The sequence below is a fragment of the Hippopotamus amphibius genome, chromosome 16, assembly GCF_030028045.1.
Source record: "Hippopotamus amphibius kiboko isolate mHipAmp2 chromosome 16, mHipAmp2.hap2, whole genome shotgun sequence".
NCBI lineage: Eukaryota > Metazoa > Chordata > Mammalia > Artiodactyla > Hippopotamidae > Hippopotamus > Hippopotamus amphibius.
Window position 1 is genome coordinate 50,519,732 of NC_080201.1, and position 68,980 is coordinate 50,588,711.

The following is a 68,980-nucleotide window of genomic DNA, read 5'->3' on the forward strand; positions in this document are numbered from 1 at the left end:
TGCTTTTCTTTCTGTTTTACTACCTAGGGGTACATTCCTGATACTGTAGTTTAATTTTGCTTGCTTTTTTGAATTTTACATACTCTTGTGTCTGCTTTCTTTTGCACATTATTTTTATGAGAGTCACCTATGGTTTTCATTGTGGTTATAAATAGTTCGTTTTCTTGATAGATCCATATTCATTACCATTATTTTCATGTGTCCCATAATATTACAACATTCATTTAAATAGTGACTGTCTAGTTACTTTTTACTTATTCTAATTAACGTGAGAAACATCATGTAAGGAAATTCCACCCTTGATTTTGCTGGTGATGACCCCCATCGTGATGCCATGATTCATGGGCATCAGCAAATAACTCCAGTGACTCATTGTTCTCTGCCCTGTCAGGAGGAGCTAGGCATTAGGTCATGTACGGATCATGAGGTTGCATTTTTGTTTTCCTGGTCCGAGTACCACATGTATAAAACACAACATCCAGCCTTCCTGCTGCTTCAAACACAGCTTCCCCCCAGCATCTTTGCAATCACTGTGTGGCTCCTTTAAGGCAGCGCCCAGGCTAGTTTGGAAACCAAAGGTCCATTGCTCCAACCCTGAGCCTGCCTGGGAAATCACAAATATTTAATAGAATTCCTAGGCTTCTGTAATAACTTACATGAAGCGAAGGGGAACTAGAAATTGTAGTAATTTGGTGTAATCCTCTGGAGGCAGATATCATCCTGCCTTTTGACCCTCCCATTATCCAGAGACAGGAATAGCTCTAAACAAAATTATGGTGTATTAAACAGAAGTGCTCATGTGGGGAGACGAAAGGAAAAATTTGAGACAGCTTCCAGGTTAGCTATTGCTCCCAAGACTGTTCCTGTGTAGCGGCTGCAGCATCTTTGTCTCTGACTCACTGCCAGCATTTCAGAATCATCGGAGGACAGTTTCAGTCATGCTGCAGACTCAACAATTAAGGGAGCTGATATCAGGGGCTCCACGCTGGTATATTTTTACGGGAAAACATAGAGAATTTAAACCCATGGTCATACACTTAACATTTTAAAAGAGGAGATGAATATGGAATCTAGACAAATGGTATTGATGAATCTAGTGGCAGGGCAGGAACAGAGAGACAGGTGTAGAGAACGGACTTGAGGACATGGAGGGTGGGGAATGGGAGGCTGGGACGTAGTGAGAGCGTAGCACTGACATGTATGCACTACCAAATGTAATACAGATAGCTACTGGGAAGCTGCCGCATAGCACAGGGAGATGAGCTCCATGCTTTGTGACAACCGAGAAGGGTGGGATGGAGATGGTGGGAGGGAAGCTCAAGAGGGAGGGAATGTGGGGATATATGTATACATATAGCTGATTCACTTTGTTGTACAGCAAAAACTAACCCAACACTGTAAAGCAATTAAACTCCAATAAAGATGAAAGAAAAGAGGAGGTGAAGAGTTTTGTAAGGAAAGGGACGGGATCTGCTTCTCCCAAAGGCTGCCAAAGCCTGTAATAAATAGCACTGGTGGGAAATTTGTCCTTACTGTGAACGAAGATGTCCTTTAAAGGATGCATACCCATGTTGACCTAAATCAGTAATTCTATGGCTATGGGATGAAACCACAACTCAGAATCTGCACCTGGCTTAAGAGAATTGGGGGAATCATGATGTCATTCTTGCCTCTTTATTACCCCTGAGTATCCTAGGCCTTACATCTGCTCTCTCGATGGGCTTGAGCTGGCTTAATGGTAGATACAGGTAGATACAGATTTGCCTCTCTCTCCCGAGATATTTAATGCTGCCGTGAGGGCTAAACATGATGTTACAAGCCTTGTCTCTTTTCCCAAGACTGTTACTGTGCTAGATTCATTCCAATTCTCCATCCTCTCTGTTTCTACACCCTTTGTAATATGAGTTTGCAGCTCTTCCCATCAAGAGGTAGCTTCTTTTCCTCCATCCCTTGAATCTGAGCTGGCCTTGTGTCTTGCTTTGACCAATAGGATGTGGCAGAAATGATAGTGTATCTGTTTTGAGACTGGGCCTCGAGAGGCATTTCGTGCTTCCGTTCTCTCTTAGACTCTTGTCTCAACCATGGGAACAACTGTGGAGCAGTTTGCTGGACGGTGGAAGGCAATTTGGGACTGAAGAGAGTGGTCTGAGACAAGGCATTCAAGATCAGTCAGTCCTGGGAATTCCCTGGCGGTCTTGTGGGTAGGACCCGGTGCTTTCATTGCTGGGGTGCGGGTTCAACCTCTGGTTGGCTCGGCGGGGGGAAAGATCAGTCAGTCCCCAGCTGCGCTAGCAGTTGACTTTTAGGCTCATAGACTAAATAAGTGCTTGATGTGATTTGCCATGCAACGTTATTGTAGCAATAGATAACTGCTCCAGAAATTGGTATCAGGAGTTGGGTAGTGCCCTAAGGAAAACTAAAAGATGTAGGGAAAACAGTGAGGAAATGTTATCAGAACAGAAAATATGATAACTCATGTTATGATGTAGTGAAACAATAGGCAGGCTGTCCCCTGTGATTACCCAGAAATAGAACTAGAAACAGACATAGAAAGTATTTGCCTAAGGAGATACCCAGGCATAATGCGGATTACTCACCAATGAGTACAATAAGGTGTAGCAAGAAAGCTTGACCTATAGGAGGAATTGGCTGATTTTCCAGAAGAACATGGAGGAAACATAGAGGGAGTATTACTTGCTAGGTTGGGAAAGAAAGGGTCTTCTCACATCCAGTCTCTCCAACCACAAAAGAATGTCAATGTCAAATACAGCCTGTGAGTATAGATCAGATTAAACGTGTGGTTTATGACCTTTTGTTAAAAGTTCAAACATGTGAGGCAATGTGTAAATGAGCTCCCCAGCTAGACAAAAGGGTTTCTAGGAAGCTTGTGGGCATGGTCCTGCAGCAGCCTGATCTGAAAATAGCAAGAAGTCTAGAGGAAAGTTATGTCCCCCCACACCAGCTTTATTGAGATGAAATTGACATGTAACATTGTGTAAGTTTAAGTTGTACAATGTGATGGTTTGATACCTGTGTAGATTTTGAAAAAATTGCAATAGGGTTAGTTAACACTTTCATCACCTAATTCACTTTTATTTTTTAGTGGTGAAAACACTGAAGTTGTATTCTCTTAGCAAGTTTCCCGTACGCAATATGCATTTGTTTTTGTTTTGTTTTATTTATTCTTCTTATTATTACCTCTTTAATAAAGCTTTGAAGCTCCTCCGTGCAGGACTAGCGGCTCAGGCAGCCCAACCCACAACTGATGCTTTGGAAAGGTCACTACACAAACCCTTTTCTTTACAAACATTACTTAAGACTGCCAATGATGAGACACAATATTCTCTACAGTACCTGTATCATATGTAACTCAGGCAGAGCCCCTGGAACCTCTAGCCCCTAGCCCTGGTAATAAGAAACCAAAGAAGCAGCATTTTCCTTCTTCTTCTTCTTTCTTTCTTGTTTTTTTTTTAGGGCGCCTGCAATTTGCAGGATCTTAGTTCGCTGACCAGGGATTGAACCTGTGCCCCCTGCAATGGAAAGGCAGAGTCCTAACCACTAGACCACCAGGGCATTCCCAGCATTTTCCTTCTTAATGAAGCCCTGTGTCTAGCTTCTGTGCTGGAGCTTCCTGCATATAGCAAACCTTTGAACACTCCCTTCACAGAAAGTACAGATTTTTCCTGGGAGTCTCCGTGCAAAGCCTTGGAGACAGCTCCCATAGCAGAGACTGAGACCCCCTTCTGAATGCCTTTGCTGCCATCCCACCTCCCTGTGGGTGGCTACTGTTGCTACATGGAATGACAAAGTGTCTGTGTGCGTGTGTGTGTTACTGACTCCCTTCTCTGTCCTAAGGATGTACTATGTACTCATAGAAACACTCAGAAACCACAGCTGAAATGGTCAGAAACTTGACCTTTGGGGTCATTCAGATTTGGGTCCAAGCAAATGGACCTATTTTTCTCTCCTTTTCTAAGCCCCACGTCATCAAGAGCTTCATCCAGTTTGGCTGGGGCGGGGTGGGGCTGGGGGTGCTGCTTTCCCCCGGTGCAGGCTGCACACTTGCTGAGATGCGGCCTCCACACTCCTCAACCCAGTGGTTAACTATCTGGTTCATGGACCACCCACAACGGCTCGGCCGATGAGGAGGTCCAGTAACCCCATTACTATGGTTCCTGGTGCTGATTCCCTTCATGAGCATCTCATCAGCTATCATTGCCATTGCTCCCAGATTTTGAACACTTACTAAGTGCCAGGTCCTGTACTACCCATGTGTAGCTCATGTCATGGACGGAAGTGTTTTGCCCACAAGTTGATATGTTGAAGTCCTAATCCTCAAATGCTACCATATTTGGAGATAGGGCCTTTAAGGAGGTAATTAAGGTTAAATGAGGTCATGAAGGTGGGGCCCTAATCCAAAAAGACCATTGTCCTTCTTAGAGGAACAGATACCAGGGATGCGGGCACAGAAAGACCACGGGAGGAGACAGAGAGAAGGTGGCCATCTGCAAGCCAAAGAGAGAGGTCTCACCAGAAACCAACCCTGCTGCCACCTTCTCTTAATTTTCTTTTTATTTAAAATTTTTTAAATTTATTGGCTGCATTGGGTCTTCGTTGCTGTGCACAGGCTTTCTGTAGTTGTGGAGAGCAGTGCCTACTCTTCATTGCAGTGCGTGGGCTTCTTATTGCGGTGGAGTTTCCTGTTGTGGAGCACAGGCTGTAGGGGCGTGGGCTTCGGTAGTTGTGGCTCGAGGGCTCTAGAGCGCAGGCTCAGTAGTTGTTGGGCACGGGCTTATTTACTCCACAGCACATGGTATCTTCCTGGATCAGGCCTCGAACCCACGTCCCCTGCATTGGCAGGCCCCCCTGCTGGTGCCTTGACTTGGACTTCAGCCTCCAAATCTGTGAGAATATAAACTTCTGTTGTGTAAGCCACCCATTCTGTGGTAGCTATGGCAGCCCTGTGCACTGATACAGCTCACCCACTTCTCTTCTAACTGCCTCCCTATCCCCCACGTCTCCTAGGCTATGTGATGACTCCAGGCTCAGGGACACCTGCTCAAATGACTGCCCATCACTCAAGGTCAGGCTGTTGACGCTCCCTCCTCTCTTGCCCCTCCCTGTTCGAGGACTCATGGAACTCAGCTCAGAGTGGGGATACAAAGTGATGACGGGGCACCTGGAGAGTCACGGGAGTGATTCACCAGGGTGTGGAGGGAGCGGAAAGAGAACTCTGAATGCGCCACTTCATCAGCCCTCAAAATCTTTTCTCTTGCCCACGCTTCTCTCTTAACTGGAAAATGCAGTCTTTCTGCTGCGGCACAACTCCTCCTTTCCATGGGGAATATTCTGGGGAGGTGGTGTGGCTCATTTGTGTAGTCATCTACAAGTGACTTAAGAGCTCTGTGACTCAGTTTCCTCAGGTATGAGATTGACATGATAGTGCCTACCTCATAGCGTTGTTGTGAGGGGTCAGTTAATTTATGTCACGTGTTTGTAACACTGGGTGGAATATATTAAGCTCTATGTAAATACTGGGTAGTAATTACTATTAATCTGGCCCGTCAATGGGGTGCCAGCTCTCCACCTTCAGTCCCCCCGCAGGTGTGTAGGTGCAGCTAAAGTTGGTGCTGGGAGTGAGGCTGCTTGCTTTTCTCCTGAAGGCTGGAGTGCTGCCACAGGGAACACAGGGAGAAGGGCAACTGCTTTGGCACAGGCTGAGGGGATGGGGAAGGCACGAGAGGCTACAGGCACATCCATGCGAACCCACCTCCCTCTGACTGAAGCAGAAGTGACTTTCAGCTCACATCCAGGTCAGTCACAAGACAATACAAGAGGCACACAATGGGAGACACACTCATCTTCTCTCTTCTCATTGGAGCTGTGGTTACAGTCTCCCCGAGAATGGGGCGGCATAGGGAGAGGGTCCCAGCCCCTAGCCACACCCCCCCCCACCGGGTGGGCAGGCATTGTCTGAATAAGATCCCTTGTCTGTGTCTTGGAGTGCTGAGGAGAGGCCTTTTTAAAGGGGCACATGATGGGGATTCTTGAAGCCACCCCCCTCCTCCCGCGCTGTCCTCAGAGCCTCTCCTCTCCATCACTGAAGGCTTTCTCAGGAACCATGCTGCCGTGCTGGATCCTGACACAATTATTTCATTCTTTCCATCCTTAGTGTAAGAGAGATTTCTATGGCTCTAAATGATCTGAAGCTACTGCTGCTGGGAGTGAAGCTGGTCAGGCTAAGGACCACGTGTGGACCAAGGCCACACTTGCTCCTGTGAACCAGAAACCTGAAGGTGACCTTAACACCCAGCTTTTCCTTCATCCTCCGTGACAGAATGTGGATATGAGCATTTCACAGAGAGGGCACACGGAGTGCAAAGGCCATGAAGTGAGACTGAGTTGGCAGGTCTGAGGAAGATCAAGGTCAGGGTGACTGGAGCAGAAGGAGTCAGAAAGTGTGTGGAAGAGGTGGAGTCAGAGGGGTGGGCATGGCCCAGCTCTATATCCCCTCTTTGGAGCTGTTCAACAAAAACACCCAAAAGAAGAGTTTAGATAAATCAGTTATATTTCATCTAAATGATGGGCTCTGTGCAGCAATTACACTTCATGTTGTAGACAATACCTAAGAACATGAAATAGTGCTGTAAAGTTTTGTCAGACATTAAAACTTCAAGATAATACAGCACATACCAAGTTCATTGAAATAAATTTGTTCTCAAAAATAAAAGGAACAAAGCAAAATAGTAACAGTGATCGTCTCTGAGTGGTGTGATTCTGATTGAAGTTTTTCTTTTTTTTACGGTGCTGTATTTGTCAAATATTTTTACTGAGGCTTACTAGTACTATAAACATATTCACTGTATTTTAAAAACTAGGGAAATTCTCTTATATCAAAACTGTTTTTTCCCCTTGGGGATAGTTCCCTTTTCCATGAAGTCAGTGCCCTGAGACTTACTCATTCCAGGAGAAATGACAGCATCTGTCGTTCTTTCTTGCAGGACGTGGTGGGAGGAAATGAGAACCACTTAACCGTCTGTATTAGCCAAGGGGATGAAGGAACATCTTTCCTTCTGTTTTCTTAGACATGCTATGGCGAATGATTCCTATCTGGAGCTGGCTGTCCACTGCCTTCTTCATGGAAGCTCTTCCCATGCACATGCAAGTGTGCAGGGCTGGGGATGGACATTTCTCCAAAATCAACTGAGCCTACAACTCAGAGGTGAGCTGATACAGTCAAATTGTCACCCTCTTGAGAACTTTACTCATTTACCTGTTGGCATGCGTTCAGCCCACTCGTGTGAGTCTATGAACTCCAGATTGTTTTGTTTCTTCCCTCACAAAACTCAACAGCTTGCATGTTCTGCCCCATCTAACACGGCATCATTGATAAGGACAGGAGAAGAAAAAAGAAAAAGAGAGAGCTTTTAGGATAAACTTATTAGGCAAAGTAGGGTCAAGAAAAACAGCCAGTGAGAATTCCCTGGCAGTCCAGTGGTTAGGACTCCATGGTCTCGCTATCAATGGCCCAGGTTCAATCCCTGGTGGGGAACTAAGATACCATGAGCGGTGTGGTGCAGCAAAAAAAAAGAAAGAAAGAAAAAAAGAAAAACGTATGGCGAGAGCCCCACTTTTGCTAATGTCAACATCAGGATTTGAGCCCAGGCAGTCTGCCCCCAGGGCCATGCTCTTAGTCACTCTGCTCTACTTTGTCCCCTTGACGTGACCCTCAAGGCTGCTGCCTCTGCTCTCTTGAGGGGCCACTCCACCCTGAGAGGACAGCGTGCTGTAGTGGGATAAGGTCAGGATCTGTACTCAGGTGGACCTTGGGAACACAGCCCCACCTCCACTCTGAGTCTTGGTATTCACACGTGAACAAACAAATTCTACTGACGGACTGGGTGACTAAGCTGTTGACAAGTCAGAGGAATGAAAGGTCTCAAAATTTTTTATTGTTTGGCAGCAAGCACTTCTTCTTTTTCGGCCTGACCCTCTCATTAGGTGGTAGAAACTCTTCTCCAATATGTGTGCCCTCCCTGGGGTCCCTCCCTCAGTAACCGAGTGAAGAAAGACTCCAGGCTGGCTTCTGAAATCCAAGGAAATTCAGGGCACCTCTATAACCTTTAGAGGTCCACCTGTATGGTCAGAGCAGGAAATGGTGAAGCTCAAATGGAATGTGCATGAGAAGTGGTTAGAATATGTTTAATGTTAAGGAGATGCACACACTACCTGATAATTCTCCGAGTTTAGCAAAGCCTGCTGCTACTCTAAGGCTGTGAGTCAGGCATGTAATGAGTAAATCAGGATAAACAATTCAGAACCCCCTACATTCTAAATCAGCGAGAGAATATTTTCATCTGAAGCAAAGAGCTCTTCTTCCAAAAGGATCCAAAGGGAAATCTAAGTTCCCAAGAGATGCCTGGGTCTCCATCAAGCTTTTGCTGTGGTAATAAACATCATGAAAATCTCAATGGTTTGTGACAAGAGTTTAGCTTTTACTTCCATTACACATCTGCTCTGGGTCGGCTATGGCTCCGTTCCATGTATCTTCCTCAATTCAAGATTCTGCCTGAAGAAGCCTTGCCTACTTGGGACATCCCATTCTGTGGCCAGATGGAAAATATAAATCATGGAAGTACACAGCACTCTCCAAACTTCTGTTCAGAAGTGATACTGATCACTACTGCTCGCATTTCACTGCCCAAATTAAGTCAAATGGTCAAGCCTGATGTTACAGGGTGGGAGGTCTATTCCTCTGTTGGGACCAATCACATAATTTAACTCCACAACCCATTTTACCTGTTTTAGAGCATGCACACAAAATACTTAATGGAACTTCTAAATTCTTTGTATAAAGTGAGTATAACAATTGTAAAGCTGAGAAAGACGACACAATAGCAGTATATAGCAATCTCACTTATGAATATTGATGGGAAAACCTACATAGAATATTCAGGAATGGTATTAATACAATAAAAGAATAATACATCCTGATGAGATTGGTACACTTTCTAGATCATGCAACATTATGAGTTTTTGGGAATTCATCAGAGGAATGAATCAAATAAAAGCCATGTGGGCAGTGAACCATGGAGCCCTAATTAAGACTCTGGACCCCAAGGTTTGGTGAACTCTGTGTATAGTATCATATAGTGATGCTGGGAGAGTAACACCATCCTGCCTCATTGGGGAGAAGACAACTGGAAGTTCCACATTTGGTACCCTCTAGGGCTCTGCCTTATACCCTTCTTCCCCTAGCTGATTTTGATTTCTGTTCTTTCCCTGTACTAAACTGTCACTGTGAGTATAAGCGCTTTCAGTTAGTTCTGAGAGACTTGCTAGTAAATTGTTGAATGTAAGAGTGGTCTGGGGGACCCCTGAACTTGCAACTGGTATCAGAAGTGAGGGTGGTGTTGTGTAGCCTGTCCCCTCTAACTTTGCAGTTGGCTAACCTTTGTAATGGCTACAGACATTTTAAAGGATATTTGACCGAGACTGAACTGAGATATTTTACCTGTCAAATTGTCACCGTTAAAGAAATTTGAGAACACAGTGTACTGGCTAGGATGAGGGGCGATAGGGCACACACATCCTCTGTGGATGAAAATACAAATCAGTAAAACAATGATGGTAAAAGTTTGGCCGTATCTATTTAAATTCCTAATACATATATCCTTTCATCCACTAGAATTCATCCTGTGGATTTTCTTGCACACGTCTCACATATAGAAAGTCATTTGCTGTAATACTGTTTAACAGGAAAGAAATGGAAAACCCAAAGGTTTATCAATAAGTAAGTGGTTATACATACTGTGACATATCCTTAGAATGGAACAGTGCACCTGTGTAGAAAATAATTAGGAAGATTTCTATGTATGGACTCAGTAAGGTTTCTAAGTGACAATGGTAAGTTAAAAACTCAGCCATGAACTAGGATATACATCTTTTGTGAAAAACGAGGGGGGGGGGAGATAACCTATATTTCTATGTGTCTTTTGGTCTATGAAGACACTTTGTTAGAATACATACATAACTAGTAACTGTGATTACCTGTGGGGTTGTAGGGGGAACTGGGTGGATGGGAATAGGTAAGGAAGATTTTTCAGTGTATCTTTTATACCTTTTCTCTTGTGAGCCTTGTGAAGGTATTATTTATTCCCAAAATAAAATAAATAAAAAGTTAAAAGTTAAATATGTCCTTTTCATATTTCTGATGTTCTTGGAAACACTTTAACACATAAGAGATCCAGTATAGGCTTTGATCTATTTTGATTTTACCTGTCTTTTTCTAATATCTTAGAAAAGACAATGTTAATCTTCCACTAAGTAATCGGTCTTTGTTGATTATAACACAAAGGAATTACAAATTCTGAAATTTCAAAAGTTCCTCACTAGACTTCCATTCCTAATTTTCCAAGTGTTAAGATTAGAAACTTGGGTCTTGTAGTTATTTCTTTTCTCAACTTGCTTAATATCCATGGGCTTTGCTATTGACAAGTTGTTGAGTCAAGCTTTATTCTTGTGAAACCAACCTTTGTAGTGGGGCAAACATAAAAAGATACTATCCACACTTCAGGTTAAAGAATCTTCATCAAGCAGGATTTTTCTAAAAACAGGCTTTAAAAGATCCAGGATTTACTCGTTTTCTGTTGTTTCCTGATGATACTCTTCCTTTTTTTAAAGAAACTGTGTAATGTAAGAATTGGTTTCTTTTCCCTTATTTATAGTCCACTCCACCCTGCCCCAATACAAATGTTTTAGTTGTAGGATTGACAAACGACTGTATTAAATGAATCCAAAAGAGAATGGCAGGGTTCTCCGAAGGTAGCTTCCTCCTTTTCTGATGTACAGCACATCCCCTGTAATTCTGTCTTTCGGGCTTTCGCAGACGAGTCCTGCAGCTAGGCGACTGAGAGCCATAGATGCAAAGAGATCTTCAATAAATGTAGAATAATCCAGACAGACGCTGGGATAACGCGTTTGCCACGTGGTATCTTGGGCTACTTCCCTCGCTCTACACACATCCGTAAACACCCAGTTGGGTTCGTCAAACCCTCTTAAGCGGCTGCCCTGGGCGCTGGGCCCCTCTTCCCCAAACAGAGGCTACGCTGGCCCCAAGTCAGGCCCGAAGCCCTGGGGCTCGCGTTCGGGTCGTGGGAATTCAGCCGGGCCAGGACCGTTCCTCTGACGGGGCGGCTCTCGGGGACCCCCGTCCCCCTGTGACCCAGCCACCGGGCCTCCTCCGTCCTCGTCCGTCATCCGGCCTTCCCCGGGCTCCGTAAGCCCAGCGGGCAGGCTCCCACCTCCCGCCGCCGACCTCCGCCTGCGGGACGTCGCCGTCACCATTAGCCGCGCCCGTTGGCGACGAGACACGTGTCGCCTGCAGGCAGCTTGGGCATCTCGGACTGCAGGGTTAGCGGAGCCGCGTCTCAGAACCATTGGACTAACGCATCAGCGCGTGCGTATCCCTGTTCGCGTGCGTGCACGTGTGCGCACTCGTATATGTGCGCGCGTGCATGTTTAACGCTTGTGCTTGCGTGGAGACCGTGCCTGTGAGAAGGGTCTTGATGCAGCGTTTCCGTTAGGCTACAGCTGTTTTTATTCCCCAACAAATGACAAGGGCCGCTTCATTCTGAAGTTTTAGTCAAGTAATTTTTGGGAAGACACGCCCACACCCTCAGCGTCTGGGTCCCTATTTTATTTTAGAGAGCTGTGCAACTTTTGGTGCTGGAAAGGTGAAAGCCCCCCCACGGCTGCAGTTACGTCATAAACTCTTCCCCTCTTTGCGTTCCCCACCCTTTTTTCTCTTTCCCGCTTCTCTCTTTCCACTCCCTTCCTCCCCTCCCCCCTTTCCCTTTCCCTCCTCCCTTTCTTCCCCTGCTGCCTTCTTCTTCCATTCCCCCTTTTCTCTCTTGCTTTACCTTTCTCCTTGTCCCGCTCTTTCATCTTCCTCCTTCTCCCAGCCTCCCTGCCTTCCATTTCTTTCTGCCCACCCACCACTGCTTCCCTTTCCCCTTAAGTCTAAGTCTCTGGAAGGCTCCTCTGCCTACCGACTGCTGTAACTCCCTAAACTTTCAGCCCAGACTGCTTCTAACTTTTAGGGCAACGCTCCTCCAGACTCGCTTGTAATGCATCCTGTCTGCTTGGGTCTGTTTCTGGACCATGTGTTCTTTCCTTTCTTTCTGTTATTTTGTTTTTGTTTGTTTTTTAATGAGGTGGGGGGTGGGGGTGGGCTGGGCTGTGTGCCTTGAGGGCTTGTAATTCTCTGACCAGGAATGGAACCGGGGCTCCCTGCAGTGGAAGTGGGGAGTCTTAACCACTGGACCACCTGGGCAGTCCCATGGCTATTCTTTCCTATTAATTTCTTTGCTTATTTGCACCAATACAAATTGTCTTAAAATAATTGTATCACTTTAATATGTGACTTATTGACATCGGGTGAGGTTGAATCCTCCCTCCTGGTTCTTCAAGATTGTCTTAGCTCTCCTTGTACTTTTACACGCTATGTGAATGTTTGAATCATTTGGAGAATTTCCTTAAAATCCTATTAGGTTAACACTTATCCTTCTCAAACTCTTCCAAAATATTGCAGAAGGCAGAACACTCCCAAACTCATTCTACGAGGCTACCATCACCCTCATACCAAAACCAGGCAAAGATGTCACAAAAAAAGAAAACTGCAGACCAATATCACTGATGAATATAGATGCAAAAATCCTCAACAAAATACTAGCTAACAGACTCCAACAGCACATTAAAAAAATCATACACCATGATCAAGTGGGGTTTATCTCTGGAATGCAAGGATACTTCAATATACGCAAATCAATCAACATGATACATCATATCAACAAATTGAAGGATAAAAACCATATGATCATCTCAATAGATGCAGAAAAAGCTTTTGACAAAGTTCAACATCCATTTATGATAAAAGCTCTCCAGAAATGGGCATAGAAGGAAATTACCTCAACATAATAAAAACCATATATGAAAAACCAAGAGCCAACATCGTTCTCAATGGGGAAAAACTGGAAGAATTCCCTCTAAGAACAGGAACAAGACAAGGGTGTCCACTCTCACCACTATTATTCAACATAGTTTTGGAAGTTTTAGCCACAGCAATCAGAGAAGAAAAAGAAATAAAAGGAATCCAAATTGGAAAAGAAGAAGTAAAATTGTCACTCTTTGCAGATGACATGATATTATATATAGAAAACCCTAAAGACTCTATCAGAAAACTGCTAGCACTAATTGATGAGTTTAGTAAAGTAGCAGGATACAAAATTAATGCACAGAAACCTCTTGCATTCATATACACTAACAACAGAAGAGCAGAAAGAGAAATTAAGGAAACTCTCCCATTCACCATTGCAACCAAAAGAATAAAATACCTAGGAATAAACCTGCCTAAGGAGGCAAAAGATCTGTATGCAGAAAACTTTAAGACATTGATGAAAGAAATCAAAGATGACACAAACAGATGGAGGGACATACCATGTTTCTGGATTGGAAGAATCAACATCGTGAAAATGTCTGTACTACCCAAAGCAATTTACAGATTCAATGCAATCCCCATCAAATTACCAATGGCATTTTTCACAGAACTAGAGCAAGAAATCTTACGATTTGTAGGGAAACGCAAAAGACCCCGAATAGCCAAAGCAATCTTGAGAAGGAAAAATGGAGTTGGTGGAATCAGGCTTCCTGACTTCAAACTATACTACAAGGCCATAGTGATCAAGACAGTATGGTACTGGCACAAAAATAGAAAGGAAGATCAATGGAATAGAATAGAGCGCTCAGAAGTCAGCCCAAACACATATGGGCACCTTATCTTTGACAAAGGAGGCAAGGATATACAATGGAAAAAAGACAGCCTCTTCAATAAGTGGTGCTGGGAAAATTGGACAGCTACGTGTAAAAGAACGAAATTAGAACACTTCCTAACACCATACACAAAAATAAACTCCAAATGGATTAAAGACCTACATGTAAGGCCAGACACTATAAAACTCCTAGAGGAAAACATAGGCAGAACACTCTATGACATCCATCAAAGCAAGATCCTTTTTGACCCACCTCCTAGAATCATGGAAATAAAATCAAGAATAAACAAATGGGATCTCATGAAACTTAAAAGCTTTTGCAGAGAGAAAGAAACCATAAACAAGACTAAAAGGCAACCCTCAGAATGGGAAAAAATAATTGCCTATGAAACAACGGACAAAGGATTAACCTCCAAAATATACAAGCAGCTCATAAAGCTTAATACCAAAAAAGCAAATAAGCCTATCCACAAATGGGCAGAAGACCTAAATAGACATTTCTCCAAAGAAGACATACAGATGGCCAACAAACACATGAAAATGTGCTCAACATCACTAATCATCAGAGAAATGCAAGTCAAAGCCACAATGAGGTATCACCTCACACCAGTCAGAATGGCCATCATCACAAAATCTGGAAACAACAAATGTTGGAGAGGGTGTGGAGAAAAGGGAACTCTCCTGCACTGTTGGTGGGACTGTAAGTTGGTACAGCCACTATGGAAAACAATTTGGAGGTTCCTTAAAAAACTACAAATAGAACTACCATATGATCCAGTAATCCTACTACTGGGCATATACCCAAAGAAAACCATAATCCCAAAAGAAACTTGTACCATCATGTTTATTGCAGCACTATTTACAATAGCCAGGACATGGAAGCAACCGAAATGCCCATCAACAAATGAATGGATACAGAAGATGTGGCATATATATACAATGGAATATTACTCAGCTCTAAAAAGGGATGAGATGGAGCTATATGTAATGAGGTGGATAGAAGTACAGTCTGTCATACAGAGTGAAGTAAGTCAGAAAGAGGACAAATATTGTATGCTAACTCATGTATACGGAATCTAAAAATGGTACTGATGAACTCAGTGACAAGAACAAGGATGCACGTGCAGAGAATGGACTGGAGAACTCGAGGTATGGGAGGGGGCGGGAGGTGAAGGGGAAACTGAGACGAAGTGAGAGAGTAGCACAGACATATATATACTACCAACTGTAAAATAGTCAGTGGGAAGTTATTGTATAACAAAGGGAGTCCAACTCGAGGATGGAAGATGCCTTAGAGGACTGGGACGGGGAGGGTGGGGGGCACTCGAGGTGGGGGGAGTCAAGGAAGGGAGGGAATACGGGGATATGTGTATAAAAACAGATGATTGAACCTGGTGTACCCCCCCCAAAAATAAAAAAATATCCTATTAGGATTTTGCTTACAAAATCATGACTTAGATTCATTCAGGGAACAACTGGAGTCTTTAAAATGGATTCTTCTGCACTAATTTTAGGTATATATGTATCCACTTATTCAGGTTTTCTGTTACATTTTATGTTTTATTGTTTTCCTTCAAATTGTTTTTAGCCGTAAAACTGTAAAACTAACTAAAAACAGTGAGAGAAAAATTAAAAATGGAGCTTACTTGGGGAAGTGAGCAGTAGAGGCAGTGGGAGGGACAGCTAGGGAGATTCACAGGTGTTACTGACCAGGGTTCTTGGCCTCCTTAATCAATGGAAATTGATAAGAGGCCAGACAAATTCAGGCAAGGCTTTTATTGGGGCTCCTGCTGCAGCTGGAGGGAGCGAAAACAAGTAGCAGGCTCCCTTGCTCACTCTCTGAGGGGGTGGCCAGCTAGTTCCTTATGTGGGGAAGACGGTAAGGGTGGGTTCAGGGGTTGGGCTGGAGGGGTGGCTTCGGTGGTCTGCCAACCGCCGTGGTGGTGCTGAGGGGGGGTTTGGTCTTTTTGTATCTTATTGTTCATAGTTTGCCTCAACTGTGTAGCAGGCAGTCATTTTTAGTCCCCTATAGTTTCTTTGTATTTTATTGCTCTAGGAGATGTTTGTCCAGATGCAAGCACTGCAGGAAAGGGTCTCTGGTTGCAGCCTGTCTCACAGGTATGAATGTTTTTATTGGTGAAGCTTGGTGGTAGGTACGTGAATATTTTGTGTTTTTAAAGTTTTAATTATTCTTATTTGTTATATAAATTTTATATGCGCAATACATTTCACAATTTAAAGAAATCTTGCATGCCTTTTATTGGATTAGATTTTAGAAACATCAGGCATTTAGTTGCTGTTGTGAATAGGCTCTTTATTGCAAAAGTACTCTCACGCTGGTGTAGAAGAATGTAGTCCAGTAACTTTGCTGAATGTCTGTAAGTTCTAATAGACTTTAAAAAATAGTTTCTTTGGCAATTGCAAGTAATTTGAGCTTTCTCTCTTTTTTTCTTGGTCAGTCTACCTAACAGTTTGTCAACTTTGTTAAGCATTTCAAGGAACCAACTTTTGGTTTTTGATTTTGTCTATTGCTTTTCTCCTGTTTCATTTCTGTTGTAATCTTTGTGATTTCCTTTTGCTTGTTTTGGGTGTCATTTGCTCTTCTAGTTTTGTAATGTGGAAGGTTAGATCAGTTATTTGAAAATTTACTATTTTGTTAATATAGACATTTACAACTGTAAATTTCCCTACAAACACTGCTTTTTCTGCATCTCGTAAGTTTAGGTATGTTGTGATTTTGTTTTCATTTATCTTAAAATGTTTTTAAATTTCTCTTGTGATTTCTTCTTTGACCAGCTGGTTCTTTAGGAGTGTGCTGTTTGATTTCCACGCGTTGGTGAATTTCCCGGGTTTCTTCCTGTTCTTTATTTTAATTTAGTTCCATGCTCAACACACCTTCTATGATTTCAGTCCTTTAAGAAGTTTGAGAGTTGTTTTGTGGCTTACCATGATCTGTACTGTAGAATGATCCATGTGCAGTTGAGGAGAATCTGCATTCTACTGTTGCTGGGTGAAGTGTAGATTCCTGTTAGGACTAGGTGGTTTATAGAGTTGTGCAAGTCTTCTATTTCCTTGGTCTTCTGTCTGGTGGTTCTGTCCATCATTGAAAGTGGAGTATTGACATCTCCAACTATTATTGTTGAATTATCTATTTCTCCATTCAGTTTTTTCTTTTTTACTTCATGTATTTTGGGGTTGTGTTGTTAGGTGCATGTATGTTTATTATACCTTGTTGATGAAATGACCGCCTTTAAAATGTCATTCGTTGTCTCTAGTAATACTTTTTACCTTAAAGTCTATTTTTCAAATATTAGTGTAGAACTGTAGTTTTTTTTGTTTACTGTTTGCATGGTGTTCTCTTTCCATCTTTTTCCTTTTAGTCTGTTTGTGTTTCTGAATCTAATGTGTGTGTCTTGTAGATAGCATATTTGTGAATCATTAAGAACTCAATTTTACCAAGTCCCTGCCTTTTAATTGGAGTGCTCTGTGTTTTCATTCAGGGAAGCAGGTTGGTTTCAGCCCTCCCATGATTAATACATGGGTTGCCAGGTCACCCTGGAGGTTTGCATCGAGTCAGCTGGAAGAAGAAGGGAGAATGGAGCCTGCATAGGAGGTTTTTGTGGGACAGGCTTAGACATGGTGCCCACCACTTATACTCATATTCCATTGGCTAGAAGTCAGGCATAGAAATACTTAACTGCAGGGGAGGTTGGGAAATGTTCTTATGTTTATGCTGAGGGAAAAAAGAAGAAAGGGATTTTGTGAAAGACTAGCAGAGTCCACCCAGTGATATAAGAGGACAATATATTTGAAGAATAACATTACCATCAGTGGGGTTGCATGTTCTGCTAGCTAAAAGATCTTGCTGATAAATTCTTTAAATCAGATCCCTACTGAGATGGTGGTTATTGGAACTATGGTCCTATACAATTCATGGCTGTGGAGTTTGCTTGGATAGCAGGAGGGCTTAGTTAATACTGCATTTGTCAAATCATGATACAGCTTAACTAGTAGAAGGGATATGTGCTCTCACCGATAAGGAACATCAAGCCTATATGACTCAGAAACTAGAAAATGTTCATAAAGAAGCATTAAGGTTGCACAAGACTGGCATCTGGGTTCTGTTTACATAACTTTTAGTCTTTAGGGAATTTGGGGATAAGTATTTTACAGTTATTATAGTAATAGGAAAAATGATTGGCACATATGCAGTGGAAATGCTTGTAAAAGTGTAAGTTATAAGAACACATCAATTGCTTTCTCACTTGAAACAAAAGAAATAATGCACCTTTTGTATTTAGAAGACTAGAAAGTGAAGTCTGGAGGGAACAATATGGAGTCTCACGCATAAGCACATTTAAGATCAACTATTCTTAAGTTGCAACAAACAAGAGAAAGTATTGAAAAACATTATATAACTTCTCTTTGTTCTTTTTCAGAAATAGACACTTAGACCTGGGGACAAGCGAAGGGAGTGGGGATGTGTTTACAGGGAAGGGAAGGCAGCCAATAAAGGGTGCTCTATTAAGCCAGCGACTACAGTGCAAAGCTGAAATTTAAGCCCTCATGAGAACTTTGGGAAGCAGTGCAAAGCACATGCCTCAGAATTATCTCCCTGGAAGGTTGAGGGTGTTGGTTTATTTATACACCAGCTCCTCAGCATCATTGCTTAGGGTTGTTTCCTGGTACAGCACATGTGAATTCTTTGGTATTTCCAGATTGCCATTTGTATGTGGACAGTGTGGCTTCCTGTAGTTCCAGAAAAGGATACTAATGCACATTTGAAGATACTGCAGTTGGAAATCTACTGGTGCACACTAACATGTCCAAGGAGTACGGAGAACGTGCTGACAGTTTCTGTTAGAGTCCCCTGTTGCACCACTCAGGGCCACTGGTGCCTCACTGAAATTCACTCCATCCTGCCACTGCTCTATCAACTTTGCAGCTATTCCCACTTTTTCATTTTTATAAGATATATAATTGGACCAGTTAAGGTCTTCACTGCTGTAGTTGGCTGGCCTTGGTCAGAATTTTGCTTTTATATTATCATTGAAGACTCCTCTCATACTTGGCCAGTACTTCTCTTGTTCTATGTTGCTTACTTGCTGAAATAAACATATACTTTCCTGTCTGAGTGGTCTGAACCCTTGGTTACTTTTCCCTCATCACAGTGATGCTGCTGCTAATTCCCCATCTACAGTTAGTTCTGGACATGGAAGCATCACGAGTTGTAGACATATTCTTCCTTGTTGCTATTACATGTCAGCAGTCCTGTCTCCTGCCAGTATAGTAACTTATTTCTTTGCTTGCTGTTCTCATGACATGAAAAGCCCAAAAGTGATTGGGTGGCAACCAAAGCTTAAGGTTAGTGAGCTCTTGCTGTGTCCTCTGGTAGAAGTGGTCCCTCCCCTGGGAATCAGGACCTCTAGATCTGCAGGGTCTGGAATTGCAGGGACAGAAACACATACTCCCCAAAATGGGTCATGGGAGTCACAGTGAGAGGCGTCACATCTACACCCACCTCTAGTCTTCCTGGACCTGGATATTCTGATTATTGAGAACTATACCATACAATGGCTGATTGTTTCAGGCATCTTGAGCGACAGGACTCCAGTATCAAGGGTATAATCTCTAAGCTGGTGCCTTAGCTGTGCTTGCAAAAGGTCAAACAAAGGCAGGGAGTAAAGCCTGGATTCTGTTCTCAGTTCCTTTTCATGTCCTCAGCTCATTCAGATCTGAAGGTGCACCTCCATTAGGGTCTGGGCTATTTTCCAGAATTGCTCCCTATACCAGTGGATTCTCTCTTCCTGTCCTGCACCAGCCATTCACAGGCAAGGGAGATGGGAGGAGACAGCAAAGAGATCCACAAGATACAATGTCCCTGGTTAAATATTCAGATTAGAACTGGGGCACACTCACTTGATTATTCCTGTACTCCTTCCACACATCTGTTTTGAGTAGCTGCTGTGTGCCAGGGCCCATGAAATTAACATCCCCTGATTTCCAAACCACGCTTTCTCTCCATGTGACAGCTTTCACATCAGGGGCCCTGGGGATGGGACAATATTCAGGTATGGTAGGTACTTGGCCTTCATTAATTGTTCTATTTAATAAATAATGTCTGGTGGCATAAGACAACCTTGTTGCTTTCCTGCTTTGTAGCTTCCCAAGGCTCACAGATGTCCTCAGAACAAAGTATGAGCCTCTTATGTTGGTACTCAAAGCCTTTGTGTTAGGGATCCTGTCTCTCTGATACCAGAACTTCTTACTCATCTTGTGGTCCCTAAAACTAAAATTTTGAAGTAGTGCCATAAACATGCTGTGGTGTATCTCTTCTTTTGTTCATTGGTAATATCGTAACTTGTGCTTAATTCCTACATCACTCCTTTGTTGATAGAACATACTGGTACTTTAACATTGAGAGTCATTGCCAACTCTTGTTGAATTCTCCCTATCTTAATGTTTTCTGTATTTTGTGAGGGAAGGGTAAGGAAATCCCATCCATCTTAATATCTGGTTTATGAGACCATAGTATGGAATGTAGGTGTATTTTACCATTGCAGGTTTATGAAAATGAAAATAGCAAATTTTTTGCTGTTTTCGAGCAACTCTTACAGCATCCCGGTTCTTTGGGAGAAAGAATGTGTAAACTATTTTAATAGTTGTTGAGTAATCAGTATATGAAATGCTGAGGAACATTGAGTTTTTCTCCAGTCTTAAGCTGTGTTGCATAAGAATTCCTATTAGAAAAATCTGAAACAATTCTCAGTTTTTTCCCTTATGGCCACTTGGAACGTGTGATCGTAGTTTGCCGACCAGGGATGAAACCTGTGTCCCAGCCGTGGAAGCACAGAGTCCCAACCACTGGACTACCATGGAAGTCCCTGCAAATTTTTGTTCAAAAAATCTAAGGTGAATTTATGTGCCATCTGTTATAGAGATTTAGAGCTAAGACTCATCAGGAAGAAAGGCCCTTTTATTCTGCATTGCCTGCCGCTCACTTGGAAACAGGCGTGCTTCCATATTAGAGCCATCATTAGTCAGCACCACGGACAGCACCACAGAGGAGAAACAGCTTTTGGGGACTAGGGTGTCAAGCATAGAATTATCACAAAACAGAACTTCTTGTTTTGGGGGCTCTGGCACAGACTGGGGAGAGCAAAAGATACTGAGAAGGAAAGGCTGTCGGGCCCAGGAGTGGTTTTCCATTTCTTGAGAAATGCCCTATATGCTGGGAGATGATCAGGGATTTGGATTGAGGAGGATTGAGAAAAATAGAGGCTGGGGAAATCCCCAGAGGCACATCAAAGATTTTTTGTTGACCATTGATCCCTGGACTCTCTATGTTATATATTTGTATCGAAGACGTTTCTACTGGCCACCATGAGCACAAAGCCGTATGTAAGGTAGAGATGAATTTAACCATCTATGTGAATTGGACTGGTTGACAGATATCACTCAAGGAAGGGAAGGTATTGTATGTTTGTTTAGCAGGGCCACCATGTAGCGTTCTGTAGGTTATTCAAATAAAATAGCCACCAACCAAGGAACATGAAGATATGAAATCTAACTCATGCTCTGCTCAGTAAGGTGTGGGCCACAGGGTAGTTTTCCTCCACTTAAAGCAAGAATTGCCTAATTCCCCAAAACATGAATTACAGGCTCCTGATGGGGTTGTATGATCCATTATCAAAATGCTGAAGTGAGCAAGGGTAAGACAGGGAAGGTGTAAGAAGGAGATTGTGCCAAGTAGGAAGCCAAGAATTTACAGATAGAAAGGAGGAAATTTCCTTCCACTGTGGAATGAGACCGGGAAGAAAGGCCTGGAGAGTACCATTAGCTGTGAGTTTCCACCTCCAGGTATCTGGAGGTTAGGCTGAAGGAAGGTTAAGGAAAGAGGCAGACCAGTTAGTAAGGTTACAGTTGAAGAACAAGCAGTGGCAATGGACATAGAGAGAATATGAATTATCAAAATTGATGCCTGAAATAGTCCTTATGGCACAGAGGACTTTCTTAAATCTTTCTTGGCCTGTTTTTAGGCAATAGCTTGTGTCTACTAAGGAGCACATGATCAGAGCCTCTAGAAGGAAGGAGTTGTCATTTTGCCATCTTGCAAGAACTCATAGAAGCTGCAAATGGAGGGTGGTGCCAGTTTCTTCACAGGCAGATTCCCATAAGAGAATCAGATTTGAACCTGGCCAGTTATCAGAAATGATAGAGACCAGGGACTGCTCTACAGCTTCTGCTACCCCCTCCACCCCCCACCGCCGCCAGCTGTGTTGATTATATTTTTCCCATATGTCTCTTTCAGCACTGGTTGCTTGGTATATATGAGGCAGATGATTGGTCCCTTTAGTGCTCACGTTGAAATAACTCCACCTGAAAATGTATACACAGTTGACTCCATAAGCACCAGATCCTGGTTTGGATGATGAGATGCTAGATGTCAATCCTGAGCCTGTCTTTGTAATTGTACTGCTGTTGGGCATTCTTTAGAGAGACATTAGTGTTTTTGGTATATGGGAAGTGTGAAGTCCCTGGAGCCTGAGGGGGGAACAGTAACAAGTGTCCAAGGATGCTTCCCAGGAACCATAAGTCAGAAGGCCTATGCCCTATGTAGCCTGCTCCCCATGATTTTGGCTGTGTCTTTGACTTGCTTTTGAACATTAGGATGTGATAGGAGTGACACTGCCTGACTCCCAGGGCTAGGTCCTCTTATATCTTGTACCTTTTGCTTGACTGGTGGAAGCCAGTCATTAAGTCCCAAACGCATGAGACTTCCATTATTTGAGGCCATCTAAGATAGCCATGAGCGGGGCCTTCGATAGCTCAGTTGGTAGAGCGGAGGACTGTAGTGAGTGAGTAAGATAGCCATGAAGATTGTGTAAGAAAGAAATAACCAGCCAGCCCCTAGCTGTCTTAGCCACCCCAAGTGAAGTGTCAGACAGGAAAGCATCCACCTGGTAAACCAGACCAGGAGATCCTACAGAAAACTTGATTCCCCATCACGATCTGATTAAAGCTGCACAATACGATATGGTACCCATATGAGTGGGGTAAACCTGCAAAAGTGGGAGACAGAATGAATTATTGCTTTAAATCAATCTATTTGGGGGAGATTTGTTATTGTGTAATGGTCCACATCAAGACTAGAGTCTGGTCACTGCATCCATGTGTATAAATTGTGCTTGTTCCAGTAATAAGTTCTGTCCTCCCTGGTCTAAAACCCTGAGAGTTCGTTCCCAAAATGTAAGCCCCAGGTGTCTGCCCACATAAGTTGGAAAAAGCTTGCCATTTTTGGATACAAGGAAAAGGATTCTTTGAGGGCAACTTTTCTATGCTCCCAGTCTTCCTTGGATTACAAGTTTCAAATGCTGGGACTTCCCTAGTGGTGCAGTGATTAAGAATCCGCCTGCCAATGCAGGGGACACAGGTTTGATCCCTGGTCCAGGAAGATCCTGCATGTGCGGAGCAACTAAGCCCATGTGCTGCAACTACTGACCCTGTGCTCCAGAGCCTGTGAGCCACAGCTACTGAAGCCCGAGCACTCTAGGGCCCATGTGCTGCACCTACTGAGCCCGTGTGCTGCAACTGCTGGAGCCCGTGTGCTGCAGCTGCTGAAACCCGTGTGCCTAGATCCCGTACTCTGAAACAAGAGAAAGCCACTGTAATGAGAAGCCCCATCACTGCAATGAAGAGTAGCTACTGCTCGCCACAACAAGGGAAAGCCCATGCGCAGCAACGAAGACCCAATGCAGCCAAAAAATAAATCAATTTAAAAAAATTACAAAAAAGTTTCAAATGCTGACCTTGTCATTTTCTTTCTTTAATTTCTTCAGTGGATCTTGCACAAAGTGTGGCAGTGTCAGGGATTTCCCTGGTGGTGCATTGGTCAAGAATCCGTCCTGCAACGCAGGGGACACAGGTTCGATTCCTGGTCAGGGAAATAAGATCCCGCTTGATGCAGGGCAACTAGGCTCGCACACCACAACTAATAAGCCCATGCACCTCAACTAGAGAGCCCACGTGCCACAGCTACAGAGCCCACGTGCCCTGGAGCCCGCTCGCCACAAGTAGAAGCCCACACACTGCAGCGAAGAGCCTGCGCACTGCAAGAAAAGATCCCAGTGCTGCAACAAATATCCCGCGAGCTGCAAATAAGACCTGATGCAGCCAAAAATATAAATAAATAAATGAAATAAATATTTTAAAAAGTGAGGCCATCAGTTAACAATAAACATCCTTAGAATGAAGGATGAATTAAGAAATTTCCCCTGATTTTTAAAAAATTTGTGTGAAGCACTGTTTTTTAAATTTATTTTTTTGAAATATAGTTGATTTACAATGTAATTTATGCTGTATTGCAAGGTGATTCAGTTATACATATATATACACACACATTCTTTTTCATATTTGTTCTCATTATGGTTTATCACAGGATATTGAATATAGTTCCCTGTGCTCTGCAGTAAGACCTTGTTTTTATCCATTCTATGTATAATAGTTTGCATCTGCTAACCCCAAACTCCCAGTTTATCTTCTCCTATCCTCCTCCTCATTGGCAATCACAAGTCTATTGTGTATGTTTGTGAGTCTGTTTCTGTTTCATACATAAGTTCATTTATGTCGTATTTTTGATTCCACATGTAAGTGATATCATATGCTATTTGTCTTTCTCTTCTGACTTACTTTACATAGTATGATAATCTCCAGGTCCATCCATGTTGCTGCAAATGGCATTATTTCATTCGTTTTTACGGCTGAGTAGTATTCCATTGTATAGAAGTACCACATCTTCTTTATCCATTCGTCTGTTAATGGACATTTAGGTTGTTTACGTGTCTTGGCTATTGTGAATAGGGCTGCTTTGAGCATAGGGGTGCATGTATCTTTCTGGATTATAGTTTTGTTTGATATTTGCCCAGGAATGGAATTGCTGGACCATATGGCAACTCTATTTTTAGTTCTCTGAGGAACCTCCATACTGTTTTCCAAATTACATTGCCACCAATAGTGTAGGAAATCCCTTTTCTCCACACTCCCTCCAGCGTTCGTTATTTTTAGACCTTTTTTTTGAGATTTATTACTCATCTATTTATTTTTGGCTTCATTGGGTCTTCATTGCTGCATGTGGGCTTTCTCTAGTTGTGGCGAGCAGGGACTACTCTTTGTTGCAGTGTGGGGGCTTCTCATTGCAGTGGTTTGTCTTGTGGAGCATGGGCTCTAGGTGCATGCACTTCAGCAGTTGCAGCACGCAGGCTCAGTAGTTTTGGCTCATGGGCTTAGTTCCTCCACAGTATGTGGGATCTTCCCAGAATAGGAACTGAACCCGTGTCCCCTGCATTGGCAGGTGGATTCTTAACTGCTGCACCACCAGGGAAGTCCCTTTTTGTAGACTTTTTAATGATGGCCATTCTGACTAGTGTGAGGTGGTACCTTGCTGTGGTTTTGATTTCCATTTCTCTAATAATTAGTGATGCTGAGTGTCTTTTCAGGTGCCGGTTGGTCATGTGTATGAATTCTTTGGAGAAATGTCTATTTAGGTCTTCTGCCTGTTTTGGATTTTGTTGCTTCTTTTTTGTTATTGAGTTGTATGAGCCGTTGGTATATCTTGGAAATTAAGCTCTTGTTGGTCGCATCATTTGCAAATACTTTCTTCCAGTCTTTATGTTGTTGTTTTGTTTTGTTTATGATTTCCTTTGCTGTGCAAAAGTGTGTAAGTTTGATTAGGCCCCATTTGTTTATTTTTGCTTTTGTTTCTATTGCCTTGGGAGATTGACCTAAGAAAACATTGGTACAATTTGTGTTAGCGGATGTTTTGCCTATGTTCTCTTCTGGGAGTTTTATGAAGTTATGTCGTATATTTAAGTCTTTAAGCCATTTTGCGTTTACTATTGTGTATTCTGTGAGAGTGTCTTCTAACTTCATCGATTTACATCTGGCTGTCCAACTTTCCTAACACCACTTGCTGAAGAGACGGTCTTTTCTCCATTGTATATTGTTGCTTCCTTTCTTGAAGATTGTTTGACCATAGGTGTGTGGGTTTATTTCTGGGCTCTCTATTCTGTTCCATTGATCCATATGCCTGTTCTTATGCCAATACCACACTGTTTTGATTACTGTAGCTTTGCAGTATTTTCTGAAGTCTGGGAGGGTTATGCTTCCTGCTTTGTTCTTTTCTTTTTTTTTCTTTCATTCACTTTATTTATTTTAAAGATTTAATGTTTGTTTGTTTGTTTGTTTGTTTTTGGCTGTGTTGGGTCTTTGTTGCTCAGGCTTTCTCTGTCGTGGTGAGTGGGGGCTACTCTTCATTGCAGTGTATGGGTTTCTCATTGCAGTGGCTTCTCTTGTTGCGGAGCATGGGCCCTAGGCATGCAGGCTTCAGTAGTTGCAGCACATGGACTCATTAGCTGTGGTTTGTGGGCTCTGGAGCACAGGCTCAGTAGTTGTAATGCACAGGGTTAGTTGCTTTGAAGCATGTGGAATCTTCCCAGCCCAGGGATCGAACCTGTGTTCCCTGCATTGGCAGGTGGATTCTTAACCACTGCACCACCTGGCAAGCCCCTGCTTTGTTCTTTTTCCTCAGGATTGCTGTGGCAATTCTAGGTCTTTTATGGTTCCATATAAATTTTAGGATTATTTGCTCTACTTCTGTGAAAAGTATCATGGGTAATTTGATAGGTGCATACACACACACACACACACACACACACAGAGCCATGAAGACAAATGCACAGCCTTACCTCCTTGCACTCATACACCCACTCCCTCATCCCAGTCAGTGGTCCACCTCCCACACACAGTCACAGTGTCTTGATAAAGTTCACTGTCAGTCAGATACTATCAGATGCTGACATAGGACCACACTGGTCCAGGCTCAACACAAGATTCCCCACAGGGATTCCATATCGTATATCCCCAGGGTCTCTCTCTTCCACACACTCACGATTCTCAGTAAAACATTCCAAATAGAAATGCACATATTTTCATCTTACACAATCTCCTACATTTTCCTTCTCCCTTTATGTGACTTGAGATCATTGAAAACTGTCTTTTCAACTCACCTGTTGCTCTGACATCATTGTGTCTTCCTTGGGGCAGCTCTTGCCAATTGTGTCTAGTTGTGTGTGTGAAACTCTTGGAGTAGCAGAATATAAATGATTCCTGGCAGCCCCGCCTTCTGCCATTGTTCTTGTTTCTAAGCCTCCAAGTTTCCCAGCAGCGTGAGAGGGAATGGGGTGTCAGAAATAGACTGAGTGACAACTATGCCTGTCCATCTGTTCTTGAGCAGGGTGTGTTTGTGATACAACAGGAAATTCAGTGAGAGAAATGCCCAGGGAGAAAGGCGTAGCAGGGGAGATGTAGGAATTGAGGGGATGGAGTGAGGAGGTGAGTGGATCTAAAATCCAGCCTACATGCCTCTTACCATGTCTTTACCCCACAGGTAGAACCCATGCAAAAGGTGTGCATTTTTCTAAGAATTGGTGACCCTGGTGTTACACAACAGAACTTGGGTCCACTTGCCCACCTTGCAGCAAAGCCAACTTTCTGAAACTGGATTGTGATGAAATATAGACTTTACTGCAGGTGCAAAGAAAGAGGAAAGGGCAGCTCATGCTCAAAAGACATGAACTCCCTGATGGCTTGCCAGAAAAGCTTTTAAAGGACAACATTTGGGGTGCAGAATGCATGATATTTTTCTGCTTGGTTGGTGGTGAGGTAACGGGGAATCTTAATTATCATCCTTCTGGTTCCAACCAGCCTGGGGTCTACATGCTTGTGGTCAGCATATAATCACCATCCTCCACCTGAGTCCGGGTCTTAGTTTCTGCAGAACAACTCAAAGATATGCATCAGACTTTTGTGTCTGTCACAAGGAGAAACTAGGACTCTGTTTTATCATTGACCAGTTTTAGGCATCATTACTTTTCTTGCTCAACTGCTCCTCCTTTGTCTCGGCATTCCCTCATTTCCCTAATCAGTAACTGCTTCAGTCTGCTCTTTGGAACTCAGGGAAGGCCTAGGAGACTAAAGCCCTTTTCTACAAACAAGCAACGGTGGACACGCAGGGGCTGTTGTACCTGGGAGGGCCCTGCAGGGTCCTGCTTGGTTTCAGCCCCCTCCTTTTCTTTGATACTCCTCAATCCTGAGGGGAACAGGGGTGGAACAAGAAAAGGAATCAAGTTTTGAGTGGAGAGGTTAATTATAAACTTGGCAGGGGAACTTGGTTTTAGGGTGGCTTGGTTTCACTGAGAGTAAGGCCTCTCTTCCGAATGTTCTGTGAAAGCATAGATGTTGATCCTCAGCAGACCTGAGACAGAGGTAGAGAAAGTCTGTGTGTCATCTCTACACCACACTAGGTCCCTTGGGACCAAATTTTCCAGGTGAGAGCTGCTCAAATGCTGTTCTCTCACACACCTGGACTATAGCCACACTTTTCTCTCTTGGTCCATGTGCATCAAAACCCCAGAGACCCTGATTCTTCTTTCAGTTCCAGGAGAAATATGAGATCCTTGAGTTCTACTCCTTGATTTGTATGCTTCTTGATTCCAGGCCTGTCTTGAGGACAGGGACAAGTTCCGGTGATTGGACTTCCGCCATAATGTAGGCTGTTCTCCTTTAGGGGTGAGAGGAATCATCTTCAGAACCTGAATTAGAAATTTAAAGAAGGGATATCAGTCATTGTTGACATGAAGTAGTTTCCATCACCTACTGTGATTAATCAGTAGGTGTCATCAAACTGTGATTAATCAATGAGGATTCTCTCTGTGGCTCTGCAGGGATTGAGAGCAGAGGTCTCTCAGCCATTTGGGGTTGCTTCCTGCCACTCAGAGTCTCTGCATAGTAGCAGTCCCTGGTCATCCTCTGTGAGGTATTCTCAATGACTGTCACCCCCCTGAAAAACCTCAAGAAGTGTTGGTGATTATGTAATAATATAAGGTATTTGCTTCTGTGTGTTGTATTCATTTGTTTGTTTAGATGGGGTACTATGTTTATGGAAGCAACATAAGTCTATGATGTAAAGATGACATTGTAAAGGGGCTATTCTTCCATCTTACACTGCAAAATGTTGCCCCATCTGGTGTCTGTGCAAATTCTGGGAACTGAGAGAGACGATAGCTTTAAATGTGGTCTTCAGGTCGTTATAAGAAAGGTTTTTCTTGGTTTGGGCAATTAATGTTTTGTTTGTACTGTGTGAAATGTGGCATTCTCCTTCCAGACACCCATGAAGAAGTCATGAGTGACAGGGGTGGAGAAGGTTTCTTCCTGCTTTTCCACTCTGTAGTCATAGCAGGGACAACTTCACAGGTGCAATCACTTCAGGCTTCTCCCACAGCAAATCACAGTCTGACTAGAAAAGCCATAAGACTTTTCTTTTGACTCACTCTTCTTGCCAGAGCAAAGTGAAGAAAAATTGGGGGTGGGGGGTTTAGCAAGATGTAAAGATTCTTGCCTTCAGAATGACTAAGAAAATGCAACCAAATGTAAGGTACAAATACCCTCTGGGAAAATACAGACCTTTTGTTTCACCTTCTTGGTCAACTTCCAATATACATCAAGATGAGACAGTTGAGGTGAACAATTATGGTAGTATTAAAACTTGTTTAAGTTACTGTTTCATAATAGAAGACTATTCAATAAATTAGAGCACACCCAATTAATGAAACATTTTTTGGGGGGATGGGGAGTGTATATTTTATTGACATTTAAATTTCACCAACAATGAGCTCAAGTATTTGCTACGCATATGTTCAGATTTTTGAAATAAAGATAAAAGGACAGACAGCTTTAAGGGTGTGATATATTTAACACTGCACAATATATCCAACAACTAGACAATCTAGGGGGTGGTATAACTATACACTTAGGAACACGTAGGAGCACAAGTATAGGGACAAGGCCTGGAACTGGAGGACAAACCCACCATTCAGGACTGAACAGAAGTCCTTGGTTGCTGACAGAATCTCCCCTTGTCTTCAGACTTGAGACAAACTGAGGGAGTCCATCAGTATACAAAAACCACTGAATTCAGGACAGTTAACTGGATAGATTGGCCAGAGGCGGTTCGGATTGTGGGGGCCAGTCTGAAGTGAGCTGGGTTGGCTGGAGGCTGGAAATGTTGCAGCTGAAGTCCAGGATCTGTAGATTTAGAATAGCCGTCTTCTAAAAATGGCTGACTTCCAAACAAGTTCCTAAGATGCTTTTCCCAAATAGGGAATGACACACTTTCAGCGTCACTCAAACGAGTTAGATCAGAAAGTTTTCAAATATTAAGATTTCAAATTGGTATAAGGAGTCTACAAAATGAAAGTAAGTTGTAAAAATATATACAGTACAATCTTTATCATAACTTCTTTTCTTTTAGTAACCTGATTTTGGCTCTGTAAAGATATATGAAAAATTATCCACATAGTTCCTTTGAGTAAAAGAAGCTTTAGACTTAAAAGTTTCTGACCTATCCAAAGTTTAAACATAAGCATTTTTCAGTTTCCTTCTGAAAGTGTTTTGTTATAGCATGGAGAAACAAATCATTTGAGATAGACCTTCTCTTCTTTCTTCCTCCCCCGCCCTCCCCCCTCCCTCCCTCCCTCCTTCCTTTTCTTTCCTTTTCTTTTGTCTTCTTTTCTTTTCTCTATCTCTCTGTCTCTTTCTCTCTCCCTTCCCTTTCCCCCTGCCTTCCATTCTGTGTTTGTAAAATGACCAGTGGTGACTTGACCACTTCTAATCACCTGCCAATTTATTGAAGGCAGACATTTCCTCTGTTTTGTTTACTACTGAGTGCCTTGCTTATAGTAGATGCTCGGCAACTTTTTATTTAAAACATAAATGTCTTTTTCTCTGAGTTCTCTCTGGAATGCAAACAAGCATTTCTCAGAAATCAGCAGTGTTTTGAGCACCAAAATATGTCTGGACTATGTGTTTCTTCAGAATATATTCATGGTTTTTTATGACTAGAAGACAAAGCAAACCCAGATTTTTGAGTTTTGTTCTAAAGTTCAGTTCATGAGGAACTGAAGTTCTGGAGAGCACATGCTGGGTGGAGGCAGGCTGGCATTATGAACGTGCTAGGGTTTAGTAGCTGCGCTATCCTTTTTTTCTACTGATAAATTAGGAGGAAAACTTCAACCCATAATTCAAACATCAGTTATAAAGAGCACCACTAAATAAAAGGACCATTTAGAGGAAGATTATGAATAATGTATGAATTGGCCAAATCACAAAAGAAATAAAAATGTCCGGTAACTAGAATCACACACTAACTCACTAGGAAGGAGGAAAGTACAAACATTATCAAGGTTGATGATAATTTCATTTATCATATAGGAAAAAAAACCCAGTAAATCATTTGCCATGTCAGTGATGACCTGCAAATTGGGTATCATTCTTCATTGTGCATTGTACAGCATGTTTTGGAAGGCATTTTGAGGAATCAGGCAACACTTACAATGCTCGCAGAGCTCCTACAGAGGCAGGTTGTGTGCATGTGTATGTGTGTGTGTGTGTGTGTTTGTGTGTTGGGGGAGGAAAAGGTAAAACGAAAATAGGTGGACAAGGGTGGAAAGAGAGAATTGGATGAATTGGGAGACTGGGACTGACATATGTACACTACTGTGTACAAAATAGATAACCAATGAGAGCATGCTGTAGAGCAGAGGCAGCTCTCCTCAGTGCTCTGTGGTGACCTAAATCGGAAAAAAATCCAGGAAAGGTGATATGTGTATATATATAGCTGATTCACTTTGGTGTACAGCAGAAACTGACACAACATTTTGTAAAGCAACTATACTCCGATAAAAATAAAATAAAGGCCGAGGGAAAAAAAAAGATGGAAAACCAACTCCATAAAATCTAGAGTTGATGCATATTGATTCCTAGTGCTGGTCCTGCACTGAATCTGTGCTCAGGCAGCGGAGTGTAGGAGGAGGGACTGCAGTCAGGGTCAGTGCCCTCTTGTGTGTTGTCAAACCACCGTCTTTCCTCATAGAATTGTTTCGAATATGGTCTCACACAACGCAATGCATAAGACTCTGTTGTCAAGAATCCAGGACTGTTTGCTTCTTTTCACACTGAGCTGTATAATAAGATGAACCCCCAACTAGGCTCCCTTGCCTCCTTGTCTGTAAAATCTGTACCACCTGCTTTGACATTCCAGACCCTGGGCTGAGGCCAACAGCAGGGTCAGTAAAGTACTGGTACATATGATGCCTCTGTGTGAATTTCAGCAAGGTGCCCTCTTCAGGACAGATGAATTTCTAAATGATTCCTTTCTGTGTGGAGTAATTACAAGAGTGTGCCCCTACTCCAGTGGGGCACCTTTGCTCTGATCCTCTTTGTCACATGCAGCATCCTTGAATCCCACTGCCCTTCTGTGTCATTCATGCCCTGTCTCAGGGTATCTCTGAGCCTCCATTTTGCTGCAGATTGTCTGAGGCATAGGATCCTAAGGCCTAACTGCCCCTGGGAGTCTCCTTCTCTTATTGACTCTCTGAAACTGGATGCATTCTGGTTAATCTCTAAACTCTGAGGGTGTGTGAGCATTATCAGTAAGTGTCTGTCCTGTTCATCTCAATGCTAAGGAATACTTTTTCATGACGCTTGTGAAGGATAGCAAGGAAGGCTTCATTCAAGGGGGACTTTGCAGTGGGGTATTACAGTAGGGGAGAGACTGAGCCTTATCTCTGAATAACAGAGGGAGAGGTGTAGATTAATAGCCAAGGAGCTGGAAACATCAGGGGTAAGGGAATTCTGGCTAAACAAACTCGGACAGGATTGTTGCTGGAGGCAGGCCCGGGTGATAAGATAACAAGGGTGGGGGATGAAGTATTTGGTCAGTTATCAAGTGTGGTTAGATATCAAGGGTGGGAATGAGAGATCTCTTCCAATATTGAAGGTGGGAGGTTTTCGCTAACCTGACCCAGCAGAATTCTTGCAGAAGGTTGACCAAGTGGGCCAAGGACAGAGCCCAAGTTCAGGACCTAGTCAAGGAGAGGGCTCAGAAGGGCCTGACTCAAGTTTTGCACCCATTTCAATATGGTTTGACCTTGCATTGCTTCCATTCTTAGTGTTGTTGACTATATTTCTGAATGTTTAAAAGCCATTTATGTTTCCTTTTCTATGAAACGTTTTTTTATTTTTCCAGGCTCTTTGTTAATTTTTCTGTTGGGTTTTTGGTATATGTCTTACCTGTGTTAAAGAGCTCTTTATAGATTAAAGAGCTGAACGTTCATATATCATTTATGTTATCTGTATTTTCTCCCTTTGTTGTGTTTAGTTTTTGTTTTGTTTTGTTTTGTTTAATTTATTTGGCTTTGCCGAGTCTTAGTTGCAGCATGTGGGATCCTTTGTTGTGGTGTGCAAGATCTTTAGTTACTCCATGAGGTGTAATAGTTGCGGCAAGCAGACTTCTTAGTTGCAGGATCTAATTCCCCGACCAGGGATCGAACCTGGGCCCCCTGCATTGGGAGCACGGAGTCTTATCTACTGGACCACTAGGGAACTCCCTGTTTATCTATTTAATATATAGTAGTATGTATCTGCTAAATCCCAAAGTCCTAATTTATCCCCCTCCACCTTCTTTCCCCTTTGGTAACCAGAAGGTTATTTTCTGTGTCTGTGAGTCTGTTTCTGTTTTGTAAATAAGTTCATTTGTGTCATATTTTAGATTCCACATACAAGTGAGGTCATATGGTATTTGTCTTTCTCTGTCTGACTTACTTCACTTAGTATGAAAACCTCCAGGTCCATTCATGTTGCTGCAAATGCTCTGTGTTGTGCCTATTGTCTAATATACTGTCTTTCATGGCAACAACTCTTTTCCTGCTTTCAGATGAATAATGCAGTCCTTTGTAAGATGGCGGCAAAGTAGAGGGACGTGGAATGCATCCCTCTCCACAGATACATTGGGAATGCACTGAAGGACGCAATAATTCCCACAGAGAACCAGCTGAACACCAGCAGATGGCCTTGGACACCAGAAAGGACCGCAAGGAGCCCAACATAACCGGTAGGGAGGCATCTACGATGGCTCACAGAGGGTGAAGCGGCGGAGCTGTGGCAGATGGGAGGGAGTGAGAAACATACGGACGGTCCACAGTGCAGCTCAGTGTTCCCGGACCAAGACATCGATGCACAGCTGAACAGAGGGTCCGGGTGCAGGAGAGTGGGAACTGGAGAGCTGGTTCAGGGTGAGAAACATTGTTGCCAGTAAGGTGACGAACCGAGAGGACAGGAGGGAAGAGGTCTGCGGCGAGGAGTGCCTGCCCCTGAGAGCTGCCCAGCCATGATGGCGACTTGAGGCTGCAGGTTCACGAGCGGTGGGGAGGAGCCACACGCATAGCCTCTCTCTCCCTTTCAGAGCCTCTGCAACAGGCAGTGGAGAGACACCCCGCTCAGGGATAACAGGTACCCTCAGGCACTCGGGCAGGGCTAGATGAAAACCCCTTGGATTGCCAGCAGCAGGGAGGCTGCCGAGAAAAAAACAAAACAAAACAACAACAACAAAAACCCGATAGAGGCCCAACTCTAAGACTTTCTGTTTACGCCTGAGCCACCGGCGTCCCTCTGCAACAGGCACCTCCAAACCCGACTGAAACAACAGTGCGCCACTGCTCACTCACTTCCAGGGGAAGGAGCCACTATTGTACCCTCTCCCTCCCCACACACTGACACTTACAGACGAACAATAAAGGAACCTCTGCTGGTCACAGAATAATGCAAAAAAACCCAAGGCGAGTAGAAGGACACTTACAGCTGAGACTCTCAGGAAACAGAAATATTAGTATCAATTCCTATTGAACTGGTCCATTCTGGGATCAGTTCTGGATTTATTTTTTTTATTTTTTTTTCTTTTTCTCTCTCTGTTTTTTTTTTTCTTTATTAAATACGATCTTAGCCCTAAGGGATCTACAAGTTTTATAACATAATTTTTTAATGATATTTTTTATTCTTTTTTTTTTTTGCCTTTTAATGTACTTCTGTATCTAGCTAAGTTTTTGGTAGTACAGACAATATATCTCTCATACTTTCCTTTCATCCCTATCTTTTATACATTTCTATTCCTTTCTTTTTATTTGCATATTTCCAAACACACTATGCTCTTCTGTTCCCCTTTCTTCCAACCATTTTAAGTTTATTTTATCTTAACATACTTATAAGCAACACTATCGATCTGCTCAGATTCCTTGCTCTATTCTCCAGATGATGCACCACCTTGGTATTTAATATTAGGTTTTTGTCTTTATCTTGGTTCTTAGTACAGTTGTCTAATTTCATTCTGAGAATCTCCATTCTCTCTGGTGGTACTCTGGCTCTTTTCTATATATGATCCTAGCTTACAAAATCTCCCTGGATTAATGTTTGTATGTGTAAGGTGTTATTTGTTTGTTTGTTTGCTTTTGCTTTTGTCTCTGATGTGTTCTGTTTCAGTTGTCAATTTCTGCTGGGTTTCTCTTTGAATATCTGATAGCACACTGGGGTTCTGTCAGGTCTTTGTAGAGCCTTATGTCCTAATGGATTCAGTACTCGTGTGTCTTATACATGTATGTGTTTCCTAGACTTAATACTTGCTTAATCCAATACTTGGACATTAGTCTGAGGCTTGGACAGTCTTCTATAAACACCTCTATCGCCAGGACAAGCAACCCCAAAAGTTTGGACAACCATGAGGAAACAAAGAAACACCATGCAGACAAAGGAGCAGGAAAAAACCCCACAAGACCAAATAAATGAGGAGGAAATATGAAAAATGCCTGAAAAAGAATTTAGAGTAATGATAGTAAAAATGATACAAAATCTCGATAACAAAATAGAGAAAGTACAAGAAACAGTTCATAAGAACTCAGAAAAACAAACAGCAATGGATAACAAAATAACTGAAATTAAAAATACTCTAGATGCTATAACCAGCAGAATGACTGAGGCAGAAGAATGAATAAGTGAGTTGGAGGATAGAATGGGGGAAATAAACGCCACAGAGCAGGAAAAAGAAAAAAGAATAAAAAGGATAGAAGACAGTCTCAGAGACCTCAGTGATAACATTAAGCGTACCAACATTCGAATTATAGGCATCCCAGAAGAAGAAGAAAACAAGAAAGGGTCTGAGAAAATATTTGAAGAGGTTATAGTGGAAAACTTCCCCAACATGGGAAAGGAAATAATTAACCAAGTCCAAGAAGCACAGAGAGTCCCATACAGAATAAACCCAAGGAGAAATACACCAAGACACATATTAATCAAACTAACAACAATTAAACACAAAGAAAAAATATTAAAAGCAGCAAGAGAAAAGCAACAAACAACATATAAGGGAAAACCCATCAGGATAACAGCTGACCTTTCTATAGAAACTCTGCAGGCCAGAAGGGAATGGCAGGATATACTGAAAGTCCTGAAAGAGAGAAACCTACAGCCAAGAATACTCTACCCAGCAAGAGTCTCATTCAGATTTGAGGGAGAAATCAAAAGCTTTCCAGACAAGCAAAAGTTAAGAAAATTCAGCACCACCAAACCAGCCTTACAACAAGTGCTAAAGGAACTTCTCTAAGTAGGAAACACAAGAAAAGGAAAACACCTACAAATACAAACCCAAAACAATTAAGAAAATGGTCATTGGAACACACATGTCAATAATCACTTTAAATGTCAATGGATTAAATGCTCCAACCAAAAGACACAGACTGGCTGAATGGATATGAAAACAAGACCCTTCTATATGCTGCCTACAAGAAACCCACTTCAGACCAAGGGATACATATAGACTGAAAGTCAAGGGATGGAAAAAGATATTCCATGCAAATGGAAGTCAAAAGAAAGCTGGAGTAGCAATACTCATATCAGACAAATTAGACTTGAAAGTAAAGACTATTAAAAGAGACAAGGAAGGACACTACATAATGATCAAGGGATCCATCCAAGAAGAACATATCACAATGGTAAATATCTATGCCCCCAACATAGGAGCACCTCAATACATAAGGCAAATGTTAACAGCTATAAAAGGGGACATCGACAGTAACACAATAATAGTGGGAGACTTGAACACCCCACTTACATCAATGGACAGATCATCCAAACAGAAAATAAATAAAGACACACAAGCTTTAAATGACACATTAGACCATCTCGACTTAATTGATATTTATAGGACATTCCATCCAAAAACGACAGAATACACTTTCTTCTCAAGTGCACACGGAACATTTTCCAGGATAGATCACATCTTGGGTCACAAATCAAACCTCGGCAAATTCAAGAAAATTGAAATCATATCAAGCATCTTCTCAGACCACAACGCCATGAGACTAGATATCAATTACAGGAAAAAAACTGCAAAAAATACAAACCCATGCAGGCTAAACAATTCACTCCTAAACAACGAAGGAATCACTAAAGAAATCAAAGAGGAAATTAAAAAAATCTAGAAATAAATGACAACGAAAACACAACAACCCAAAACCTATGGGACACAGCAAAAGCCGTTCTAAGAGGGAAGTTTATAGCAATACAGTCCTACCTTAAGAAACAAGAAAAATATCGAATAAAGAACCTAACCTTATACCTAAAACAACTAGAGAAAGAAGAACAAAGAAACCCCAAAGTGAGCAGAAGGAAAGAAATCATAAAGATCAGAGCAGAAATAAATGAAAAAGAAAGGAAGGAAACCAGAGCAAAAATAAATAAAACTAAAAGCTTTGAGAAGATTAACAAAATTGATAAACCATTAGCCAGACTCATCAAGAAAAAAGGGAGAAGATGCAAATCAACAGAATTAGAAATGAAAAAGGAGAAGTCACAACGGACACCTCAGAAATACAAAAGATCATGAGAGACTACTACAAGCAACTATATGCCAATAAATTGGATAACCTAGAAGAAATGGATAAATTCTTAGAAAAATACAATCTTCCAAGACTGAACCAGGAAGAAATAGAAACCATGGACAGACCAATCACAAGTACGGAAATTGAGGCAGTGATTAAAAATCTCCCAACACACAAAAGCCCAGGACCAGGTGGGTTCACGGGCGAATTCTATCAAACATTTTGAGAAGAGCTAACACCTATCCTTCTCAAACTCTTCCAAAATATTGCAGAAGGCGGAACACTCCTAAACTCATTCTATGAGGCTACCATCACCCTGATACCAAAACCAGGCAAAGATGTCACAAAAAAAGAAAACTACAGACCAATATCACTGATGAATATAGATGCAAAAATCCTCAACAAAATACTAGCTAACAGAATCCAACGGCACATTAAAAACATCATACACCATGATCAAGTGGGATTTATCCCTGGGATGCAAGGATTCTTCAATATATGCAAATCAATCAATGTGATACATCATATCAACAAATTGAAGGATAAAAACCATATGATCATTTCAATAGATGCAGAAAAAGCTTTTGACAAAGTTCAACATCCATTTATGATAAAAGCTCTCCAGAAAATGGGCATAGAAGGAAATTACCTCAACATAATAAAAGCCATATATGAAAAACCAAAAGCCAACATCATTCTCAATGGGGAAAAACTGGAAGAATTCCCTCTAAGAACAGGAACAAGACAAGGGTGTCCACTCTCACCACTATTATTCAACATAGTTTTGGAAGTTTTAGCCACAGCAATCAGAGAAGAAAAAGAAATAAAAGGAATCCAAATTGGAAAAGAAGAAGTAAAATTGTCACTCTTTGCAGGTGACATGATATTATATATAGAAAACCCTAAAGACTCTACCAGAAAACTGCTAGCACTCATTGATGAGTTTAGTAAAGTAGCAGGATACAAAATTAATGCACAGAAACCTCTTGCATTCCTATACACTAGCAATGGAAGAGCAGAAAGAGAAATTAAGGAAACTCTCCCATTCACCATTGCAACCAAAAGAATAAAATACCTAGGAATAAACCTGCCTAAGGAGGCAAAAGATCTGTATGCAGAAAACTTTAAGACATTGATGAAAGAAATCAAAGACGACACAAACAGATGGAGGGACATACCATGTTCCTGGATTGGAAGAATCAACATCGTGAAAATGACTGTACTACCCAAAGCAATTTACAGATTCAATGCAATCCCCATCAAATTACCAATGGCATTTTTCACAGAACTAGAGCAAGAAATCTTACGATTTGTATGGAAACGCAAAAGACCCCGAATAGCCAAAGCAATCTTGAGAAGGAAAAATGGAGTTGGTGGAATCAGGCTTCCTGACTTCAAACTATACTACAAGGCCATAGTGATCAAGACAGTATGGTACTGGCACAAAAATAGAAAGGAAGATCAATGGAATAGAATAGAGCGCTCAGAAGTCAGCCCAAACACATATGGGCACCTTATCTTTGACAAAGGAGGCACGAATATACAATGGATAAAAGACAGCCTCTTCAATAAGTGGTGCTGGGAAAATTGGACAGCTACGTGTAAAAGAACGAAATTAGAACACTTCCTAACACCATACACAAAAATAAACTCCAAATGGATTAAAGACCTACATGTAAGGCCAGAAACTATAAAACTCCTAGAGGATAACACTCTATGACATCCATCAAAGCAAGATCCTTTTTGACCCACCTCCTAGAATCATGGAAATAAAATCAAGAATAAACAAATGGGATCTCATGAAACTTAAAAGCTTTTGCACAGCAAAAGAAATCATAAACAAGACTAAAAGGCAACCCTCAGAATGGGAAAAAATAATTGCCTATGAAACAATGGACAAAGGATTAACCTCCAAAATATACAAGCAGCTCATAAAGCTTAATACCAAAAAAGCAAATAAGCCTATCCACAAATGGGCAGAAGACCTAAATAGACATTTCTCCAAAGAAGACATACAGATGGCCAACAAACACATGAAAATGTGCTCAACATCACTAATCATCAGAGAAATGCAAGTCAAAGCCACAATGAGGTATCACCTCACACCAGTCAGAATGGCCATCATCACAAAATCTGGAAACCACAAATGTTGGAGAGGGTGTGGAGAAAAGGGAACTCTCCTGCACTGTTGGTGGGACTGTAAGTTGGTACAGCCACTATGGAAAACAATTTGGAGGTTCCTTAAAAATCTACAAATAGAACTACCATATGATCCAGTAATCCTACTACTGGGCATATACCCAAAGAAAACCATAATCCCAAAAGAAACTTGTACCATCATGTTTATTGCAGCACTATTTACAATAGCCAGGACATGGAAGCAACTGAAATGCCCATCAACAAATGAATGGATAAAGAAGATGTGGCATATATATACAATGGAATATTACTCAGCTCTAAAAAGGGATGAGATGGAGCTATATGTAATGAGGTGGATAGAAGTACAGTCTGTCATACAGAGTGAGGTAAGTCAGAAAGAAAAAGACATATTGTATGCTAACTCACATATATGGAATCTAAAAATGGTACTGATGAACTCAGTGACAAGAACAAGGATGCACGTGCAGAGAATGGACTGGAGAACTCGAGGTTTGGGAGGGGACGGGGGGGTGAAGGGGAAGCTGAGACGAAGCGAGAGAGTAGCACAGACATATATATACTACCAACTGTAAAATAGAGAGCCAGTGGGAAGTTGTTGTATAACAAAGGGAGTCCAACTCAAGTATGGAAGATGCCTTAGAGGACTGGGGCGGGGAAGGTGGGGGGGGACTCGAGGGGGGGGAGTCAAGGAAGGGAGGGAATATGGGGATATGTGTATAAAAACAGTTGATTGAACTTGGTGTACCCCCCCCCCAAAAAAGAAATAAAATTTGCAAAAAATAAAAAATAATGGAGTGTAGTTTGCACACAGCCACATGGTTTTCATAGTGGATTATGGATCACAGGCAGCTTGGAATGTTTACATGAGCTTTTTTTTCTCTTTCTATCATCCTCTTAATTTTGTTAACTCTTTACCTCGAGCCTGGCCTTTCCTTAGTGTAGTGATGTAACAGGGAAGAGCTAAATTGAACCCCATGTTGGATCTGTTTCTTTTATACAATCAGAGAGGGAGAGGTGGGGAAGTGAAATAAAAAGTGTTATCAGTCTGGCCAGCCTAGGGGAAGTGATGTGTTAGTTTCACAGATGGGTTAGGGGGTCCCTGAGGCAGGCCATTATGTATGATGAAAACAAGGAAAAGCAAAGGTTAAAGTCAAAGAATCAGATCCAACATGGAATACACTTTACCTCTTCCCTGTTACAATTCCCCACTGTCAATGTCCATTCCACAATCTTGTGGAAAAGGGGGTAACAACATTTTAACTGTTCCATCAGATGGGTCTTTCCGGGAGTGTCTGCCATCGGTGTCCATGTTCCAAATGTTGAGATTTGTCTTTCGTTCTACTTTGGAAGTGTCTACTTTCCACCTGTGTTGCAGAAATCGATCCCATGGGAAACCAAGCACCACACTCGGAGGGTTGGAGAACTCAGGTTTATTGAGCTGGCGCACCCAGACGAGCTAATGCTCCAAACTTCTGGGCCCCGTTCCAGGTGAATTCTCTCCTTATATAGGTTAAGACACATAGCTACAGTTGGCATTAATTGATTGGCTACTCAGTTTCCATAGGTTACAGGTGATTACAGAGCGCAGGCGTTGCTAGGGATTACATGCAAAGGGCTTTCAAACAAAGGTGAGCAGGGGCAGGAACAGAACGTTCCATGCTTATCTGATCATCTTTTAGGTTCCAGTTGATTGTTAAAGTATTTTGTCCTCACTCTAGTGCAGCAAGCAGGTTTTACAGAAGCAGAGCAGGCATAAAGCTATTTTCTAGCTGTGTATGAACTCCAGAGTTTCCTCATCATTCCCCCCTCTTGACGCCCCTAAGAATCTTTATAAGGCATCAACTTCTTGATCATCTAGGCGCATGGGTTGATAACCTCTCAGGGCCAGAAGGTGTATGGTGGCTCTCCTGTCCACAGTGGCTTCAGCCAGGCTGGAAACCACTCTCATGAATAGTGGTCCATGTGATTCCCTGAGCTGATCTAGTCATGCGGGTACATGGAGTACATGAGGGGTCCATCTTGCTTTCTAATGCACTACAGCTTAGTAGAATATAAATCATTATTACACAAAACATTTGATTCCGCTAAATTGTACTACTTTTGGGCAGAGTATAGCCAAAATGACCCCTTGTGTTTGGCCTATAGAGAACATCAAGGCCCGTGGTGTAACTAGTCTCTACAAGGCAGGGTGTCATCGTAACCCTGATTTTCAGATATCCCTCGTCGAATTCCTCAAGCTTCCGCTGCATGTAGACCATTCAGCCCTGGAATGACTGGAGCAGGGCTGAAGCCCTTAGACTGGACTTGGTTGTCTCCGTAGGAAGACCCGAAGCAGCTGGTTCGGATGAGCTTTGGCAGTCCAGGTCCCTCGCCCTTCTAGCAGTGCTGGTCTCTTCACCCGGGTGTGGTGGATCCACGGGGTAACTCCTGTAACTTTAACAGCAGTAGGGGTCTCCAGGACGACCGTATGAGGGCCAGTCCAAACTGGCTGAAGTGGTTCCTTTCCCCAATCTTTTACCCATACTCCATCTCCTGGCTGATAGGGATGAACCCAGTTGCCCAAGGGAATGGGAGTTCTATCTAAGGTTTCTCGAGGAATATGGTGGAAGACCTTTCCCAGGGCCTGGAGGTGTCGAGACATCTCCAGTTCTGCTAGTTGTTGGGTGTGTCCCTTGAGCTTCCCTATCACTGGAGGAGGTCTCCCGTATAAGATTTCAAAGGGAGAATAGCCTGAGGACCTCGTGGTGCATCAGGCTCAAAGTAAAGCTAGGGGTAGCATGTCAACCCAAGGTAATTGGGTCTCCTGACAGAGCTTATCTAACGTAGTCTTGAGGGTCTGATTCATGCGCTTGACTTTCCCTGAGCTTTGTGGCCTGTAAGCAGTGTGGAGCTTCCATTTGACTCCCAGTGTCTTGGCTCATGGTGTTGCTGTACCAGCTGGACTGCTATAGCACTGGAGATGAAGAGTCTTTGGTCTGGAAGCTTCCACCAGCCCTCTTTTCCTTTAGTTTCTACCTCACCTAAAGCGCATTGATCTTTGGTATATGTTGGGGACAGGGACAATTCTGGTGCCAAGAGGACCTTAGAGATTGACTCAGGGCCCAATGTGGGACTCGGTTGGGTCGCCGTCTCCTTGGCTGCCTGGTCAGCCAACCGATTTCCTTTGCTGACTGGATCAGTTCCTTTCTGTTGGCCTTTGCAATGGATGACTGCCACCTGGGAGGGCTTCCAAATTGCCTCTAACACCTGAAGGATTTCTTCTTTGTTTTTGATCTCTTTTCCCCCTGCTGTTAGTAGTCCCCTTTCTTTGTAGATGGCTCCATGTACATGTAGAGTAGCAAAGGCATATCTTGAGTCTGTGTAGATGTTGGCTCGCTTCCCTTTGGCATGCTTTAGCGCCTGGATGAGCGCCCACAGCTCAGCTCATTGTGCCGACCATCCCTGGGGTAAGGGCTCAACTTTTATTATTTCATCTGTTGTTCTTATGGCATAGCCTGCTTTGCGTCGTCCTTCCTGGACGAAACTGCTTCCATCAGTAAACAGTTCCAATTCTGAGTTCTGAAGGGGAGTGTCCATTAGGTCTGGCCTGCTCGAATAGATTTCATCTAAAACCTCTTCACAGTTGTGATTGGGGGTCCCTGCCACCTTAGGTAAGAAGGTGGCAGGATTCAGTGTCTGCACAGTCTCAAGGCGGACCCGTGGGTTTTCGCAGAGCAGTCCTTGATAGTGCATTGGCGTTGGTCAGCCATTTATGCCCCTGGCTATTCATCAGCATAGTAACAGCGTGGGGAGCCTTTACCTTTATATGTTGCCCCAGTGTAAGCTTGACTGCTCCCCTGACCAGGGCTACTGTAGCAGCCAACGCCCAGAGACATGGTGGCCATCGCACGGCCACAGAACCCAGTCGTTTGGATAAATATGTGACCGGGTGCTGCCATGGCCCAACTGTTTGCGTGAGGACCCCCAATGCAGTATGATTTTTCTCATGCATGAAGAGGTTAAAGTCCCATGTCACATCTGGCAGCTCTAACGCTGGAGCGCTGGTTAAATGTCTTTCTATTTCTTTGAAAGCTTTTTCTTGTTTAGGTCCCCACTCTAGGGGGTCCCTACAAGATCCTGCTGTGGCCTCGTATAAAAACACGGTATCCCGGTCCGGCAGAATCCGGCAGCCCCAAGGAATTCTTGGGCCTCTTTCTTAGTGCTTGGTCGGGGTATTGAGCAGATGGTTTGCTTCCTTTCATGTCCGAGCGCCCGATGTCCCCTTGAGATGACGAACCCAAGGTATCTGACCTCCTGTCTGCAGATCTGAGCCTTTCTCCATGACACCATGTACCCTGTGTTGGAGAGTAGGGCCAATAGGGCTTTGGTGCCTTTCCAGCAGTTTTCTTGGGTGAGACTGGCTAGCAACAGGTCATGGAGTAGGGTGCAGTTCAGATCCTCTCTGGAGAAGCCAGCAAGACGTGCGGCCAGTGCTTCACCAAACAAGGTAGGTGAGTTTTTGAAGCCTTGTGGCAGTCAGGTCCAAGTCAGGTGTGTCTGCCTCCCATTGTGTGGGTCTTCCCACTCAAAGGCGAATAAGGGCTGGCTTGCTGGTGATAGCTGGAGGCAAAGGAAGGCATCCTTGAGATCAAGGCAAGTGCACCAGGTTGCTTGGGCGGGCAAGAAGCTCAGGAGGGTGTAAGGGTTCAAGACCACTGGATGGATGGTGACTGCTATGTTATTGATGGCGCAGAGGTCCTGGACAGGATGGTAGTCATTTCCTCCAGGCTTCTTGACTGGTAAGAGCAGCGTGTTCCAAGGAGACTGACATTCGATCAGAATTCTGGCGTCACGCAGGCGTTGAATGTGGTCCTGGATTCCCAGGCATGCTTTTCACAGTACTGGATACTGCCTCTGCCTGACAGGAGTGAACCCTGGCCTTAGGTCCACCACAGTGGGTGCATGGGTTTTGGCCAAACCTGGGGGCCCCTTTTCTGCCCAGACAGCTGGGAATTCTCTTAGCAGGCTAGTTGGATGTTTTTGTTCTCTTTTTGAAGAATAGAGACGCTATTCATCTTCCCTGGGCTCAGTGACAGCCATTATCAGAGTTGGTTGGCTCCCCAGGGTGAGACATGCAGGTTTCCCAGGGGCAAAAGTGATTTGTGCCCCCAGCTTTGTTAGCAAATCTCTACCCAGCAAAGGAATGGGGCACACTGGTAAGTACAAGAATTCGTGAGTCACCAAGTGGACACGAGAGGGCTTTATGGAATGAGCGAGCAGTCTTGTCTCCTGTGGGCCCAATGATAGTTGCTGTCTGACCTGTAAGGGGAGCCACAGGTGTGGTCACCACAGAGCGTTCAGCTCTGGTGTCCACCGTGAAAGTCCTTGATTGGCTCCCAATTTTCATCACAACCGTTGGCTCCTGGGGGCCTGGGGTCAGGGAGCCCGGTCTCCCCTATTCTGACTCTGTTCCAGCCAGGCCAGTGAGGTCTTGGATGACTGGCTCAAGCTGGTACCTTCCTCTGCTGGGTTGATTGAACTTCTTTGACCCTTCAGTTGCCCCTCTGCGGTGGGGGCATTCATTTTTCCAGTGCCTGGTTTCTTTGCAATAGGCACACTGGTTGCAACGGAGCAGTGGTCTCTTCTTGGTGTCCCCTTTCCACCAGACCTGGGTTCCCAGTGCAGCGGCCAACAGGGACACCTTTTGCTTCGTGCACTTGTCAGCCATCTTTTGGGCTTCATGGTCGCAATTCACAAACACCTTGTTTGTGACTTCCAGCAGTTGGGTGGCATTCATCCCAGAGAAGCCCTCAAGTTTCTGAAGCTTACGGCAAATGTCAGCTTGAGACTGGGCCATGAATGCCACATTAACCATGTGTTGATTGTCTCGCGCCTTCGGGTCAAAGTGGGTATACACCCGGAACACTTCACATAATCTCTCGTAGAACTCCAGAGGTGATTCATCTGTCTTTTTGTGCACTTCCATCGTCTTGGACATGTTGGTTGGTTTCCTAGCCCCTGCTCTCAGCCCCTGCAGCAGGGCTTGTCAGTACTTGTCAAGAGAGCCCTTCCCATCCAGGGTGTTGAAGTCCCAGTTGAGTCGGACATCTGGTGCGGCCCCCAGGGCCCAGGCTGCTGGATCTATTGTACCAGCTGGTGGCTGCTCTTGGAGCCATCTCCGAGCCTCTGATAGAATCCGGCAGTGTTCCTCGGTGTTGAAGAGAGTCAGGAGGAGATGTTGACAGTCATCCCAGGTAGGTTGGTGGGTGTGAAAAATGGACTCAAGGAGGTCAATCATCGCTTGTGACTTCTCTGAATAGGACAGGGTATGGTGTTTCCAGTTGAGATCAGTGGTGCTGAAGGGCTGATAATAAAGGATTGAGCATCCTGGCTGGAAGGAGCTGTCCTCATTGACCTGAGGGGGCCTTGGGCCTCTCGCAAAGGCATCTGCAGGGTTGTGGGCTGCTGCTCTGGTTGGCTGGCCAAGGGAAGCTGCCGTGGATTTGGAGGGTGCTCTTCTTCGGGGTCCCCTTGGTGGATAACCTTGGCTGTTTTTTCTTTACTTTTTCTCGAAGCTGGTTGGGCTACAAAGATCCTACACTCTCCCTGCTTATTCGTGCAGAACCGAACCCAGGGAGGCAGCTGAACAGCAATTTGTAACCAAGAATCTATGTATGGAAACTGGTCTCGGTGCCCGGGGGTCCCTGTCAGTACTCAGTACACTGCTCTAACCATAGGAAGATCCAGGGTACCCTCCGTAGGCCGTCCAACCCCGAAGGTGGGCCACTCCAGCTCGCACAGTGTGCAGAGCTTTCCCATGGTCATCTTAACCCCACAGTCTCCAGAGAAACCTTTCTTAAAGTTTTTCATCATACAATCCAAAACAGTTGGCTTAGAGGAATTTCCTCCCATCTTAACAAGTGCAACCTGCTTCTTTAAACCCAATATACTGGCTCCAAAGGTTAGCTGAGGAAAGGGGAGTATTTGGTTTTGATGAAGGGCTCTAAAGCAAAGGGCACAATTTGCAATTAGGCTCTTCCTCCTTGTGTATCCCACCGTGTTGATGGTGCAGAGACAAACAAGGGTGGGTGCCCCCTCCGAAGAGGAGACCACTCAGGTGCCCACCTGGCCGCATCCCTGTGGGCAGCTTAGGTGCCTCAGCTTTGGCGGGCCAGTGTAGACTCCTGGCCTAGATCTGACTCACAGTGAGGGACTGGGTCCCCCAGCGACAGACATCACCTTGAGCCATATGAGTTCACCACGGAACTGCAGGTTTGGGCCCACTCAGACTCCATGGCCACAAAGGCCGTGGAGCCACACAATCGTCCTGGAACGAGGATGAACCAGGGCACTCACTCACACACATATTCAGACCAGAGTTTATCACAGTGCCTCCCCCCTCTGGGAAGGTCCCTAACTAGTGGTCTTCTTCCCGAAGACCTTAGGAGGTGATCAAGCTCGTCTTCTGTCCGGAGACGGGAACCTACTGGGTTCAGTGCCCCTGGGCCTTACCTTATCCTGTGACTGCTCCTGGTGTGTTGGTCTGTCCCTCCAATGAGTCCGGTTGGACCCAGCCATCTGGAGAGTCGTAGCACTGGTCTGAAAAAGAACCTGGAAAACCTTCAGGTGGCACACCTCCTCTTTCGTCTTGGAGCTCCTTCGCCCTGATGCAGCCGAGCCACCAGTTTGGCGGCTTAAGGGGCTGGCACGGTTGGAATCTCACTGGAGCCTCCAAAAATGTTGCAGAAATTGATCCCATGAGAAACCAAGCACCACACTTGGAGGGTTGGAGAGCTCAGGTTTATTGAGCTGGCAGACCCAGACAAGCTAATGCCCAAAAATTCTGGGCCCCATTCCAGGTGAATTGTCTCCTTATATAGGTTAAGACACACAGCTACAGTTGGCATTAATTCATTGGCTATAGTTGGCATTAATTGATTGGCTACAGTTGGCATTAATTGATTGGCTACTCAGTTTCCATAGGTTACAGGTGATTACAGAGCGTAGGAGTTGCTAGGGGTTACATGCAAAGGGTTTTCAAACAAAGGCGAGCAGGGGCAGGAAGAGAACATTCCATACTTATCTGATCATCTTTTAGGTTCCAGTTGATTGTTAAAGTATTTTGTCCTCACTCTAGTGCAGCAAGCAGGTTTTACAGAAGCAGAGCAGGCTTGAAGCTATTTTCTAGCTGTGTATGAACTCCAGATTTTCCTCATCATCTGCAGATTTAAAAATATTCACAACCTAAAAGTTCAGGGTTGTCAGGAATTTTGAGGGCTTTCAGCCCAGGAGGCTGCATCTCAAGGTAAGGAATTTAGCATTTTTCCATATAAGGGAAGATGCAAGGGTCTGGGCTCACTGAAATCATTGTTTGTTTGTTATGTACCACAGCTCTCTGGGGCCTATATCCTGTGTTTTTATATCCTGAGTTTCCTCAGGGTTCACCGGCTCATGTTGGAGGGCTGCAGATGCTGCTGACTGATCCTCTTCTCTTGGTCAGGAATTTGACCAATATTTGGAAGACATTTTCATGATCAGATTTTGTGCCACGGTGCTGGGAGGCTCATCCCAGGTCAGGTGAAAATCCCTGATATGCCACTCTAGGTGCTAGTTTGTGGAGTAGGCTCTGTTGGTAATTAAAGATTCTCTGGATCCTCTTTCCCATTATGATCCAGGAGACATTGTCCCTTGTTGCTTCTTCCCATACCTAGAATCACATCACTACAATTATTTTGATCTATTTGCCGAAGATGTTTAGCCATAGAAGTTTTGTTGGAGGCCTGGTTACATACTGGGTGCTGTAAGAGACAACAATCCTATAAAAGAGATGGGATATAAGTAATACAGCTAGTGACATTGACAAGGGCATAGTGCAGCAAGGAGACACAAAGCACAAACATTTTGGAAACAAAGAACAAATTGAAACCATGAGTAGCATAATATCAAGTCCACAGGAGAGGCAGCTGGAAACACCAAATTCTGGCTGGATCAAGTAGAGAGCAAAAATGTTTCATCTTTATTTACAGAGGCATAGTTTATCAACTTGTTGTAGGTCATAGCATAAGAAAAAGGTGTTTTGGGTTTTTTCCCCTGAAAAACAAGGATCAGAGCCAGTATATTTCCCAAAGTCATAAAGTTATGAATCATATTTACCAGTTTATTGAGTCCCATTAAGTCCCATTGATCTAGATGAAATAATCACGTTTCCTATTAGTTCTGTCATTTGTTACCCAGTCCAGTGATATTATCTAAAGGCTATCAGAAACATATTTGTTCAAAAGTTCCTGTCAGTCTTCGTGAAAGTCTTCACTTTGTAAAAGCATCAGGACAAAACAAAATAGCATGGTTAAAGATGTGAGTACAATGCAGTTAGCAAGAAACTTGGATATAACATTTTAGAATAAGTAGTAGTATGATTGAGAATATATCAGGATATATCATATGTTAGGGATTCCATAGAAATTTTGGGATCTCTCTATAAATGACATTTATCCATACACTAGCCCAAGCTTCATCTCCAATCACTTGACAATGTTTCTGAAGTAATTCAACATACCAAAGAAACTAGTTTGACATTTCTCTCTGAGATGATTCAGAGATGCTCTTTCGAAGTATCCCAGAGTCAGCTGGAGGCTAAAAAGCTTCAGTGAGATTTTGATATTTGGGAAGTTTGTTAAAAATGTCAAAAAGGTTTTAAAACACAACAGGATCATAGGTCACTGTGAAACAATACTTATTCATTTAACCAAAGTCACAACATGACTGAAAGAAAACAAACACGGATCACCTAAGGGCACAGAAACTCATAGAATCTGTTATCAAAAAAGGGGCACTTCTAACAGATCAATTTCCAATCTTGTATTAGCTTGCTTAACAAAATCCATTTACTTAGTTACCTTCCATCTGAATTTAGTTAATCCTAACCATGTACAAAACTTTCTCAGTAAAGTGTAATTCCATTTCTCATACCTTCTTCACTGAAAACACATATTCTGCCATAGTGAAACATTTTATTCTTTTCAGTAGCTTTAATTATGTATTTAAGTTAGAATCCCTTCTTAAAAACCTTAATTTCTAGTGAAAGCCAAGAGACAAGTAATAGTTACCAAAATCTGAGGAAACTATTTTGGTGAATTTTTTAGAACATAATAATTCTTATCATTTACCTAAAAGCTCTTATCTCATTTACATTTTTAGTTTAAAGTTTCATCATATCAAGTTATTTTTCTTGTCGACAACTTTGCAAAAGATAGAACAAGATTTCCTTTAACTTCTGTTAAACCTAGGTGCAGTGAAAATAGTATACTTAATGTTGATGGCTCTAATATATATCTATATTACTTAGATCAACAAACTTAAACATTAATACCAGGTATTAATTTAATAGTAAATATTTCCCAGTTCACATTAATCTGAAACTCATTTAGCTTAATGTCCCTGTATTTAGAATTGTTTGGTTGGTAAGCACTTCCTTTTCTTTAAGCCAATTGAATAGAGTTCATTTATAGATTACTCTCAGCAATGTTATCCAAAGATAAGACACATACAAACACACAGATAAACAGAGAGGCATCATAGTTCTCATTTCAGAATTTCAGCCCTGAGTCAGGTACAGCAATGTCAAAACCCATCCGTTTACAAAAGGTTGGATTAAGATTGGATTTCTGGCAGATGGAACAAATCAAGCTCACTTGTCTAGCTGGCTAAACCCTATTTAACTAATATTTATGGAAAACAAGTCCAATTCTAAATAACTGTACCCTCTTTTTTCAAAGTTTGTATTTTAAAAAGGTGGCAGAGGTAAGGGTTTTTGAGAAGCCCAGGTAGGACATTTGCATCTCAAAGATACAGGCAAGTTTTTCCTAGGATGACTTTGTTTCCCCTTTGTTGGTTTCTGAGCAGACAAAGCCATTGCAATCGTGGGCCTTTTGCATATTTCTCTGAGTGTGTTCAGCCTTTTTGGCCATATCCCTATTATTGAAAACCAAACAAGCCAATTGGACATTGGAGTCTGAGGACCAGCAGTTGCTTTCTGAATTTTGCACCTGATGTCTGGGGCAGACTGGGCCATGAAATGCCTAGCTGAAAGGGCCTGTACCTTGGAGGAGGAGGGACCCACATTCGTCCGTGATCCATGGCCCTGTAGGGTGAGGTCCCCTAGTTGGCCTTCTAGAGGTTGTAAGAATGAATGGTTTTCTAATTCTCCAGAAACTCCCATGACCAGGATAGACTGAGATGTTTTCTGTGCCACCTTGGTGTTTACCACAGACTCTGTGGCACCTGTATCTATTAGAAAGTCAGTCAACTTGTTCCCCACTGTCAGTGTCACCCAGGGCTCCTGTGGGGAAATCAGAATCGGACACCTCAAGTCCAAGGGAGTCTCCTGGCCTTTTCCAGGATATTGGGGCAAGGGAAATGGCTCTGCTGCAGAAGTGGCTCCTGGTCCAAATTGGGTGCCCTGTCAGGTCTTAGTTGGTGAAACTAAACCAGGTCCCTGTGCTCCAGGGGTTAACATAGAAACTTCTATTTGTTCCCCACGAGTAGGGGAAACAAGAGGTGGGGAACATGATGGTGGCATGGAGGGGGCAGTTGGAAGTGCCATTGCAGCCTACTTGGCCACTGGGGGAGCTGGGTAGGCTGAAGGGGAGAGGGGTTAAGTTTTGAAATAACATGTCCCCACTGTCATTTTTCCCCCTTCCCTTGTAGAACAGGCTTCTCCTTGGGATTCCTTTCAGACCACTGCACTATAAGGTGGCAGCCCTCTGATTCCTTTTCCTCCTGATGCAATAGCATAAATGCTCCTACCTATGGAATCTCATCTTTTTTCCCTGCGCTTTTGCAAAACACTTCTAACTGCAAGATGGTATAACAATTGAGTGAGCCATTCAGGGGCCATTGTTCTTCTGATCCTAACATATATTGGGTCCACACCTGATTACAATAGTATATCATGCCTTTTTTAGTCATAGGCTCATGGCTATGTTTTGCCCATTTGTCTAATATATGTCCCAAATGGCTCTCTTTCAGGATTGATGGAGTATTTCCCATTTTTATAAGTTTGATAACACCAGAACACAAAAGATGCAGACTAATTCCAATACAAAAGGCACAAACTCTAGCATTGATGCCCACAAAAACAAGACAAAACTAAGACGAAAACCAGCAAACTAGTTCCCAACTCGGGTAGAGTTACCCTACAACGCCCAACAAACTGGTTCACCAAATCAGGTAGAGTTCAACAACGATTCACCCCTCCAGTAGGGTACCCAACCAGATTGGCTTATCCCATAAAGGAAAAGCCCAGATTGAGGGGGAATACATTCCTGGCGTGCACACTGGAGTGACTTACCCAGAACTGAATTGAGTCCATCGACTTGTAGCCTCAAATGGAACCAAAGTTCTCCAAATGGAACAGAAGTCCCCAGATGGAACCAAAGTTCCCCAGATGGAACCGAAGTTCCCCAAATGGAACCAGAATTCCCCCAATGGAACTGAAGTTCCAGAATTGAATCGAGTGTGTTGAGTCATAACACAAAAGGATACACAAAACCAAACCAAGACAAGACCAAGACAAACTGATTACCGAGTTGGGTAGACTTACCCTACAAAATAGAGTCCAAGAACTCGCAGATGTCAGTTCCTTGCTTCAACTGCCAAGCACTGGGATAGCCATTCCTGCTTCAGGGAACTCTGAAGGGAAGATCTTCAGGAAAAATTGTCCTGGCAGCTGCTAGGGCCTTGCCCCAATATTCCCTGACCAGGGCCAGCTAGCCATGAGCAGCAAGGCTCCTAGCTGGCTTGCCAAATTTGTTACCAAGTCCAAACTCACTCTGCTCACCGCATGACAGGCCAATGAATCAGAGACGAGGTGTTGAGGCAAGGAATAAGACTTTATTTGGAAAGCCAGGAGACCGAGAAGATGGCACACTACTGATTCCTAAAAACCATCTTATTGGAGTCTGGATGCCAGTTACTTTTATAGAATCAGAGACGGAGAGGCAGGGAAGTAAAGTAAAAAGGGTTATCAGTCTTGCAAAACATCTCCTGGAATGGCTGTTTTGCCAAAAGCCTTACTTTTGGTTTGAAGGTTCGTAGGATTCACCGGCAAAATAACTACCCTGCACTCAGTTAAACAAGAGTTTAGAGAGAATTTATTAAACTAACAAAGATCACAGTATGCTAATTAAGAGAATAACTAGGTAAGAAAGAATAGTAAAGATAGAGCTTCATACATCACTGAATCAGAGAAGCACCTACATCCAGAGCCAAGTAGCAACAATCTGGAGTCCCAATGTTACAGCATATGAACAAGCAACACAGCAAGAAATAAAATTAGATACATCACCAAACTGCGGAAGCACCTACATCCAGATCCAAGCAGCGCTGGGAAGTCCCTGAAACAGCAATCTGGAGTCCCAGTTGGGAAGGGTCCTGGGCAGTGCATCCACTCCATGGGTGAGACTTCAGATTTATATGTATTTATTTATTTTAATTTTTTTTCTGTGTGGACCATTTTTAAAATCTTTATCGAATTTTGTTACATTGCTTCTGCTTTATGCCTTGGCTGCTTGGCCATGAGGCATGTGGGATCCCAGCTCCCCAACCAGGGATTGAACCCTCATCCCCTGCATTGGAAAGTGAAGTCTCAACCACTAGACCACCAGGGAATTCCCAATACCTCTATATTTAAAGTGTATTTCTTATAGGTAGCACGTAGTTGGGTCTTGCTTTTTTTTTTTTTTAAGAATTAACTTTTATTTCTCTTTTTCTTGACCCCATCAATTTTATTCTAAAGTTCTTTCTCATTTCCGAGAAATTCCTATTCCACTGCCATGTGATCTTCCTCAGGATCTCAAAAGCGTATGGGACCCTTCCAATTTGTTTTACAAAACAGCAGAACTCTTGTTCTTGAACTGAATTGGTACAAATACATGTGTGATCAATATCATTCACAAACATAGACTCTGAAGCACACTAAGCCGTCTTCTAAAATGAAAAATATTAGAAAAATTCCTAAGGGAAATAGAAATGAAACTCCATGTGATCATACACAACAGGAACCCAAAGATGCTACACAGCATGTTCCCCCAACTCAACTGAGCTCTCACTACTTAGAAGGCTGACGGCTCCCTCTTCAAACTCAGGTGAAGGAACAGCCTCCCTTCCTGTCCCACAGGAGAAGCTGCTGGACGTGGGGCTGGAAGGAGCCTGGCTGCTGCTCTGGCTCAGGCCCCCTCTTCCTCATCGTTCACAGCCTCTGCAGACAGGGATGGGAAGGACCTGGGATCCCATCGATTGACCATGAGCAGGTACTCTAGGACTTGCCACCTGCTGGTCTCCGTGTGGGCCCGAGGCCCCCACAGGAACTCGTAGCAGGCAGGGTTGCTGTGGGGCAGCTGCTGGTACTCCAGGTAGCTCGCCTGCACCCACACTGTGGTGAGCATCTCCCTGGGCTCCCCATGGATGCAATGCTCCTTCGCAGCACATACTGCCATGTTGCTAAGTGATCCCCAGACCTCCTCCTCAGGGGCTCATTCGCCCTCCAGGAGGATCACGCACAGGAGCATCACCAGGAGGCCAGCCTTGGGGAGGATCTGCCCATCAATCAGCATAGCATCACGGATGAGGCCCAGGGTTGCGACCAGCATGTAGGTGTGCTCTCTGGGGTCCACCTCTTTCACGTTCCTGCCAAAGACCAGCTGCATGCACTCGGAAGCTTGGCCAAAGACCATGAGGAAGTGGTCCCACTGGTCTTTGAGGACCATGTTCAGGATTTCCGCCTTGGAGGTCAGCTCCTTGGCACGATACTTGAGGAGCGGGAACCCCACCAGGTCAGCCATCATCGCATTAAGTGCCTCCTGCAGCAAGGACTCGGCGTGGACAGCAGAGGAGGGGGCTGCTGGGGGGGAGGAGGTTGAGGGGGTTGCGGCCCCCTCCCCCTCAGACCCAAGCAGCTGCTCCTCCCCCAGGCTCTGGGCCTGGACCTGGTCCTGAAGGTCAGCCTCAGTCTCACGGAGCTCACCCACCTGGAACAGGGGCATGATGACAGGGATGGGGACCACGGGCTTCTGGGTCTCCTCTTGAGGGGTGCTCTCGAGTGGGTGGGGGTGGGGGAGGTGGGGGGGTGGGGTGCACGAGGGCTAACTCCTCTTGGAGTCACCTTTCTGGCTTGGCGGGTACTTTTTACAGAGCAATGGGGTTTCCCAAAATGGAATCTTTCTCTGGGCTGTTTAGCTTTCAATAAGGTGGGCCTATATCTTTTTCCCTCCTCTATGGAGAGGACAATATGCATTAAGCTGAAACGTTACCTTCCAAAAGTGAGAAAGGGCTTACACTGCTGCTTCAGAACTATGGAATTACCTGGAATATTTTACAAATGGTTGCTACATCAACAACCACAACAAAAGGTGTACACCACAACATGCTTTTTAAAGACACTTTGCATTGTGCTTGCATTCCCTGAAACATTGTTCCCGAAGGTGCTCAGCCTCTAGCCCAACTGGAATCTCTGGGGAGAGGCAGAGACAGTTTGGCGAAAAGGACAGATGAGTGGGGGGTGGGAGAGGTAGCGAAAGGAGAAAGCAGCCTTCCAGGTAAAGATCAGCCCTCAGTTTAAAGGTCAGCTTCGGGCAGGCTGGCCTCAGCGGAGTCGGGGTCAGAGGGAGGAGCAGCGGCAGGGTGGGACTGGGGTGCTCTGCATCGCATTCAGGTCAAGCATGGTCTGGTCCAGCGTCCTTTGTGTACAGAGGTGCTCCTCTTTGGTGCGTTTCAGCTTATCTTCCAAATCGTCAATTGTCTGTTCCAGCTCGGCTACCAATCTCTCAGCACGGGTCTCTGCTTCCTTGAGTTTACCAGTAAGAATCTTTATCTCTTCCTCACATTTGTCTTCTTTTTGAGAGTGCTTTTCTTCAGCAGCACTCAGGCACTTCCGGTTCTGGTGCATCAGTCTGATCTGCTCACCCATCTCTCAGCAATGGGACTCTGCCAGCTCAGTCGATCCTCTGTGCGTTCCACGTCTCCCTCAACCTCCAACTTTCGAGCCACCTCTGCATATTTGCTCTCTGCCTCTTCTGCAGTGTGGTTAGCTTCCTCCGGGTAGATTCCTGGAGTTCCTTTTTTTTTCTTCATCTTTTAAGGCTCGGTTTTCAATACCCTTCATACCTCTCTCACTCTCATCAGCAGCTTTCTCGGCTTCCCCCAGCTTTTGCAGGGCAGTGGCCAGGTGCTCTTGAGCGCAGTCCGGCTCCTTTTCAACCAGCTGGATCCTGGGGTTCAAGGAGGCCACCTCAGCCTCCGCCTGCTCCCTGCCCACCTTTCTCCCCGCCCTTCCCACTGGAGGCACCCAGCCGTCTCCCCTGCATCATCCACCTGCTGCTGCAGAACCTGGATCTTGCGCTTCACTGCCTGGATGGGGGTGATCTGGCCATGGTCCCTGCCCAGCTCCTGCTTGCCTGCGGGTTCCTGCCTCCTCCACTCGGCACTGCAGCCACTTCTCACCGTAATTATATTTTTAAAGTCCTGTTAGAGACACATCCTGAAGTATTTATAAGAAAAATGACAGTACGCCTGAGTTTTCATTTAAAATCCTCCAAAAGAATAAGTAGGAGGAGAAGTGAAACAAGAATGTTAGAATATTCATAATTAAAGTGGGCTAGTAGGTACATAGGGGTACTTTATATTATTCTTCCTTGAGAAAATTAGTAAAGAGAAACTTCACAAAAATGAAGTGGGGGGGGCAGAAGAGGGAGCTCTCATGCATGTAACCACTGGCGGTTGTTATAGACCCCAACAGGAAGAGATGTACCTTGCATCCCTGGCAAACAGTGAGCTTATTTTATGACCGCCAGCAGGAGGAAGAAAGATCTTCTCTTTGCCTGGAAACAGCTCAGCCAATGAACATCCACTATACTTTAAATTCTGTTTTCTCCAATGAACTTTTTGTTTACAACAAACAGTCTCTCAAAGCTTTCCCTTCTCCTCTATAAAAGAGTTTCCTCTCCTTCTCTTTATTGGACTTGCATGTGGTTCACCATAGTTGCATTTCCTGGCTGTGTTGCAGGAATCAATCCCATGAGAAACCAAGCACCACACTTGGAGGTTTGGAGAACTCAGGTTTATTGAGCCAGCAGACTCAGACTAGCTAACGCTCCAAAATTCTGGGCACCATTCTAGGTGAATTCTCTCCTTATATAGGTTAAAACACATAGCTACATTTGGCATTAATTGATTGGCTACAATTGACATTAATTGATTGGCTACAGTTGGCATTAATTGATTGGCTACTCAGTTTTCATAGGTTACAGGTGATTACAGAGCATGGGAGTTGCTAGGGGTTACCTGCAAAGGGTTTTCAAACAAAGGTGAGCAGGCATAAAGCTATGAACTCCAAATTTCTCCTCATCATTCCCCCCTCTTGATGCCCCTAAAAGTCTTTATAAGGTGTCAACTTCTTGATCATCTAGACCCATGGGTTGATAACCTCTCAGGACCAGAAGGTGTAACTAGTCTCTACAAGGCAGGATGTTATCGTAATCCTGATTTTCAGATATACCTTGTCGAATTCCTCAAGCTTCTGCCGTGTGTAGACCAGTCTGCCCTGGAGTGACAGGAGCAGGGCTGAAGCCCTTAGTCTGGACTTGGTTGTCTCCATAGGAAGACCCAAAGTGGCTGGTTCGGATGAACTTTTGCAATCCCAGTCTCTTGCTCTGCTAGAGGTGCTTCTTTCTTCGCCCGGGTGTGGTGGATCCTGTAACTTTAGCAGTAGTAGGTGTCACCAGGACGACCGTGTGAGGGCCCATCCAAACTGAAGTGGTTCCTTTCTCCAGTCTTTTATCCATACCTCATCTCCTGGCTGATAGGGATGAACCTAATTGCCCAAAGGAATGGGAGTCCTTTCTAGGGCTTCTTGGGTAATATGGCGAAAGAACTTTCCCAGGGCCTGGAGGTGTCGAGACATCTCTAGGTCAGCTCTTTGTTGGGGGGCTCCCTTGAGTCTCCCTACCACTGGGGGGGGGGTCTCCCGTATAAGATTTCAAAGGGAGAATAGGCTGAGGACCTCGTGGTGCACTGGGCGCAGAGCAAGGCTAGGGGCAGCATGTCAATCCAGGGTAATTGGGCCTCCTGACAGTTTAGCTAACATAGTCTTAAGGGTCTGATTCATGCGCTCCGCTTTCCCTGAGCTTTGTGGCCTGTAAGTGGCGTGAAACTTCCATTTGATTCCCAGTGGCTTGGACAAGGTCTGGACTATCTCAGACACAAAGGCTGGCCTGTTGTCAGACCCTATGGAGAGAGGTAGCCCATATCTGGGGATTATGTCTCTTATTAGGGCCTTGGCTACCTCTCGTGCCTATTCAGTGTGCGTGGGGTAGGCCTCAGCCCATCCCGAGCAGGTGCAGACTATCACTAGCGAATACCTATAGCCCCGGCAAGGCTTAATTTCAGTAAAGTCCACCTCTAAATCTTCAAAGCATAAAGTTCCAACTGTCTGTACCCCTGGGCTGGGTCTTGGTCTTTGGCTGGCATTGTTTTGTGCACAAGTCATGCAGCTAGCACTGATCTGGGCACACAGGGTTGGGAGCTTATGAACGAAATAGTAGCGGCTCAGTAGACTTTCTAACGCAGTTTTCCCTAAGTGAGTTGTCTCGTGGTGTTACTTTACTAGCTGAACAGCTATAGTACTAGGAACAAAGAGTCTTTGGTCTGGAAGCTTCCACCAGCCTTCCTGCCCCTTAGTTCCTCCCTCATTTAAAGCCCATTGGTCTTCTTCTATGGTATACCTCGGAGATGAAGGCAATTCTGGTGCCAAGAGGATTTTGGAAGTTTGTTCAAGGCTCACTGTAGGATTCGGTTGGGTTGCTGCCTCCTTGGCCGCCTGGTCAGCCAACCAATTCCCTCTGCTGTTAGTAGTCCCCTTTCTTTGTAGATGGCTCCATGCACATGTAAAGTAGCAAAGGCATGTCTTGAGTCTGTGTAGATGCTGGCTTGCTTCCCTTCGGCGTGCCTTAGCACCTGGATGAGTGCCCGTAGTTCAGCCTGTTGTGCTGATCACCCTGGGGGCAAGGGCTCTGCCTTTATTATTTCACCTGTTGTTATGGCACAGCCTGCTTTGTGCTGTCCTTCCTGGATGAAACTGCTTAAATACAAGAATCCGTGAGTTACCAAGTGGCCCCCAGGTTGACACAAGTGGGCTTTACAGAATGAGCGAGCAGTCTTATCTCCTGTGACCCCAATGATAGTTGCTGTCTGACCTGTACAAGGAGCCACAGGTGTGGTCACCACAGAGTGTTCAGCTCTGGTGTCTACCATGAAAGCCATTGATTGGCCACCAATTTTCATCACAACAGTTGGCTCCCAGGGGCCCAGGGTCAGGGAGCCTGGTCTCCCCTATTCTGACTCTGTTCCAGCCAGGCCAATAAGATCTTGGACGACTAGCTCAAGCTGGTACTTTCCTCTGATTGTAGGGTTGAACTTCTTTGACCCTTCAGTTGCCCCTCTGTGGTGGGGGCATTCATTTTTCCAGTGCCCGGTTTCTTTGCAATAGGCGCACTGGTCATGACACAGCGGTGGTCTCCTCTTGGCTTCCCCTTTCCGCAGAGGAGCAGCCTGCTTCACTGGATGTGAGTTCCCCAGTGTGACGGACAACAGGGACACCTTTTGCTTCATGCGCTTATCAGCCACCTTTTGGGCTTCTCAGTCGCAATTCACAAACACCTTGTTTGCAACTTCCAGTAGTTGGGTGGCATTCATCGCAGCGAAGCCCTCAAGTTTCTGAAGCTTATGGTGGATGTCAGCATCAGACTGGGCCACAAATGCCACATTAATCATGCATTGATTGTCTCACGCCTCAGGATCAAAAGGGGTATACACCCAGAACACTTCACATAATCTCTCGTAGAACTCCAGAGGTGATTCATCTGGCCTTTGGTGCACTTCATCTTCTTGGACATGTTGGTTGGTTTCCTAGCCCCTGCTCTCAGCCCCTGCAGCAGGGCTTGTCGGTACTTGTCAAGAGAGCCCTTCCCATCCGTGGTGTTGAAGTCCCAGTTGAGTCGGACATCTGGTGCGGCCCCCAGGGCCCAGGCTGCTGGATCTATTGTACCAGCTGGTGGCTGCTCTTGGAGCCATCTCCGAGCCTCTGATAGAATCCGGCAGTGTTCCTCGGTGTTGAAGAGAGTCAGGAGGAGATGTTGACAGTCATCCCAGGTAGGTTGGTGGGTGTGAAAAATGGACTCAAGGAGGTCAATCATTGCTTGTGGCTTCTCTGAATAGGACAGGGTATGGTGTTTCCAGTTGAGGAGGTTGGTAGTACTGAAGGGCTGAAAATAAAGGACTGGGTGTCCTGGCTGGATGGAGCCATCCTCATTGACCTGAGGAGGGCCTCAGGACTCTTGCAAGGGCATCTGCAGGGCTATGGGTTGCTATGCTGGTTGGCTGGCCAAGCAAAGCCACCATGGGCTTGGAGGGGGCTCTGGATTTGGAGGTGGTGGAGACACAGAGGGTGGAGGGCTGTCTGATAGAGGATAAGGAGGCTGAATGGGAGCTGGTGGAGCTGTTGGTATATAGGGCCGAGGCAGAGGGAGCTCTTCTTCAGGGTCCTCTTGGTGGATAACCTTGGCCAGTTTTTCTTTACTTTTTCTTGGAGCTGGTTGGGCTACAAACATCCTACACCATCCCTGCTTATTCACCCTGAACCGAACCCAGGGAGGCAGCTGAACAGCAATTTGTAACCAGGAATCTATGTATGGAAACTGGTCTCGGTTATCAGGGGTCCCTCTCACCACTCTGTACACTGCTCTAACAGTAGGGAGATCCAGGTTTCCCTCCATAGGCCATCCTACCCTGAAGGTGGACCACTCCAGCTTGCACAGCATGTGAAGCTTTCCCATGGCCATCTTAACCCCATAATCTATGGAAAAACCTTTCTCAAAGTTTTTCATCATACAATCCAAAACAGTTGGCTTAGAGGAATTTCCTCCCATCTTAACAAGTGCAGTCTGCTTCCTGAAACAGGATGGAGGAGGGAAAACCGAATATACTGGCTCAGAAGGTTAGCTGAGGAAAGGGGAGGATAATCCAAAGTTGTAGGGGCTCTAAAGCAAAGGGCAATTATTCTTTTCCTCTCTGTGTATCCCACCCTGTGTTGATGATGCAGAGACAAACAAGGGTGGGTGCCCCCTCTGAAGAGGAGACCACTCAGGTGCCCACCTGGCCGCATCCCCGTGGGGAACTTAGGTACCTCTTAGCTTTGGTGGGTGGTATAGAATTCTGACTTGAATCTGACTCGCAGGGAGGGACTGGGTCCCCCAGAGGCAGATACTGCCCTGAGCTGTATGAGGCCACCACGGAACCGTAGGTTTGGGCCCACTCAGGCTCCGTGGCCATGAAGGCCATGGAGCCACACAATCATCCTGGAACGAGGATGAACCAGGGCACTCACTCACAAACATATTCAGGCCAGAGCTTATCACAGTGCTTTTCCCCTCCGGGTAAGTCCCTAACTGGTGGGTGGCTCCCGCCTCTGGGAAGGTCCCTAACTGGTGGTCTCCTTACCGAAGACCTTAGGAGGTTATCAGGCTCCTCTTCTGTCCAGAGACAGGACCTGACTGGGTTCAGTGCCCTGGGGCCTTACCTGGTCCTGCCTGGTGAGTTGGTCCGTCCCTCCAATGAGTCTGGTTGGGGCCCAGCCATCCGGAGAGTCAGAGCACCAGGTCTGAAACAGAACCTGGAAAACCATCAGGTGGTGAGCCTCCTCTTTGGTCTTGGAGCTCCTTCTCCCTGACCCGGCCAAGCCACCAGTCCACAGCTCAAGGGGCCGGCATGGTTGGAACCTCTTTGGGGCCTCCAAAAATGTTGCAGAAATTGATCCCATGAGAAACCAAGCACCACACTTGGAGGGTTGGAGAACTCAGGTTTATTGAGCCAGCAGACCCAGATGAACTAATGCTCCAAAATTCTGGGCCCCGTTCTAGGTAAATTCTCTCCTCATGTAGGTTAAAACACATAGCTACAATTGGTAGTAATTGGTTGGCTACAGTTGGCATTTATTGATTGGATTCATTGATTGGCTACTTAGTGTTCATAGGTTACAGGTGATTACATATGGGAGTTGCTAGAGGTTACATGCAAAGGGTTTTCAAACAAAGGCAAGCAGGCATAAAGCTATGAAGTCCAAATTTCTCCTCATCAGCTGCACTTCTTTGGTGCTCCTGAATAAATCTGTTTTGCAGGTAAAATAAGTAACTGTTTTATTGTTTTTAGGTTAACAATCTTCTTCTTTGGTGCATATACGAAATTTTTCATTAAAAAGTGGGGGAAAAGATTTCCCTGGTGGTCCAGTGGTTAGGAATCCGTCCAGCAATGCAGGGGACACGAGTTTGATCCCTTGTCAAGGGAACCAAAATATCACATGGCACAACTACTGAGCTCACATGCCTCAACTGGAGAGCGCATGTGCCGCAAACAACAGAGCCCATGTGCTCTGGAGCCCGTGCACCGCAACTAGAGAAGAGAAAACCTGCAAGTCACAACTAGAGATGACAAAAACACCTGTATGCCACAACTAGACAGAAGCCTCTGCACACTGCAACTAAGACCCGATGAGCCAAAAAAAAAAAAGAAAGAAAAAGTTGGGGAAAGCAGATTTGATGATTGTTCTCCTATTCTACAGATGAAAATATTTGCCTAACAATCCCCCCCAAAAAATTTCAAATGTGATGAGTTTTACAAAGGGCGCGTACAAGGCTTTGAGGGCTAATGCTAGGATGACTTGACCTGGCCAGGGAGGTCAGGAAAGATTTTGCTGATGAAGAATATCTAGAATCTGAGAACGGAGTAGGAGTTAACTAGGATAAAAGAGGAGGGAAGAATTTCCAGGTGGAAAAACAGTTTGTGCAAAGATGTAATTGGCATGACAGACCTAAAGAACAGAGCATGGTAGGAGTAAAAAGGGTAAGAGAAAAACATGAGGACATTCAAGTATGCCAGGGTTTCATGACAAGCTGAGTGCTATTGTGAGGGGTTTGGACTTCACCTGAAAGCAGGAGAAACCATGCATGTGTGATAAGGGAGTGTGGCATGATAGGATGTGAATTTGAAAATATACCTCTTACTTCATCCCGGAGAGTGGAGTGCAAAGGGCAGGGAATTGAACCAATTTCTAGTTGTCCAACTGAGAGATAATGATAACTGGGACTAGGGTTTGATAGAGATGGGAAAGAGGACATATAGGAGAGATGTTTGGGAGGAAAACTTGACTTGGACTGATGGGAGGGGATTGATCTTCTGGCTTGTTGAACATGGATGGATGTTGCTACTAAGATGGGTGCGGGAAGTTAGCCTGGGAGAATAAAATCAGAGATTTGACTTAGGAAATATAGAGATCCTTTGAGACATTCAAGATGAACTCAGAAGTAAAGCTATACAAGTCTCAAGCTCAGAGGAGAGGTTAATAACAATAATACCATTGCAATTAGGACAGGAAACTTTGGATTCAGACTGACTGGATACAAACCTAGTTTTGCCACTTGTTAGCCTGTGAATTGTAACAAGGTACTTAAGTTCTCTGTCCTTTAAGATCCTCATCTATAAAGCCTAAACAAGATAGGCTTGTTGCATCACACGGTTTCTGTGAAGATTAAGGAAATAGATGAAATCACCTTAGAACTGTGTGTGGCACAAAGAAAGTACCCAATTGATGTTAACTCTCATTATAGAACTGGGAGAGTGCTGTCTTCTCAAGTGGATAAATTAATCATCAGTTGCTGGTCTCAGAGCTTGGAGTCATCCAGTGCAATTAGATTTTACAAATGTAATTCGTGCAAGTAGACTTGTACAAATAGATCTCCTGGTATGCCTGCTAAATTTTAATGAAGGGAGTGTTTGTGTCGTTTTTAGATGCAGGCATTCTTAAGGATTTAAATTGTGTTGTCTTTCTCTAAGTGGATTAACTTTTCAGGCAGTGAGAGTAGGGACACATTCTTTCATCCAAATAAGAACAGAGCTGATTCGATTCAGCGTTATTTGCTGTGAGGGATGATTGATACACTTATTCCCCTAGGGTGCATCCCTCTCAGAACTTTAACTTTAGCCTAAGGTGCTTATCAGATCCCCTCCCCCCTTGGCAAGCACTAAGCTCCAGTTTTTGTACCTTCCACAAGAGTGATAGATGTTGTTCTCTGCTACTGCTTAAGAATTGGAAACTGACATAGAGTCCATATTTAAATTTCCCAAAACGGGGCCTTTATAGCAGATTTTAAGTCCAGAATCTAATCAAGTGCCATGCATTCCATAGGGTTGTTATGTCTCTTTAGTCTCTTTTAATCTAGAACATTCTTCTGCTTTGTTATACCACTTTTGTCAGTTTCCAGGACACTTATGTAACCTGCAAGGATTCGTGTGCCCATGGCCAAGAAGAACAAACTCTGTCAGTGAGTGTTTGCAGCAAAGTAAGGGTTTATGCAGGGCATCCAGGAAGGGAGTGGGGCACAAGCCCTCAGATTCACTCCAACCTAGTCTCTGAGTTATAGGGGTTTTTATAAAGGGGGAGAACAAAGAGGCTGGGATTCATCATCATCTTGTGACATTTCTGTGACATTTCTTAATGTAGTTTCGGGAGTCAGGATGTCTCTGGTTATGATTCTCCGGCCATGTAGTCCATGGCTCTAGGGTTTCTTAGCTCATTTTTGCCCTGAAGAAACAACCTGAGTTTGTATATTAATTATATCTATAATAGCAATTTTAGTACATTAATGATGTTATCAGAAACAACAGTTTTAGTCATCTGACTGTGGCTGAGTAGTGTTCAGGATTGAGGTATGAGGGGACAAAAAAGAATTTTTGGATAGAGAGATTAGTCAAAAACTTGGTAAGAAGACTTGGTTGTAGGGGGATTCGGTTTCAATCCCCACTCCTGTTTTAACTTTCTCTAAATCTTTAAGGAAACAAGGCAAGGGTTGCTCTAGCTAATTCCTGCTGTAACAGGGCAGAGTCCTGCCTCAATTTGGGGGAATCAACACTGAGTTGGAAATATACTGAGTTCCAAGTATTGGATCTGAGTCTTTTATGATTAAGACCTTAGTCCCTGGGTCCACCCTTTTGGTGCAACAGACCCAATTAAAAGTAAGTGGAGGAGCGCCAACCAGAAATTTAACAGCACTTGGGAAACAGATCTTGTTCCCCAAGGAATTCAGGAGAATAATCCTGAAAATCAGTCTGGACCTGGCACTTCTGGGGAGACTTGTTTTAGCCTCGTAGCCAGTTGCCTAATTTTATCTACGTAGGTTTTATTTGGTAATGTGGTATTAACATATACAAAACAGGAGCTATTGGCCACTATACATATGTCTTCTTTTTCTGCTAAAATCTAATCTAAAGTAATTTTATTGTCCACTACTATTCAGGATAAAGAATCTAGTGTTTTACTCTGAGGGGCTGTAGCTTGAGCTCCCTCATTTGTTCTTCCTATTCTTAAGTAAGAGAAGGATTTCATTATTACCTTGAGACTGATGTTGTACTTGGCAGCTGCTGGCAGATGTTGTTTTGAGAATGGTTGGCTTGATTCTGATACAGTTCAGAAAATTCAGGTTCGCAGCAATATAGGCGTGTGCCTGAAACCATGTCCACAATGGCCATCCAGCTCTATTTTGATTTCTAAATGTATTCTTTCCTTAATGGTTGAAGCAAATTGTACAATGCATGTTTTTTTTAGAAAGATTTGTTTTTTATTTTATTTATTTATTTATTTCTGGCTGCATTGGGTCTTCGTTGCTGTGGGCAGGCTTTCTCTAGTTGTGGCGAGCCAGGGCTGCTCTTTGTTGCAGTGCCTGGGCTTCTCAGTGTGGTGGCTTCTCTTGTTGCAGAGCATAGGCTCTAGGTACGCGGGCTTCAGTATTTCCGGCCCACGGGCTCAGAAGCTGTGGCTCATGAGCTCTAAAGCACAGGCTCAGCAGTTGTGGCACATGGGCTTAGTTGCTCCACGGCATGTGGGATCTTCCTGGACCAGGGCTCGAACTCGGGTCCCGTGCATTGGTAGGTGGATTCTTAACCACTGTACCACCAGGGAAGTCCCTACAATGCATGTTTGATAGTCCAAAAAAACAGACCACTCTGGTCAGCATAAAGTTTTAGTTAAATAATGTATAAACCAGAATGACTTCCCCAATATATGAAAATTTCTTCTGTTGTTTTTGATTGCAAATCTTTTGCTGTATCAAAATATTTGTCCTTTGATGCCAGGGTGGTTGGTTGCTACCTGTCCTGGGACTATCATGTCCTTTGGTGCTAAGCCTACTTTTTGTTTATATATATATATTTGCCTAGTTATCCACATTGGGAGAAAACTAATTAGACATTGTGAACAAGCTAGAGGTCCTAAAATGGGGAAGTATTTCATAGGTTATACATTTTATCAATTCTGCCAATTTGTCATATAAACACTGTACATGTGTGTTTAGCATAGACTTCAAGCAGTGACCTGTCATGAGTAGCTATACTCTGGGAGAACTTCACTAGGGAATTTTCTTTCCATCTTAAATATTGGGGGTAACAGTATGGTTAGAAGTATAACAATAATTTTCAGTGTTGTAGGAAGACACACATCATGTGAAGAGTTCAATTAAATTAGTTGGATGGGTCTAACAAGCCTGGTCCAGATTCTTGGATCAGCTGCCTACCAGTGCTGTGGTCTTCTTCTCATCCTGAGGTGGGTGCCAGCAGGCCATTCTTAAGGGGGAAATATAAATTCAAGAGTCACTTCCCTTCAGTTTTGTTGCATGTGAGCCATTTAAGGGTGCCTAATGAAGACCCTTTTATCTAGGTTGGAGACAGTCCTTTAAAGGATGCCTTTTCTAGTATGCACAATCTGCTGGCTGCAGTTCTTGGGGCATCCGATCTTTGTCCAAAGATAGATTGCTGTGATCAGCTTCGGAAGTAAACTTAAAGTGCCCTTCAATAATTCAATTAAATTTTACAATAATGTAATATAACAAGAAGGAGCTATCTGGGAGGTGAGTCTTAGACAGTAAATACAGACCTCAATCAACAAAACTAGAACTGAATACCCACGGAAACATAATCTTTTTCCCTCTAAAATTACCCTCATTTCTACCAAATATAGCCAAATTGAGACTGCAAAATAAATTCGGCTTCAATAAACTTGTTCTGCTTTTTACATAAGTTTAATTGTTCACATAGGCTCTTTAAAGTTAGCTGTGCTGGAGCTTTTTATAAGGAATCTCAATTAACTGTTTTTTTTTTTTTTAGCTGCGTTGGGTCTTTGTTGCTGTGCTTGGGATTTCTCTAGTTGTGGCGAGTGGGGGCTACTCTGTTGCAGTGCAGAGGCTTCTCAGTGCAGTGGCTTCTCTTGTTGTGGAGCACGGGCTCTAGGTGCTCAGGCTTCACTCGTTGCAGCACACAGGCTCACTAGTTTTGGCACACAGGCTTCAGTAGTTGTGGCATGTGGGCTCAGTAGTTGTGGCATGTGGCTCTAAAGTATGCGGGCCTCCGTGTTGTGGCTCACAGGCTGTAGAGCGCAGGTTCAGTAGTTGTGGTGCACCGGCTAGGTTGCTTCACAGCATGTGAGATCTTTCCCAGACCAGGGATCGAGCTCGTGTCCCCCGCATTGGCAGGCAGATTCTTAACCACTGCACCACAAGAGAAGTCCCTCAATTAACTTCGAAAAGGCCTCTTAAGGCCACATTGCCATGCCCAGGGCTTGCCATAGATTTGAACTATGCTATCTGTAGACTTAGGTGAATTTCTGTCTTCTCGAAGTCCCCAAAGTATCTTAAGAATTCTGCACTTGTCAGGAGGTGACCTTCCTTACTCACCTGACAAGGCTGCTTAGAACTTAAGAGTTTCCACTTTTGGAGGGATCAGTAGAGAGAGAAAAGATAACTGTTTCAATTCTGCTTGCAAAGGCATAATTTGCCAAGTTGCTGTAATTGATAGTTTACTTGAGAGGAAGTGTTTCCTTATATCTGGAAAACACAGATTAAAAGCCAGTAATATTGCAGACAAAACATAAAATTTTTGCCCATGTTCGCCAGTTCTCTCAGTCCTATATAACTAATTCCTTTTTGTTAATGGTTTTATGAAACCATTACGGTTGCCATTAGAATTATTTAATTTCTTACCCAGTTCAATGGTATGAACCAAAGTTTATAAAAACCTGTACTTGTGAAAAAATCCTTTCTATGAATCTTCTTTAAGATAAAGTATTTTTGCAAAAGCATAAGTACAATAATAACTGTCTATGAAGCACAAACTTAAAAATGTATGGTTAAAGATCTGATTGCAGTGCAACTAACATACAGAAATGATTACTCTAGTGACACAAAACACTTTAAGATAATAACTTGAGGGCTTCCCAGGTGGCTCAGTGGTTAAGAATCCACCTGCCAATGCAGGGGACACATGTTCAAGCCCTGGGCCAGGAAGATCCCACATGCCATGGAGCAACTAAGCCCATGCACCACAACTACCGAGCCTGTGCTCTAGAGCCCGAGAGCCACTGTTGAGCCCATGTGCCACAACTACTGATGCCGGAGTGCTTAGAGCCATGCTCCACAACAAGAGAAGCCACTGCAATGAGAAGCCCACTCACCACAAGGAACAGTAGCCCCTTGCTCACCGCAACTAGAGAAAGCCCGTGCACAGCAAAGAGGACCCAACGCAGCCAATAAATTAATTAATTAATTTGAAAGATAATAATAACTTCCATGGTGGCGTAGTGGTTAAGAATCTGCCTGCCAATGCAGGAAACACGGGTTTGATCCCTGGTCCAGTAAGATCCCACGTGCCATGGAGCAACTAGAGCCCGTGCTCTGCAATAGGAGAGGCCACTGTAAAGAGAAGCCAGTGCTTTGCAACAAAGAGTAGCCCCTGCTTGCCACAACTAGAGAAAGCCTGAGCACAGCAATGAAGACCCAAAGCAGCCCCAAAAAACAAGCAAACAAAAAAGCAAAGACCCAAAGCAGCCAATAAATAAATAAATAAATTTGGAAAAACAATAATAACTTGAAATATAACTGATAACATCATATCAGGACAAATCAGAGTATCTGTACTAATGGCATTTAGTACAACTCAAGAGTGTTTATCTCCAATCACTTGCCAATGTTTCCCAAGTAATTTAACATACCAAATAATCCTAATTAGCTTGATAGATCTCTCTGAGATGCTTCAGGGTTCCTCTGA

General features: G+C 43.9%; 2 pseudogenes; both read right to left on the reverse strand.

The window, feature by feature from the left end:
- Positions 1-54,012: 54,012 nt before the first annotated feature.
- On the reverse strand, positions 54,013-54,828 carry LOC130838090 (melanoma-associated antigen 9-like; annotated as a pseudogene).
- A 614-nt stretch (positions 54,829-55,442) lies between these two features.
- LOC130838091 (tropomyosin alpha-3 chain-like) lies at positions 55,443-60,678 on the reverse strand (annotated as a pseudogene).
- Positions 60,679-68,980: the final 8,302 nt, after the last annotated feature.